The sequence below is a fragment of a genome, unplaced genomic scaffold, assembly GCF_019419815.1.
Source record: "Pyrus x bretschneideri cultivar Hongxiangsu unplaced genomic scaffold, Pyrus_bretschneideri_v1 Contig62, whole genome shotgun sequence".
NCBI classification, from domain to species: domain Eukaryota; kingdom Viridiplantae; phylum Streptophyta; class Magnoliopsida; order Rosales; family Rosaceae; genus Pyrus; species Pyrus x bretschneideri.
The window spans coordinates 2057870-2129019 of record NW_025999801.1 but is presented as its reverse complement, the minus strand read 5'-3'; the positions used below and the strand labels follow the sequence as shown (position 1 = coordinate 2129019).

Below are 71150 nucleotides of genomic sequence, written 5' to 3'. Positions count from 1 at the left end.
AAAAAATTCATGATTTAATGGTTAGTTTAGCTTAGATTTTGATAATTTTTACAAATCGACTCCTTTACACTAGAAGAATACAGTGAACGAACCCGATTATCAATTTAAAATACTACTGGATACAACAAAGCTTACATTCTACTTAATAGAAGTACATAATAACTCTAAGTGTTTGTTAAATCTATTGTTTTGACGGGAACGCATTTACGAAACTAGTTTCCACGATCCAATCGTCAAACTTATTTTAATATATTTTGAGATCTGATACGCCAAAAATTACAAAAGCAAACATTTGGATATTAGGTTACGGGATAAAATCCTTCGACAGTTAGAATAAAAAAAATCATGATTTAACGGTCATTTTAGCTATGATTTTGATTATTTATTTATTTATTTTATAAATACACTTGTAGACCCTCGAAGAATCCAATGAAAGAACCCGATCATCAATTTAAAATATTTACACTAATGAATACTGTTAATCCTCAAAATTTACTAGTTAACAAATTAAAATACTTAACTCTTAATGGGCTTTGGGTATGGACTGAAATGAAATTGACAAAAAAAATTTAAGTAGTTCACCTCTTAAAACTATAGTACGTAAGCAATACACTACTATCTTCCTCTTATGCATTTCAACGTATCAAAGTAGCCCTTAATAAAATCGTAAATTTGTAGATATTCACTTGCAAGCACGAGGAATAAGTTATACAATTAAGATCAAATATGGCGCATAGATCATAAGCATGAATAGTAAGCCATGCACATGGTGTGTGAATGAAACTAGTAAAGGTTATAACAAAAAAAGGAACAGCCGATAAAGAAAAACCAAATGTTTTAAACCCCCGATGCATACGGCATTAATGTCTCTGCACTTTTGAGGAAATGGATCCAGAAATCCACTAAATTCGGGTATCCAGACTATTGAAATTTGATCAAACAACTACAAATAGGGGCTCTTTTTAAAAGTCAGGGGCTCCTTTTAAAAGTTATAATTGTAGCCGTTTGATCAAATTTCAATGACCCGGATCCTCGAATTTGATGAATTTCATATCCCTTTCCCACTTTTGAAGTGCACTAGTTGCATCCACATTATAAGAAACGTAAATGCTAATTGACAATGGATGAGTTGGGAAACCTAAATGCTAATGCATTCACACTCGTTGGGACAGAGGTTTTGATGTCCCTAATTTCATGTCTCATTTGTGTCTCCTTTTTAGTGTTTTGATATGTGTCATCCAACTTAACTTCATAATTAACACTGCTAATTTTTCATAAATTTAATTAAAATACTAATACTGTTGTAGTGAGGAATGTGATTGTGTAATTCCTAGTGTATCTAGGATATCTTTGAATGTTCCCTTTAGTGGTTAAAATCTTATTAGAGTTGTAATCCTAAAAGGGTAAGAAATTAACTTTCCCCACTACTATAAATAAAGGCACAATGAGATGAAATATAACACACCTTACATTACACATCTCTCTCTTGTTTCTCTATGTGCCGCACCTTCTCTCTATGGCCTCCATAATTGTTCAGTAAATTATGCCTACAAAACGTTATCAGCACGCTCTTGACACTGTGCTAAGAGAGTTTGTTTTTCAATCAGAAGAGTATTACGTTTTAATCATTCTTTTTATGATTAATTTACTATTTTGAATTGATCTACATTCTATTGATTCAATTTAATTTTTATGTGTTGAACGTGATACAACGCATTGGAAATGCAATTCCGGCTTTCCGAGAAGGATCTTCTACAAATTCAAAGGTTTTTGTTGTTTTTTGCCAATTAGGTACACTTAAAATAAAGGAAGATATTTGAAACGACCATTCTCCATGATGCATGAACCCTCTATATTTATATTCTTGTTCCGATATATATATATATATGTTCATGCATTACGCAATTTTTGCTATGTGGAATTTATGAATCAAAGAATCGAAAGAAATTAAAAGCAATTAGGATTTTTCAAACCCTAAGTTTGTCGAAAGAAAAAACAATTAAATTTTTGGAAAAAAATTTGCGGTTGAGCCGCGTGCTGTCGCGCAAAACTCACCCCAAGCCGTCCCTGTAGCTCGAGGCTTGGGAGCTAAAACCGAAAGGACAGCCCTTTGGGCTTTGTTGCATGTGTGGACTAGGCCCCTGGCCTGGGTTTGAACCTGCTGGGCTTGTAGCGTCTCTAGGTTACATAATAGCCTTGCTGGCCCCCCCTTTCAGCCCAAGCATGACCAAGCTAGCGCTGCTAGGCTTGTCATGCACAGTTGGCCCACCAAGCCAGCATTGCTGAGCTTGTCCCGCGCCAAACTGAAGCTAACGAAGCTGGGCTTTTCCTGCAACCAGCCCAAAGCCAGCAAATGTTGGGCTTTTGCTCTCTCAACACTATTGGCCCGACTCCAGCAGCCTTTGCAGTGGACTGGGCTGCCTTTCAGCCGTGTCCCCAAGCCCAAAGGCCTACAACTTTTATTTTTTTTGCAAGGCCGTGTAATGCAACCAGCCCACATGTGCTAGGTTGCATTCCTCTTTTCAACTCGATGCCATATTTTGGCATCTCGTGCTTCTTAACCATACCCAAATATTTTTGGGACGTTTTTGGTTAATGCTAATAAACCTATAATTCACTTGTCATTTGGCCCACCACTAATTGAAGCAAATAAGACCAGCATGTCATTATTTTGCTTCTACAATCGACACCGTATGGTTTCGATCTATTGAATTAATTAAAAGTGACCACTAGTCCATTAATCGAACAAGAAAGCCCAAATTATTGATCTGAAGATCACTTTTAGACATTAACGATTCAAAAATTTATTTTTCTTCTTTGAGCCGTTGACATCCTTTCGTAGTTCCGAAGCTCTCACACTTGAGTTCCTGAAGCAACTGAAATCCACTACACTTAAATCAACATACTGCATTCTGTGTTCTTGCAAGAAGCTCTCTTTTATAAACTAAACGTTCAGAAACTAAATTGAACCTGTGGTTTCAAATTTAGTGCTTTTGAAACCTGAAGTTTTCATAAAACAAATACACCCATGAAAACCCAACGTTTTTCATGAAAACCATGTCTTAGAACTCGAATGTTCTAACTTTGATGCTTATGGATGATTCATTCCCATAGCACCAATCACAATCTAGTTCCCTTTAATTCAATGGACTGTCAAACAGTCACAAGTTTGATTTCCCTTGTTTAGACGTTTCTAATATAAACCACCTTATGTGGGGTTGAATCTCCACTTGACTATCAAGAAGCTGAGAAACCATTGTAGCCAACAATGGCATGTTAGAGTTGAATAAGTCTTTGCCATGATCTTCATTCCAAGACTTATGCCCGAAGCATTACCCACAAAAGTATCTCCCAAAAGAGCATTTCATGGCTCTTTGGCTTGCTCCTACTGACCGTATGATCATGAGAAACATTGCCTAAAGCACACCATGATTACATCCATGAATGAGTACGATTCTGAAGCTTATAAATCCGATCAAATTTTGACTAGAGAATACTTTTGACGTCATTCCATATTTCTAACTCGCTTGTGAAGCAGTAATGAAGAAAAGCGAAATTTTACCAAATTCTCGGATCCGATTACTACCACGAACTTAAGAGAAAGGTATAGACCCAGCTTCGGTTGGAGTCTACTGATCGGTATAAATCCAATTCGCTTGGAGTCTATCGAATGACTCAACCCAGTTCGGTCAAAACCTATCGAATGCTGGTGCCCTTCTTTGGCAAGGATGTACTGAAGGGCATGTGATAGAGATTTTACCACCTGCAAAAGTAAGGATAAAAACACTTAAAAATACTTGCAAGAGAACAAGGTAGTTGTAGTATAAACTGGTCAAGTAAGGTCGTTTTTCACAGGGATTGAATGAATAATTTATGTAAATACCAAATCTTAATTAACTATTTGAAAATAAAGTTTGGAAAATGCTGATTTTATGACCTAAAATATTAAAAACGAATTTAATTAAAAATAATTAAATAAATTAGGAAAATAAAGAAAACAAAAGAAAATAGTTTTGGATATCAATTTGAGCACTAGGATTCCACCGTCACCTTAACAATCCTAAATAGTTCTTCCAATTACTTATGAATTACACATGCATATTTTGAAGATTAGGTTTTCCTAAGGTATGCCCTACTTGGAACCTCCAATATAGAACGTATATCTAACATGCAACTCGTCCGTGGCTTTCAGATCAAATGTGAACATGCAACACTCATTAAGTTTTATGAAAACCTTTTGAAAAACCACATAAGACATGTTGTCCATTCTAAGAAGTTACACATATTAACCACAAGAAACCTTAGTCAATTCTAGGAATAGCTCTTTGCCAAAATTGCATCCAATTACTTTTCTAAATACCCTAATGGTGGCCAATCATCAAGACAAATAGATAGTTTAAAGCACAGTGATTACTAATTCAAAACTTGCATGCATAATATCATAAGCAAATTGAAAAGAAACTACATATTCTTACTAAGGCTCGTGGCCTTGCACTAGCAAACGAAACTAGTTATTAACAACCATAAAACAAAATATTATTAAAAACATGGATAGAAAACACCTTGAAAATACACTTCAAAGGCTCTCTAAAGCCAAAGTGCGTGCGTTTCCTCCCTCTTTTTTTTTTCTCCTCCTAATGGCTAAATAGCCTTATTTATACTATTACAAAATAAAATCCTCCTTAGAAAGGGTCTTAGAATAAAACTAGGAAACATAATAAAATAATAAAACAGAAAATAAAAGGTTTCATATTTAAACTAAAATTTGGACTTCCCAGAAAATCACACTTTTGACCAACCAAATTAACTCCGATTTGGTCTCAAAAGATCTCTTTTGAAAGCTTAAGAGGTCCCCTACAAATCCTCAGAAGGAATCTTCCCCAAAATACGCCATATTGACCTCCAAAATACCCAAAATGTCTAGAAACATGAATATGGGAAAGCCGTGCGCTGGGTCTTTATTTTATCGTCACGGTCAAACAGTTTGGTAGAAAAATCTGGAATTTTGATACAATCATCTTGAAAGGCACACAAACATCCTCCAATTAGAATCACTCCAAAATTTATCATTTTGATCACTTCTTGCTCTAGAGGAAGTCAAATGTCCTACATTAAAAATACATATCAAAGTATCAAAATTCTACCAAAATAACCAATAAATTAATACTAAGATTAGGGTAAAATATATGGTATAATATGGACTCATCAAATACCCCCAAACTTAACTTTTTGCTTATCCTCAAGCAAAACAAAACTAAAAAATAAAGATAAAAACTAGCAAAATTAAAAACTTTATTAAAACTCAACTAAGACAAAATTTTCATCTTCAAGTTGCAATCCATAGAAAACGTTAAAAATTAAAACATCTTTCCAAAAGTTCCAACTAATCCCACCATAGAGTCTAAGCTATTTAGAATCAATTAGAAAAGAATTCATGAACTTCCCTTGGTGTAAAAGTGAACCAACATAGTTAAAGAGACTCAACTAAAACCCTTACTTCTTGTCCTTTTTATTCCACACGTACTAGCTTTATATATATATATATATATATATATATATATTTTTTTTTTTCTCTTTTTCGAATTTTCTTCTCTTTTTTTTTTCAATTTTTTTTTCTTTTTCACACATTTTTTTTTCCAGTAACAGTAGTGGTTGTGCAATGACAGTTCCCTTAAGCTTTCAATCCAACCCATGTAGTGGGCTTTAGGTGAATGACTCACAAACCACTAGGGCTTTAGGACACTAGGTGCAGAACACCCCTAAGGACTTACTTACTCAAGCTAAAAAAGCTATGAAACCAATTAACCATCCTGCCCCATGCCAAAACTCTACCGTTTGACTCGAAAATCACTGTTGATCAGACAGGACTGGCCCGATTACTAAGTAAAGCCTCGGGTGGAACAATTATTACTTTATTTATAACAATAACTAGGTTTACTTGAAACAAAAATTCAAATTAAACTTAGACTAAAAGTAAGCCAATTTTTTTCTTTCTACCATATAGATTTTTTATTTTAACAAATGATAGGATAATCTACATTATACTCATCTAAACTATGAGGAAGAGATTAGAACACAAGATTTTAGGTGCAAAGGCGAATACATTGAGCTACAAGTCACTTGCCCATAGAAATGATTAACAGCTTTGTTTACATCAGCCATTTTAAAAATAAGCTGTTACCACAAGGACAATGAACAAACGTCGGCTAAAATTCAAACAAATATTTTGGGCATGTTTCGCAATGATTTAGAAGGGCTAAAATTAAATTACACATGAAATATTATATAAAAAATAAAAAAAAAGTATTTTATAAAGAAGCAGTTAGCAAGTAGCAAGTGCTTCTTCAAAAATAAAACAAGTCGTCTTCAAAAAGTACTTTGGAGTATTTTTCAAAGAAGTAGATATTTTAATGAAAATTAGTAATAGTGCTTCTAGCAAAAGTGTAACTTAGTTGCTTCTAAAACTAGTAACGTATGAATCGAATAACTACATTTACATACTACGGACTAAGAGAGAGTTATGCAATGGGGTGTGATATCCACACACCTCATTTTACTTTTCACATATCTTTTTAATTTTCGGCGTCGGATCGGATGAATTGAAAAAGATCAACGGATAGAAATTATCAAGGGGTATGTGAGAAGTAAAATGGGGTGTGTGGATAGCACACCCCTTATGCAATTTCTAATATTAACAAAGCAACAAAAGACACAATCCTATTGATTAATCGATCATCAAATTAGTTAGCACATCACGCTATGTTTTCTCCCTCTTTGGCTTACGACTGTTCTTTCTTGCGGATAATTCAGAACAAAGTGGCCTGAGGATTGGAAAGACAACTTTGACTTCACAAGCAATTGAGTAGAAAGAAACACTAAAAAGTAAGATTAAAGCTAGACAAATTTACTGTGGCAAGCAACAAATTTCGATCCATGACAAATAAATTGCGTCAATCATGATATATATAGCACAAAACATATCGCTATCAAAAACTTTAAAAAATATGCTTATATCGCCATCAAGTAAATCACTTTCATTTTTCTAATCATTATCAAGTATCAATTTCAATTTTTTTTAATTATCAAGTATATATCACTTTCATTAAAGAAGAAGATTAACAATTCTTATACATTTTCATCCCAAAACGCTTGAGAATGACAAATTAACAACAAATTGGACAAATCCATTTGAGGGGGAGTATAGTTAGAACTTGGACAAATTTACAACTTAGTAAGATGGCCATTTTTTGTCCCGAATTATTGTCACCCTATTTAGTTATACATACATACATTTTTAATATAAGTAATATTCCTAGTCTAAACTATACTTGTAGTTCCAATTTCCTGAACTTCCATTTTAAACATGCATTTCACTTCAATTAAAAGAAAAATGGTTGTGCCTTTAGATTCCCTTTTGATTTATAACATTTTATTGGTCTCTTGCTGACCAATGTGATCTCCTTCATCTAAATGAATTCCACAATGTTTAACTAATAGAGCTATCAACCAAAGCTTTAACAAAAAAAGGAAAATTTTTATAAGTTAAGTGCTTCTCTTTTTTCTCTTGGAGCATGCGTTTTCGATTAATACGCCATTTGTGCAAGCAATTGCAAAGCTGTTCGATAAGCCAAAACAGAGAAAGCTGTAAAGCAATTGCACGTAATTGGTTTCATGAAAAGATATTCGTCAAATGCGGGGTTAGAGAAATGAATTTTTTTTTGACCAGACACTTTTCAAAGTGATGATGATCTTGTAGATTCAATAATACAAGGCTTTTTGGTCAAAGAGACTATAACTTATCCTGTATATGCGTGATCAAAGTTGCAAAAAGACCCAACACAAAATGTTTTGTGCTTTTCTTAAAGCCCAATTAAGCACTACGTTGTAGTGGTAGTTTCTCTACTACCAAGTTGAAAGTTTAAGTTTCGACTCTTATGAATAATGAATGATACCAAATTATTACTGGCTCATTGTGTATAACTCAACATCCACTCTCAATATAGTTGTACAAGAAAAGTAAGTTATTGGGTGGAAGAGTAGGTGGACTCTTGAGTACATTTGCTTCTATTGTAGGCAACAAATTTGTACATCAATTAAAAAGATTAAGGAATTGGGTCTATTGGATCGGAAAGCCTACTCTAGCTAAACAGATGGAAAGTTCCTCCACTTCTATCATAAATTAATGTAAAAAAAAAATCAGTGGAATGTCGTTCATTGTATTAATCAGAATACTTATTTTGTGATGGGAGTACAAGAAGGACTTGACCATATAATTCATTTGAGGGCGTGCTTGGTGCTAAGATGAGTTTGATTACGATGAAAGGTTGAGGTCTTTAACTTAAAGGAGCCAGCTAAACCTCATCTAATTACTTGATAATCAGAAAACCCAAGAGAAATGATTAACCTAAATCCTTATTTTATATTGGATGTAATGAATGATAAGTGATAGATTTCAAATAGTAATACTGTAAACATTTACCAACTGAGAAAAGGAGAAAAAATGCTCAATTTTCAGAAGATCATAATGGTGTATTAGGTCATTGTTGTTGTACGTACTTTTTGTATACAAATTAAAATGGTTGCAGCAACTTAGCTAAGACGCAACTAAGTAAATGTATATGGGAAATTTTAAGCGCACACAACTGATTTATTTAAGAATGCATTTTTGCTCACCACCATTTAGTGTGGTGTATGCTCACCACCCTATTTATCATCGTTAGATGAGTTTAAATTTTGAGATTTGTGCTTATCCACTACACGAATTTCGAAATTCAAACTCATCTAATGGTGATAAATAGGGTAATAGGATGGTGAGCATACATCACATTAAATGGTGGTGAACAAAAATGCTCCCTTTATTTAAAGGTCGGATTAGTTCTATTTTGACCTAAAAATTAATTGGGCAGATACGCATCCATCCCCTCACTCATTTGCTTCCCTCTTTCCCAGTTTTGTCCTGTATTCATGAATTACGTGAACGTAATTATTATTGTTGGTAATTATCCATTTCGAATTTAAGATGAACCATGCATGCATGATCGTGTATATGCATGAGTCAAGGAAGAGGGAAGCACCCTTGTGCAAATAGGATTACCCTTATTTCAATTAACTGAAAACTACTTTTGGACCAAACGAAAAAAATTAAAGTAACACTTTAATCAAAAGCAACTTAATTTCCAAGAAATTTAAAACCATAGACATACAAGGTGTAGGTCCAAAGTAGAAGAAGATGTCATTCAAGTAAATTGATTAAAACATGATAGTGATCACTGATCAGCTAAGTAATGGACTTTTATCTCACTAAAAAAAGTTATAGGAATTAATTATGAAATATACATGGACAATCCACCAATTGCAGAAGCCCTATACATTAGAATCAAAATTCTATTAAACGGGGGAGTATGATGGAACAAAATTATCAGTTGCTCGCCTTCATTATGTTGTCAATTATTTTTTATTTAAGTTTTCTTTTGTCAAAAGGTTGAATGAATGATTTATTTATTGTTAAATACTAACTTAAAAACGAAGATACATTGACGTCGGTAGCCAAAATATTTAATAAAAGCCCTATGGGTTTAAAATAATCCCATGATTAACCAATTCTCCCTAGCTAGTAGCAAAGGAAGCAATAGTATGTGCTGCCATGTTGGTATTCTCTGACATTTTTCATTGTTTCCGAACGATCTTCAATATATTAGTGCATTTTTATTTTTGGCCAACTATGCTTGATTCCAACTTCCAAGTGTTCTAGAATTTAAATCCTAATACCTCAGGTAGGTTGTTGATTAATTAAGTGGTAACAAATCACAATTTTTTTCTAAGCCCTAATTGTTTGGTAATCAAAGATGGAAGCAACATACGCATAAACTAAATTACATGAACAAGACAGCCTTTGCTCTGGTTCTCTACGTATGAGGTCGATCAAACAGATCAACGGAAGGTTGTGTATTTGTAAGCTTTAACTATTTCACCTATTGCGCGATGCATCAAAACTGAAGTTGGGATGTCAAACTTCATTGCAAAAAGAAGAGAAGAAGAAGGGAGGTGATTAGTTAGAGAAGTATATACAAATATATGGACATTTTTACCCCTACATTTTGATTGGAAAACAACTAGGCTTTGACATACAGGAACCAACATGCAGATCAAGTGAACACGCCTTGATCGACAAGCTATAAAGTTCACCTATGAAATAAATCTTACCTTTATTTAATACGGAAAAGCTACTGCACAACAAGCGGGAAATCCTTGAGGAATAATGTTAAACTTTTCACATTTTTCATATTACATTTGCATCATCTTTTTATTAAAGATAGATTTACTAACAAATGTAGGTCACATTTTTATTAGAGATGGTAGATTTCATTATAAAACCAATTGGTGATACGTGGAGTAGCCTAACTTACTTATAAGCTTTTGCAAAGTTTCTCCTTTCACCAATGTGAGACTCGTTTACCCCACACTCTCACATGCTCCCTCACGTGTGATGAATTTTCAAGCCAAGCACGTCGATAACATGAATTAGGTGACGTGGAGCACATGTAGACATTGCGCTTCATACATGGGCCAACCTGGCTCTGATATCATGAAGAAATTGGGGCTCCTCCATAAAACCAATCGACAATATGAGGAGTAGCCTAACTACTTATAAGCACATGCAAAGTCTCTCCTCTCATCAATGTGAGATTCATTCTTAACAAGCTCCTGACACATTTGGTGAATTTTCAAGCCTAACACATAGACAACACAACTTGGGTGACCTATAGCATGTATGGTCATTGGGCTTCACACTTGGGGATAACTTACTCTTATACTATGAAGAAAGTTAAGGTTCCACTATAAAACCAATTGGCAATATGGGCAGTAGCCCAACTTATAAGCTTTTGCAAGGTTTCTCCTTTCATCAATGTGAAACTCTTTTACCTCACATTATCACACAAATATGACATGAAAAATATGGTAAGAATAGCTTTGCACCATTTCAATCACATTAAAATATAATTTAAACTAAGCGACACATCTATGTTTAAAAAAAAATGACTTGTCTATTTCGGTAAGTGATTTGTCCAAACTATCCTCACTTACAATTGTGATTCAATCTCAGTAATATATAATTATTACAAGTGAAGATAAATATTATTAGAACGTTGTATTAAGTGGCAACATTTCCTCTACTATTTAGTTTCACCGGCATATTTTCGTAATTACATATTGGATTTTATACGCATTAATACATGACCATGACGAGAAAACTAGTTTGCTTTTGGTTTTCTTGGCACTAGAAGCCTGGGAAACTGAATATATATGCAGTTTGTTTTTTATCATCTTGCTAGGTAAACTAATTAAAATATAGTAAGTTACCTTCATGACGCTAGCTAGCTAGCAAGGGATAGTGCTGATGGAGTTTTGAGCTCCTATTGTCCCATATCAGGAAACAACAATTTGTCAAAGGCCTTTATATAGGTTAAGTCTTTTTTGTTAGCAATTAGGTGTTTGGTCATTTGGAATGAGGATTGAGGTTTGGGCCATTAATTATGTGGATTAGGCTTGATGATTATACTATAATATTAATATTAATTAATCAAGATAAGTGCTTTTGACCTTGGGGCACTTGGGGCCAAGGAATTAAAATTAATCTGATCAATTAGTTTTAATTTTGAATTAAGTTTTTAATTAAATTAATTAAAAATGTTTTGATTAATAGACACAACTCTTTGGAAAGAGTTGTATAGCTTCAAATATATCCAAAAGGTATTTGAAGAGGTATGAAAGAGTCTATATAACTGGAGTCCTCAGTTCCATTGATAGATATCCTTTCTTCATCTTTTTCTTCCATACAAAATTCTTAGAGAGTAAACACACAAAGCAATTCGCTAGAATTCTATAATCCAATGCGGGTTGCAGAATTAGGTAGTTGTATCCTAGTCGAGCAGACATTGTAGAACCACAAGCACAAGAGTGGGATGGAAATACTATTCAAAGGACATAGCTTTTGCGCTAGCCTCTACCTTCGATTCATTCAAGTTAGTATTATTATAATCTTTGTATTTATTGTGTAATTGTATTCTGTATTGCAAGTGGTTTTGAATAATAAAGTAAAAGTATTTCGATTCTGTATTTCTATTATTTTGTTGTTTCTAAATTGTTCTCCAACAAGTGCTTCACAGATTCTGGATAGGGCGACATGAAAGTTAAATCCTATTCAAATGAAGACATTCTAGAAATACTCTTTGGTAGTAATTTAGAGAAATTATGTCGACAAGAGAAAACACCAGAAAGCTTCGAAATAAAGGAAAGGAAAATGATAAATACATATTTTTTTAAGCATGTCATTTACTACTATTTAATCATGTGAATTATTTTCATTTAATTTATTCATTTCGATGGTAAAAAATAAAGAGAACATGTGAGAAGTTTAAAAAAATGTGTAAAAATTATGTCCGTAGAAGAAAATCAAGAAAGAAAAAAAAGAAAAGTCAGACAAAGAAAGATATAAGAAACAGCTTTGTTTTCTCCCTTTGAGAAACGCCTGGCAAGTTCCAACACATTTACAGCCTTTGTGGGACATGCTCCCAAACCCACTCTCCCCACACTTCACTGGCCGGCACACATCACATTTGCACTTGTACTCAATTGGAGTCCAATCACACATATTTTTTAAGGTGTGAAACACTCAAACACCCACGACAACTCCTTTGCCTCCCCCTGAAATATTGTTTGCTATAATTTCCCTAGACCGATGCTTATGATCCCCTTTCATTTCAACAAATTGAGCAAACCACTAATATTAGCTACTACTCATTTATTTGTTTTTCTTTCTCCATTATCCATATGTACAGGTCCCCTCGGAAATTTGTCGAGTCACGTATGATCCACAATTGATATGCAGTGGTCAAGTATAAAAAGATTGTATCGATGAGATTTTAGTGTGTGTACTGTGCATGCTATGCAGATATGATTCTCAGAGGCCTCTAATTCCCGTATGCGATCACAAATCATTTGAGATGATTGGGGGGTGATTAGACGCCCATTTATATATACACTTGGTTGATGCTCCACTCGAGAGTTTCCAAGACTTGGTTACCAGCTGACAGTGAGACTAGTACTATGTAGTGGCCAAATGCAGAAGCTGTACCAAGTTTCACTTGCAATCAGGAACAAATGGACATTGCGAGCCCAATGCATTGTATCTATTTCAAATATTTCAGGATGTATAGAAAAGCAATAGTGGACGTCATACACTTAGTGTTTAAAATATTCACGAAATTGTCGATATTTCTGTCTAAATGTCAAGAAAAATCAAGGATCGATATGGAAATAGAGAGTGAAATGAAAACTTCACCCTATATTAGTTCTTCGATATTGATGGTCTATGAGACACCTATCCCAGTGGCCATCCCACCTCCATGTGTTTTTAATAAGTTATGAAAATTTATGTAATTCTGCTTCTTTCTCATTAGTACCCAATAGTGCTTGTTTCTATCAAGATGAAAATTGTAGTAAATGGTTGGAGAAAAAAGGAATATCTGATATATAGATATTTGCTTTTGAGTAATGCTCTTTAAAGATTATCATTGTTAACATACTCTCTAACAAAAGTGAGATCTACATATGGTAGTAAGGCCTACTTATAGTATAGATTGTAACAACAACATTAGTTTTGTTCGTTAAAGTAACATTATTATAAATGAATTAGGGGAGGGGTGCAACAACTATTATATATCCTGTCTTTCAATTCAAATTAGACATGATATATTGACTAGAAAATATAAGGAACCTTATTACTGAAACTCATCAAAACTTTACTAGTATTTACACTGAAATATCTCTAAAATCTTCCAAAATTTTCAGATATTGCACCAAAATAGAAAAATAAGATTACTGAATTATCAACCTCGCTAACCACTACATACAATAGATGCAAGGGTAGTGTCATTCACACACTCATTCTTACTTCTCATACACCTCTTTTAATTTTTTGTCATCGAATCGAATAAGTTGAAGAAAATCAATGACTAAAAATGAATAAAGGTCTTTTGAAATTAAAAATGAATGTGTGAATAACATTTTTCTTAAATACAACAAAAGGGAATGTTGTGCCAATATAATTCTGTGGCGTAGAATGCTTGCTTATATCGTCAATGTGGATAAGGTTGAAAGTTTTGCTGCCATCATCAAAGTATATACCTCCACAGTCTACCATTATCATTTAAAAATTAATTTCCTTGATTTTGTTATCTGCTGGGATATATGTGTGTGTGTAGATATATGTATATATACGTATCAAATCCAGTTTGTTCATGACAGTAAGAATATGGTAATATATAGAAAAATCAACGAATATCGATTATTTACCGATTCACATAAGAAATTTTGCCAGAATCTATTGCAATTGAACTTTTTTGAGAAATTTTTCTCAAATTTTGATTAAATCTGAGTAAGTTGTTATACCTACTCATTGCAAATTTTCATAATTTCCATTGAACAGCAGCCGATCGATATTTTTATAAATTTACATATCGATATTTCCACCTATATCGATATTTAGACACTACAAACACTACGTATAGTGAAACAACGTAGTAATAATTTGGGTGGACTCGTCATTCCATGTTAGCATGTCACGTATTAGATTACCTAGATGGATATTTGAATGTATCTAGAGATTCGAAGTATTTTAAATTTCTAATCCCATTTCTTCCTATATTTTGCAACACTTTAGTTTGATCAGATATATTCTGAACTTTTATAGTTATTTACTAATTGTATGTATCTTATAATCAGGTTTTACATTTTTAACGTGTTCATTGTCAGTTTAGGATATAGTTATTCATTACATATTAAATCAAACACATTTATTATTCAAGTAATGCTCTTATAAAGGCTATTTAGCTAAAATAGTTTCTGAGATTGACATAAGTCATTACTTTGGTTCCTAAAATTTGAAATCGATAGGAGTGATTCCCGAGTTTGTTTACCATCAATTATTTTAGTCATTCCATAAAAATCTTCATTAAATAAAAGATAAAATAAAAAAATACCTCAAATGCTATCAAATCATTGTGGCCCATTGTTTATTAAATTAAGGGTATGTTTGTCATTTTGGTCCTTATTTAACAAAATTTTCATGAAAATACCAAATTGATTGATGATCGACAAACTCGGGAACCATTTCTATTGATTTCAAATCTCATGAACCAAAGTGAGAAGTTATGCCAATCGCATGGACTATTATGAATAAAAAGCCTCTTATAAATGAGAAGTATGATCTTATTAGTATAAAACTTAAGAGAAGTTGAAATTTTCTTTGAATCCATAGAATGTCTCCCTACACTCATCTTACTCTTTACACGCATATTATGTTTAATTAAACTATCAAAATCTTTTTAAGCTCAATTTACTAACTAAATTACCCTCATAAACCCAATTCAACATGTAAATTTTATCTTTACACTCATTTGAAAAATAAAAAACCAAAATCAAAGCATTCTCTCATATGACATTCTCTTCTTCCAACAGTTGCTTTTAATGGAGTCTCTATCACCCTCTCTACAACGTTGCTCTTGATAAATCTTAAGTTGCTTTGTGTGACCATGTCAAACAAGCCGTCCCTCTAAACTGCCCTCTTACATAAATTTATTTGCACCTAGAACTAGTTCGAAGGAAGATAGAAGAAAAGCTAGTTGAGAGAAACTCCATTTGGTGAGATAACTTCTTGTTCATTTGTACTGGGTGCTGTTATTTTTTGTGTAAGAGAAAGAAGCATGAACATAAACATAAAAATTGTGTTGCTGATCAAGTTTTAATAACGTGATTTGTACGGGTTGTTGTCTTTTTTTGTTAGGGTTTGATTATTGAGTGTGAGTTTATTAATAAATTTTATTTTTATCGTTAATTTCATCTTGTACTTGATGGTAACTATATAATAGGGTAATAAAAACATTTCACATTTAAAATTTAAGTTGAGTGTATATAACTATATATAGATTATATGATTTCAGATAAAAATGTTCACAACTTATGTGTTTACATGTATAACCAGCGGTGGAGCCACTAAAGAAATAAAGCGTGAAAATTATGAAATTTTTACCGTAAAATACTAATGGGATGGACTCAGGTTTAATTGCTGTGTTTTCCACAGTGAATAATAATAATAATAATAATAATAATAATATTATGTGTTTATATGTACAATCAGTGGTGGAGCCACTAAAGAAATAAAGCGTGAAAATTATGAAATTTTTACCGTAAAATATTAATGGGATGGACTCAGGTTTAATTGCTGGGTTTTCCACAGTGAATAATAATAAATCAATCAATTGAATATCTTTTTTTCTTCGTCAACTAATATCCATTCAATAATATAGCATTTGGCTTTCTATATCTCATTCCTTTCTATCATCACTTTTAAGCTCGAATTTGATACCTTCCCATTAGGATGTTGTAAAAATTTGGAAAACTCATTAAAAAGAAATAGATCAATGCAATTAACACGTTCGCTTTTTAAATTGCTAAATGAAGATATATAACTAAGGAGTAAGAAAAGTAAGCTAAAAGGATATTGGAAAAAGAGAAAAAATTAAAAACCACAACATCGATGGTTAGCATTAAGAAATGAGATGTCCATGCATAAGTTGATCATGATGAATGGAAGTTTTTATATGACGATTTGGCTTTTTAAAAATTTAAAGTTGGATTGATCGGAGGGTGTTGATTTGTTGAGACAAATAAGCACGCCAAGGAACCGATGTTTGCTTTCGCAATGCAATTGGTCGGCCTTATTATTAATTTACTAGCAAATGGGGTTAGTTCTCTGTCATCAAAAGCTTACGACACCCTCACCACTTTGATTACTTTGATTGCCTTGTCAAGAGAATGACACGCGTTTTCCACCTCTCCTAGCTCAAATAAGGTCAAACTTATAGGTTGGGAGTATTTCGTGTATTCGGAACAACGTTGCTATTGATCGATAATATTATCTTTTAAGAAAAGTTTATATTACTTACATTTGATCTAGTGGAACATGGAATCTACCTCAGTAATTATAGTTTTATTTCATAAATTTTCATTGGTGAAAATGTCTTATGGGAGAAATATCTGATAGAGTGATACCGCAAGAAGGATACTGCACTTTAGTTTGTAGGCTAAGGTGACGACTAAAACCACATACTTTTTAAACCAAACTTTTGGAGGAAAAGCATCTTACACAAATTTAAAAATACCATGACATTCTAACACAAGTATGCTTTGTAAACATGAAAATCCTATAGCAAATCAAACAAGAAAACGTGTATAAAGTAATATTATTTGTATTAATGTAAATGTAGGATTACAATCTCACGGGTTTGACGAAGAACGCGGAAAATTTTCTGAGTCTCCTTTAGTGTTTGAGTGTTTTGAGTATTTGTTCAAAGTTTCAAAGCTTCAGCATTTGGGCGTGATTGATTTTTTGGCCCCTTTTCTTTGTCTTTGAGCCTTGTATTTATAAACTCTCCAAGCTTTGCTTATAAAAGAACTAGGACTTGATTTGTGTCTTGATTCGTGATTTGTGATTTTACTCCATCAATTAATATTTGATTTAATCAAATAAATCAAATTAAAATTAAATTAAAATCAAGCAATTCAATGACTCATCCGCCCTCACATGCCACGTAAGCCCTCGTATGCCGAAATTCAATATGTTAGTGAATATTTAATTTTCACCGAAATTTGCATGTCTACATGCTTAACTAAGAATACGAAATTTCAGTTGCAAGATGGCTTTTTTTTTTTTTTTGGTGCTTGTAAACTTTTTTTTTTTAACTACATCAATATTTTTACGGTAGGAAGAGGGGGAGTTCGCCTAAGCCACATAATGGGAAGCCTAATTTGGTAGCGAATTCGTCATCCACAATATTCTAACTTAAGACCTCTCTCACTTCTAAGTGAAAAGAAATACCATCAGACCGTATTTAAAATTAAAAAAAAAAGAGCCGGTATTGTGTATATGAAGAAAATGTCTTTGTTCATTTTTAGATTCTTGAGAAATGCAAAATCTCAATCTTTTGTTTCTTTGGCAGAAAAGTAAAATCTCAGTCTCTAACTCTAGCGACGTGTGTGTACCTCTAGCACAACAAAATTAATAGAAAAGTTTATGTACCTGCAGGTAATTAGGTGAAGAATCGAAACATTATCCGATCGATATGTACCTCTGTGTGTGTGTGTCAATATTTTGATATGTATGTGCAGAACATAATATAAATAAATAAAAGAATGGAATGAAACTACACATTTTCCATTACTATTATAGGAGGGATTTTTTTTACCAAAGAAAATACTAAAAGTGATATGATTCTTATATAGGAATCTTTAGCAAAAAATTGGAATATAAATAGAGAGACGGAGAGTATTAAACAAAAAGAAATACTTAATGGAAAGAAAAGAAAAGAAGACGATGTAGAAGTAGAGTTCATTTCTTTAATTCCGACATTATTGTATAGTGGATGTTAAATTTGTGAAAGCTGGGTAGCAAGTTGAGAGTGACGGTGAATGACACAGTATATATCAATACGAACAGTTCCCTCCCACCTAATATAAATAGGTGTGGCCACTCCCTTACTCCTCTTTAGGGAGAAACACATAACCTCTTTGAGTAGTGGTTTGTTTCCTCTCCGGCCTTGTGTTTTTCTCAGTGAGATATATCAGTTCTGGTTTTAATTAGCTAAGTCCTTTAGTTTTATTCTCTTCAAAAATGGAGAAGGCTGGTTGCTTCGGCAGCTTTCTTGAGAGCTCAAAACCCTACTTTGCGATGATCTCTCTACAATTTGGCTACGCCGGTATGAACATCATTACCAAAGTTTCTCTCAACAGAGGAATGAGTCACTATGTGCTTGTGGTTTATCGACATGCCTTTGCTACTGCTATTATAGCCCCATTTGCCTTCTTTTTTGAGAGGAAGAAGCAACCGAAAATGACATTCTCAATGTTCATTCAAATATTTATCCTCGGTCTTCTCGGGTTAGTTACTATATATGTTAAATCAGTTATACAAATTAATATGTTTCTCTTGTCAGAAAATTTGATTAATATTTTCCCCCAACCATATCAACATTATTAACCCTACGCCTTTCATTGTGTAGTCCGGTGATTGACCAGAACTTCTACTATGCCGGGTTGAAGTTTACGTCTCCAACGTTCTCTTGTGCCATGAGCAACATGCTTCCGGCTATGACTTTTGTCCTGGCCGTCATATTCCGGTAAGGGCACAATAACTATCAAATACGTGTACATGCAATAATCGCACATTAATTTATAATTTAGTTGTTAATGATCATGATTAATATAGTATATATTAATTAATTTGATTTTTTTGAATGAAAATTAGGATGGAAGTGCTAGACATCAAGAAAGTAAGGTGTCAAGCAAAGGTTCTCGGAACCGTATTGACAGTGGCGGGGGCCATGCTGATGACCTTGTACAGGGGGCCTATTGTAGAGATGTTGTGGTCTAAGTATATTCATCCACGAACATCATATGTCACAGATACCACTGGAACTGGTGACAAACACTGGCTTTTGGGATCCATTATGCTAACCATTGCTACTCTTGCCTGGGCTTCTTTGTTTGTGTTGCAAGTAAGGGTTATAGAACAAACAAATTCTGCATTTCGATCGTTTTTTAGTTGAAAACTATTTAAAATCTAAAAAATTTGTTTAATTTGTTTGTTGAATTTATGCAGAACAACGCGTTGAAGACCTACAAGAACCATCAGCTGTCTCTCACTTCAATGATATGCGGCATAGGAACTCTTCAGGCTATTGCTGTTACCTTGGTGATGGAACACGAACCCTCCGTCTGGAAAATTGGGTTTGACATGAACCTCCTAGCTGCTGCCTATGCTGTATGTTATAACAACTCTCTCTCTCTCTCACTCTTTCTCTATCTCTCATGAATACTGAAACTAACTTTGTTTTTTATTTTCATTTGTTAAAGGGAATTGTCACATCAAGCATTTCATACTATGTACAAGGGCTAGTGATGAAGACAAGAGGTCCTGTATTTGCAACTGCATTTAGCCCTTTGATGATGATCATTGTAGCAATCATGGGTTCCTTCATCCTGGCAGAAAAAATATTTCTTGGAAGGTAATTAATTTTCTATTCCCTTTAAAAACCCCGTCTTTGCATATATGCCTGTGTAGGACATTTCTATTGCTTTCTAGCACCCTTATCCACATACACCATTCTCTTAGTGTTTCTAGCACCCTTATCCACAAACACCATTCTCTTAGTGTAAGTACACACACCCACACAAATTTGTTCGAGTGATGCTACTTGGGACCTATTTCTTGATCACGTTATTGATTACCTCTGTAACATTGTTAATAATAGCCTATAACTATAACATTTTGTTTTCAGTCTTTGTTAACATTTCTAATCCCCTCTTGGCTGATTTGTTAACTTCGCCTGTGCGTGCAGTGTACTAGGAGCCGTGTTGATCGTGTTCGGGCTTTATGCAGTCCTGTGGGGTAAACACAAAGAAGTACTAGAGAAGAAAGAGGAGGAGATCCCGGAAGCAATAAAGGGTTCTCAAGTTAACCGCGTGTCGATGTCCACCATTAACGGAGATGTTGGAGCTCACAACAAGCTCTCCTCCGTTGCTATTTCAATGCCTATCACTGAGCCCCCCATGAAAGCCAACCCAAAGCCAACTGCCTAAATTAGAGATCATCATGCATGCATGGCAATGGGCTTTTTTGTCTTTTCAGCACCTCATTTTCTTAAGAGTTTTAGTATTTAAATTTTATGGGGTTTTGCAGTGCTAGCTTTATCATGAATATAATGTGTTATTGTAATGATTTTGAGCTAATGGAATTAAGAGAATCGCATTGCCTCTTTTACAATTCTCAATTGGTATCTCTCTCTCTCTCTCTCATTTGGAATGTTTGTATGTTTATGACGCGTGGCATAGTTGCTTACGTGTGATTCAGATTCCACTAAGGGATACTGCATGCATGCGTGGTCGACACTGAGATATGTTGGGGCTACCCTTTTAGCTAGTTGAGTCCATATTGGCTAGTTCATGTTCCCAGAATCTTATTTGATTTGTATCCACTATTTGCATCCGATGCCTCCATTCCCTTGATACAATTTAATTCCACCATTATAATATTTCTAGTGCAGAATATGTATATATACGACACCAGCTACCAAATGATTGATTCCTTCATCAATCATATAACAAATATATACAGTATGCTATATATTAGGACTCATTCAGATATTTTGTTTGGTACTTCGTGTGCTTATGCAGTATGTATAAACAAAATTACTTTTAGTTTATTTCATTTAATTTTTTATTACATAAACCATAACTCTTGCTGACACAGAACCAAGCGCAATGACATTTTATGATTCATATAGCCAACCCCACTTAGTGAGAAAAAACTTTGTTGTTGTTGTATAAACCATAACTCTTATATTTGGTTCTTGCACAGTTGCAAAGATATAAACACTATTAATCTTTAACTTGAGTTGCAATTCTTTGCATAAATTAAGTGTTATATATATATATATATATATATATATATTCTAATTTGTATGAATACAAAAAAAAAAAAAAAAAAAAAACCAAAACTAGAGCATAATATTTCAATTGGATTACCTATATTTATTGTATTTCTAGTTATATATAGATAGTAATAAACAAAAGATTCTAAATGATTTGAGTCTTGATTTAGCGGCTTAAAAGGATGAATAGGAACTTGATAAAGAACAAATTAATCATGCATATGTTTTCTGACTCTTTCTTCTTATTGCTACATACGTTCGAAGGCGTATCATGTATAGCTTATCACTATACGTTCGAAATAGCTAGTTAACTGCATGCATAACGTTGCTTGATGAGAAATCAAATCCACTCTAGCACTGTCTTGAATTAGTTCCTCTATCCTTCTTGCACTGTGAAGACAAAACTTCTTTTTTGTAAGAAGTTATGATGCGTTGAACTAATATTATCCCAAAATTAACCATCAAAGAATAACTATATTAAAATTGCATATGAGGATATAGATAGGATTTTGTTTTAAAATGCCACGACACAATTGAAAGAGATCTACCACTTAATTAATATATGTATCAGTTTATAGACAATAACTTTCTCAACGTTGGAGGCAATATAAGAATGGTTGTGCTTTTCACACATCCCTTTTTATCTTTCACACACTCCTTCTTAATGTTCGTAGTCAAATCAAATGAATTTGAAGATGATCGATGACAAAAGTTAACATGGATATGTGAAAGGTAAAAAAAGGTTGAACACTATAAAAATATATGTGGTTAATAATGGAAAATATTATGTATATACATATGTATATGTATGGTTATTAACACACCGTAGAAAGATCAGTTTCCTTCAAACTTGTGTGTCCATTATGAAGACAGTACTGTTAAAAGTCCCATTCTTGTTTTTTACCTACGAATTCTAAAATTCCATCTGACTGCATACTAACAAAGTTGAAGGTCATATTGGAAGATGATGCATGCGTCGTACATGGCTGTCATTTTCTATTGCAATGGCTATTCTTTCGCCATCTCTTGGCATCTAATAAATAAATAGTAAATTATTATGTGTATAATACTTTCTATAAAATTATTAAGATGATAATTAAGTGCACCACCAAAGTACTTAGTGATTTGATAAGTGCTTTTAAAATGACTAAGGCTTGGTTTGACACTGAGGTGATTTTGAAAAAAGCTGGTATAAAAAAAAGCTGGGAACTGCTTTTGTATTTGGTAAACATTCAGCTTCAGCTTTTTTTCACAGTTTTGGATAAAAAAAAAGCCAAAAACAAGAAGTTGCAAAACCTAGCTTTGAAAAACCAGCTTTTTTTTCACATCTGTTTTACATAAAAGTTTACCAAACACTATAATACTGCCTTTTTTTTTTCTTTTTCAAAAGCACTTTTACAAAAAAGTTTACTAAACACTCTGCTACTTTATTTCACAACTGCTTATTCTCACAGCATAGCAGAAGCAGTTTTTTTTCAAAGCACAGCAATACCAAACCAGCCCTAAAAGAGCTTTAAAAGAAAATGTTTTTTTTATTTTCAAAAGCACTTGAAGTGCTTTTGCGAAGAAGCATAAAAAAGCATTTCAAGTGCTTTTCAAGATTCACTTGCGTTCTTACCAAGATTAGTTCAAAAAACATTTTCATCACAAAAGCTTTCAATCATTTTAAAAACATTTCCAAACAAGTCCTAAGTTTGCAAGTCTTGTTGCTCTCAATATTTAAGTTTTCCAAAGGAAAAGAAAAGGAAAAATTTGTAATATAAATATTCAAGCAACCAATATGCTTTTGTTTTAGTCAGTTTTATATATACCAATAATTGTCTCAATGCATAGTACAATTAACACAAAGTAATCATTTGATATTATTAAACTTAATTTTGGTTACCTAGTCGGCAATGCATTCAGCTTCCAAAGCCCCTTAAATTTGTATATATCTTTCCAACCAATTTCATAAAGTGTGCTTAAAATTCCATGAAATAGTAATTCCAAAGGATCTGTACTTAATTCCCATTATCCACTGGACTCCGTCACTCTCCACACAGCATATAAATTTTAAGTGGACAAATTGCATCAGTTCCTTATTACAAAGAATATCACCCACAGCCATGTAGATATGCGGATATCTATCTGCTTTTACATCGTCAATTACGCAAGATTACCCCAATATATTCTCTCCTCGCACAAAATGGTTGATAATTTTCTGGATTATAACTCGCTCAATTTTTTTCTACTTAAAAATAAAAATAAAAAAACAAAACTTATCAAAAAGAAAATGTATTTACTATTACTTTCGTGAACTATATTATATTAATTTTATCTCTTACGTGCACTAAAATATGCAGATATGGACATGAATGTGCTTTAGCTTTTAAACATGCCTGTATTTCAATGAAAGTTTATCGAATAAAACGTTCTTTAGGCTGCTTATAGTATTCAATTTTCATCTTTTCACCATATTAGTTCTAGACGTCTCTACAAAAATGTGCTCCACTTGGTTCTGAAAATGCCCCAAACAGGTTTCATTCCACTCAGAAATTCAGAATCTCTTTTTGTATTATTATTATTATTATTTAAAGTATTTGAATTGGTATTGATTCAAAGGAGACATTTAATTCAAAAAATATATAAACACAGAAGAAAAAAAGTTCAGAGCTAATTCCTAAATTCCTTCTTGTGCTTTTAGTTGGATCCTAATCTATGCATGACCAGCATGAGCACCAATTTGGGATCATCATGCTGTGGTGCAGATCCTACTCATCAACTATACAAATCAAGGTTAACAAAGCCAAAAACATAAAAACTCAAGTAATGTGTTTACAATGGACGTATCAATTAGTTAAATAATTCCATTTAGACGTTTGTTAACATAAGTTATTATAATATTGTCTCACACACGGTAGACATGCCATTGGAGTATCCACCCATTTTTCAGAGTTGAAATAATACAATTACAAGCGTAATTATCTGCATGCATGCATGGCAACCACTAGGGTTTGTTTAATCATATTCAACAACCGTTGATTCTCCACATACTAGTTGTAGCTGCCGTGTGCTGCTTTTTGTAGTAGTCAATGTTGCTAAGTATCGTGGAGACACTCTACATTCATCAAAACCAAATCTGTTTAAATTATTCCCACTAGCTGCGACTTACTTTAGCTTATATGCTATTCGATTTATGTTTCTCATTTTCAAATGGAAAATAAATAAACACACCCTCTTTTTATTACATGCTAATTTTATTCATCATTTTCATTTAATTTATTCAATCTGATGATAAAAAAAAATGTGTAAAAAAATTAAAAAATATGTACGAAAATCAGCTCTCTTTGCAAATTTTTATGTATGTCGCGCGCATTCGTGTTTCTATCAATCTTAGGGGTTTATATAAAATATTAAGAAAGCAATTGTTCATGATTAGTTTGGAGAAACTTTATTTTGGTCGAGTTCTATATATGATTATTAGGAGGAGAGGCACGAAAAGGTAAAACGATTGAAGTATTTAGAACCCACTAATAAATATCTAGCATAAACTAAAAGTTTGGTCTAGAGGCAAACTCTGATACTTTAACAAGTATTAGAATCCAATACGAAATGTTTACAGACATATGGCTGTGAGTTGGCCTCGTGGGTTCCGTTAAACCATCTCCATCATCAAACCTAATGTACGAAACTTCAAAATACTAATTAAAAACTTCAAAATTGTAACTATAAAAATAAAAATAAAAAAGGAAAGAACAATTAACTATTAAAAACATAACAGAAAATACTAATGATTAAAAAATGAGAGGAATAAGAGTTACTTCTTCCGGATTCGTCGAAAATACGATTCTAGTTTTTTTCTATCTTAATATTCTTTTGTGAGGATACAAATACGATAGTCCTGCTCTCCTAAGGTTTTCATTTCTAGGACCTGTGAAGACCAAATGCATATTAACTACAAAATCATATTAGTTTAGATTCAAAGCCTTAAAATATTTGACAACTTATTTTCTTACAAGTAACACGTTATATCATATTCATTTATTCTTACAAGTAACAGCTTGGGAGGACAAGGAAGGATCAGACCAACATCAACTAACAATTTTCATATCCAAGTAAGTTCTGCGGCAATGTTAGCGAATGATCTATACTCTGCTTCAGTTGATGTCCTGCTATTGTGAGTTGTTTCTTGGCACTTCAATTAATGATGGAGTTGCCCAGGAAAACACAAAACCCACCTGTGGATTTTCTATCAATGGAGCAACATGCCCAATCATCATTTGAAAATGCATTTATAATGAGAGGTGTAGAACATTTAGAAAACCATAGTCCAAGATCCAAAGAGCCTTTAAGATATCTAAGAGTTCGTTTCACTACTTGGAAATGAGATGCACTGGACTGTGAATGAACTGCCAGACAAGGTTAATTGCAAAGGATAAGTCTGGTTCATATGAGATACTGCAATCCACCAACAAGAGATCTATATTCTGCAGGATTCATAAGCAGAGGAGATGAATGATCCAATTTTGAAGTACTCGGTGGAGTAGAGCAAGGTTTTGCACCATCCATTTTTGCTTTCTTGAGAAGATCCCATATATATTTGGTCTGAGAAATAAAGATGCCAATGGTGGATCTTTTAACTTCAAGACCAAGAAAGTAATGTAATGGTCCAAGATCTTTAATAGGAAACATGGCACTAAGTTTAGAGATAGTATCTTGACATGCTTGAGAAGAAGGTCCAATCACAATGATATCATCAATATACACTAGAACAAAAACCAGTGAGGGAACCTTTTTGACAAATAATGAGCGATCATTCTGGGAACCAATGAAACCAAGAGAATTTAAAGCACCATGTAATTTCTCATACCAACCTCTAAGAGCTTGTTTCATACTATAGAGGGATTTATGGTGTTGACAGATATGATGAGGCTTAATTAAGCCTGGTGGTTGTTTCATGAAAATAGTATCTCAAAGATTGTCATGTAAGAAGGTATTTGCTAACATCAAGTTGGTCAAAAACCAATCACATTGAACTGCTAATGTGAAAAGAAGTGTGGTACTTTCATTGATTGAATAATAATAATCTTACAAGTGGTATTTATACAAAACTCAACACACACACTTGTGTGGACCGCTCAGCCTAACAAACAAAACTAACTTAGCCAAAACTAACTCAACAAACTAACAAACTATTACAAGAAAATAACAGAATCAAAACCAAGCTAGGTTTTATTTTTTACAAGAGAATTGTCCTTAGTACTATCAACATCCTTTCGACGAATTTGTCGATTGGAATCTGGTTAATCGAAAATAGTGATTGAGATGTGCTCTTTAGTTTCTCTGAGGAACTGAATCGTCCTTTGGAAGAGCAACATAGTTAATGGGCATTGCGTTATGTGCCCTTCCGCTTTCTCTGCGTTTATTTCCATCTAAGACTCTATGACAGCCTAAGGGTGTACTCGACTGATTGGTGTGCCAACCATGGTGTTAGCATTGGTGCTTTGTCCCAATGGCTTCTTTGTAGAAGGCCTTGAACCAAAAATTGCCTCCTGTTTTGCATTAAATTGTTCTTAAAGCCATTTTTGCTCCTATAAAGATTAACCATAGGCCAAATTGTTATTTTCTCTCTCCTAATTTCGATTGGCATGCCCCGCACAATCCATAAGAGCAGCAGAAACAATGAATATGCCAAATGAACGGTGATACATAGTGATAACAACATGTTTTTATAGCTATTATCAAGATGATCTACCATATCCAAGAGTTAGGACAGACACATAGATATGAGGAGACTAAAGTCGCCAAATTGACATAGAAGAATGAGATTATATCTACTTTTCTGGTAGCAATTAGGCTACATTTAGCATTTTACGCAACAGATTAAACTAAAGGATCATAAGATGGGCATTGTACGTTATTTGCACTGCAGAAAGCATGAAAGTCTAGATGGAAAGGTGTTTCATTTGCATATTAGCGAACGCGTGAGTAGAAGTAGCAAGTCCAAGCATACTCGAGATTTACGCTTGTCCTCCTCACTTTCCTGTTGTTATGCAGTGTACTCCTCTGTAACAGGGGAACCTAGAATAGAAGTAGGTGTTGACTAAGCACAGAAGATTAAGAAAATATACAAGTTATAAAAACAAAAACACCTAATAAACCATACATGATTCCAATTCATCCAGAACAGGTTCGAGGGGACAATTAGTCTTCGAGGGTCCCTCTTTCGCGAGAAAAGGAGTCGACTTCTCCAAAAGCCGAAATAATGGCCTTGATCTGGGTTTGACCGTCGGGTAAGTACCGGTGCAAATATGCCCTGTGCTTCCTGGTCATTTTGATTTGCTCAGGCAAAAATTTCTCTAGAGAAGGCTCCTCGGATCTTAGCACAGCTCCCCAAGGGATTAGTATTTTGGATGTGTAGTTCGGTTCTTGCTTATTGATTTGCTACAAGAAGATGACAAAGTTAATTCTAAAATGTGCTTTTGTGGGGCCTTAGGTGTAGGCCTTGAGGCTCGCAGTCAAAACTAAGTGCTAGGCGTGCCACTACTATCTTAGTATAGCAGACGTAGAACAAGTGTGTTTTAAGTCGATTACTTGCGTCCCAAGTTACTTCAAACTTCTTGTTATCAAAGGATTGTCGTGGATGGTAAGTCACATTAAGTTCTTTTTCTTGCCTTATAACAAAGACTTTTAGTTCATGGTCTTGTATGTTCGAATGAAGGGAGTCCATATCCCCTTAGGTCATTTGTTTGGTCCTAGATTGCTCTTAATGAAAACATATCCATTATACTAACCAGATCCAGATGCCAATGAAACTCTAATAGAAAAACAGGTGGAAATGACTTGAATACATGCTGGAGAATGCATTAAGTAATAGATCTATTAATTTAGAAAACAAACAAAGAGCTTCGGGTAAGATTTCACCTTGTTTGGCAAGGTTGAACTTCTTGTAGTCACTTCTCTTTGAATTTACAAGGGTTATATGCTAAAAATAGGTGGATGGTAAACAAGTTTACATGAGGGAATCGATACTATACCATTAAGGGAGATAGCAGAGCTTTTATACTAGACAAAAAATAGCTTTCCTAAGGAAATTATTGCTAAAAGAGCTGAATCTGGGTTGATTTCAGCTTTTGGATGCAAATCTAGCTTGAGAGCAAAGTTTGTATGTTTGTTTGTTTGGTTGAGTGTCTTTATCTCTGCTGTCTCTTCTTCCTTTTAAAGGCAGTTTAGCCTGACTACTGTAACTTTGCTCTAGGCCGAAAACACTTGGAGAGTAGTGAGTTATCAACTTTATACTTATAATACCACTGGAAAGTGTTCTTTGGCTAGTAGTTGGTTAGTCTAGGGGTGGGCAAACAGGTATAGGAACCGCGGGTCGGGACGGGTAATCAAGGTTCGGTACATGTACAGTGCGGGTCCAAAAATTATAAATACAAAATGGGACGAGGCGAGGCGGGTATAGGTAAATAACGGGGCGGGCCGGTTCTAGAAATTAGAAAAAAAAGGGTCCCCGGCCGAGACTGTTGATTTCCTACCATTGATTTCACCTTCTCTCTCTTATTCTTGTCCAGGACTCCTATGACTCCATTCCATTCTCATACCCAATTCACTCAACTCTCCCCTCTCTGGATCTCTCCTCCCTCGATCTCTCCTCCTTGAATCTCCTTTCCTCTCTCGCCGCCACTACCATCATCAGACCTCGATCTCTCCTCCTGATTCACTCTTGTCTTCCTCACTCCGTCCGCTACCATCATCATCAGGCCTCGATCTCTGGCGACGCTTTGTTCGACGCTGATATCTGGCGACACTTTGTGGTACACTGACGACAGGGTCGTCGATGAGTTTGTGATGGAGCAACCAATCTCACCGTACTTGTTTGCGTTCGTCGTTGACAAAGGGTTTGGATGGTTCTTTCTGCTGGTGGCTCTAAGAATGTTGAGCTACATGAGCGCCACATCAAACATCATACACAACTGCAACGAGGTCTTCAACTATTGGGAGCCTCTCCATTTCCTTCTTTACAAATCTGGTTTCCAAACTTGGGAATACAGGTTCCTTTTTCAATTATCTTTCTTTTTCCTCTCTGAAAAATTGAAACTTTGTTCTTTTTTTAGGTGTTTTGTTTCTGGGTTTTGATTGTTTGTTATTTTCTAGGTTGTTTTTAGTTTGCTTGTTATGAAATTATTTGTCTTTTTGGTTATTTGAAGTTTATTTGATATTAAAATGTTAATGTAATGCTATGTTTGGTTATAATTTTTAGAGAACTATTAAGCTCTAGATTTAATTTATTGGGGAAGTTGGTTGTCGTAAAAAACTTTAGTGCTTGTTAATGTACAAAATTTTGTAGAGCATTGCAGCTCATGAACTAATTGTAGCCTTCAGATGAACTGATGTGATTTACTTCATTAAGGTAATTTCCAAAAAAAATAAAATAAAAAACACAGAGGACCTTTGTACCTGGCCTGAATCGGCCCATTTCAAATGGGCTGTAGGTCCGGTTCCAGTATTAGATTTGCAATACCCAGCCTGACCCATCCCATTTCCTTTTTAAGCAGGTCTGGTCCAGTCCCTCCAAATTTAGGCCTAGCCCAGCCTGTGCCCACCCCTAGGTTAGTCTCCATCACTTGTTATTTCAATGTAAGCATGTGGCTTGTACCTTGGCTGAGAAGGCTTCAATCTGCCTTTGGGCTTGATGCTGGGCTTCGGGCAAATCTCCTTTAATTTGGCACCCTTGGGCTTTCCTTCACTTAAGCCTAATGTTCAAATATTAACCCAAACACGATCTTCTTCCAGTAAATATCAAGACACTCTTGCTTAAGCTGGAGAAGCATCTTGTCCCTCTGATCGTAACTCTCCCCAATTTCATCCCAAATTATGTGAAATTTTAAAAATCCAAAGTTCCAATTAAACCCTCATCTGCCTCCGTCGAGAATACCAAAATTCACCTGGAAAATAAAAAGAAACGAAAACCAGATAGAGATAGAGAAATGGAACTTGCAATTCACAGAGGAGGAAGCGCAGGTGGTACAAGAGGGAGAGAGGTACGACGGCTTCGCGATCATCGCGAGTGACGAAATGTTAGGATTGACGTGGCGTCTTTTTGAAGATCTGAGTAGTAGTAGACTAGCAGTAACTGATATTAGAGGATAAAGGGGACGAACAAAACCCCAGAGAAAGAGAGGGAGAGAAATGTGGTGGCATTACGATTACAACACCGTTTTTCTAGGTTTGTTTGACGAATTAGAATTGGAACCTGGAAGATCCCTAGAGATCGATAGAGATATGGTTAACTATGAGTTATGAATGCGAGAGGGGAGAGGGATATATATTTTTCGAAAAGTTGGCGCCAAGAAAGGTGCCCTTTGCTTCCGGTTTGTTTTTTTCTTTTTCTTTTAACTTTTTCCTTTTTTTTTGGGGCCTCCATCAGTGAAATGGGTCAGCCAGGTCCAGACCATGAGAGAAAGGCCCAATGAAGAGTATGACTCAAATTTAATGGGGGACAAGTTTCACAACTCAAACAAATTACATTACGGTGTTGTTATTAGCACTTTGAAAATGTCATTTTACATTTTTTCGTATATGAATGTTCTCGTGATTTTTTCAGTTTCGGAACCAATGATGACCTTTATGAGGTTTCAATGACACAACTCCCATAAAATAAAACTTAATGAGACATTTGTTTAGGGTTGCAATTCTGGAATTCCTCTTTAGCAACATGCGTTTCAAACCGAATATTTCACAATTTCCCTGCAGTTGCAAAAGGAGTGCGGAAGGGTAAATTGAGTGTGATAAGATCTTGTTCATCCCGACTCTAACTTTTTGTATCCGTATCGAAACAAGGGCTTGTTAAGCGATTAGTGTAAAGTGTGTTATATTTTATTGTACCAGTTAGTTACCGCACACTGCTCGCATTATATGTTTCAGGTTTTAACCTAAACTTGTACAACAACTCTATACTCCAAAGTAATCAACATGTTAGTTGAATTGAAGCACCGTGCTTGTACGTATTAGACGAGACCTTGAGACCTTACTCCAACGGCATTGTCCTCTTGTCTTGGAGGTTCTTTTGAAGTTACCACATATGGCATCACAAGCGCAACTTGATCTTGATGTTGCATGAAAGGTTTTGCTATCAATCTTCAAGTTGGTTTAGTTACGGAGGCGAGTTACTGAACACAGCTCAGCTCCTCACAACTACTTAATTGTAAATCATAAACTGACATATACACTCAAATTGTAATTTGTTTAGTAAACTCAAAGCGATACGTTTAGATACTTCTTTGCTGGGTTAGGCCTTTCGCGTGTTACGCCAGAACACTTATCGCCGATGTTGCTATACTTGTGACTGGGGACGCTATTTGGCCAGCCAGATATCGGAGTATCGTTAGTTTGGTCTGTCCCTAAAGAAAAAACTTGTGCGAATGAACATAAACAAACAAGAAAAGGTCCAAACGCATCCCCATTCCTCTAGCCGGAGAGTTTTAGCCAGCAAAGTACCGAATGAACATAGCCAAACACTTAACAAGTTGCCGTTTTACTCTTGCCAAAACTCTACGCCACTAGTGAGGAGTATACACCAACGACAAGATAGAGGGCGGAGAAGAAAGGATTTGGATCCTCTCCTAAGCTAATGGACAGGATCCTCCTGACCAATCATCGAGGACCGTTGGCTTTTTGTCCAACGGCTACAAACAAAGGGGTCCCTTTAAAGTTTTAATAATTGTAACCGTTGAATAAAAATCCAACGGTCCACGATGATGCGTTAAGAGGATTCTCTCCATTAGCTCAAGAGAGGATCCAAATCCGAGAAGAAATTCTGTGAAACATCTAAATGTGCCCTTTCCGACACGTAAAATTGAGAAATATGTCAATCTCCGAGGAGATATTGAATAATCTACTTTCACTATTTGACAAATGACCTACGTTACAATACTATGAGGAGTGAGCATTACAACATAATCAAAATAAACCAGAGGTAAAAAGCACAAGACTAGTGTAATGTTTCATGTAGCAGCGGGTGCTTCCTTTTCCTTCTCAGCCTCTCTCCCATTGTCAGAAAATCTTTGCTCTGAGGGCAAGTTCTTTCTCGATTTCTTGCTCCCTTCAACTTTCCATTGATCCCAGACTCGTGTTCTGGGTGGCGGTGTGAAATCTCCTACGGGCGCAACTAAGCCTGGCTTTCCATCATCGATAACGAAATCAATCAACCCGTAATCCTTAGCTTCCCAAGGATTCATGAAATTATCACGGTCTGTGTCCTCTTCAATCTGCACCAACAAAATAAACTTAAAAAAAGGGGAAGGAGACCCTCACAGAATATTTACCATGGAGAGATCCTATCTGATGCCTGACCTGCTCTAAAGGCTTCCCTGTGATTCTTGAAAATATTTTGTTCAATTTAATCTTGTGGTACACCATTTCTCTGATTCGAATACCCATTTCCGTTGCCTGAACTCACATGAAATGCCGATAAATGTATCAGCCTTGTAAACAAAAAACAATATCTTAACAGCATATTCAAACAATATGTATGCGTCCTCCATGATATAGGTAATGCATGCATCATATGTTAAATACCAAAAGTTTAGCCATCGTTGTAAAAGTAAAATAAATCTAAATGAGAACTTCCCAAGTACATAATCTAAGAGCATATCTGCATTGTTCTACCTTCCTGTGCATTAAAAAGAACATCAAATTTTCCAATCAAAATAGAACGTAGATTCTTACAAAAAATCAAATTGATGAAGTAATGTTCTGAAAGAAGATGCTTACTAGCATATAGACCATACTTCGAACCAGAGACTATCAGGCTGGGGTGAGCTAATACAAACTTAAAGAACAATGGTCATCTATAACTTCGCACGAACAACATATGATAATATATACCATGCCTCAAACCTGAGACTATCAGGCTTGGGGAAACTAAGTTTGTAAATGCATCTGAAGCAATTAATGGTCAGCTACAACTTCGTAATAAAAACACTAGATAACATCATCTACATGCAGTGGAATCAAGGATAAAGATATTGGTATCCGTGAAAAGCCAGATTTATAATCATATTGAAAACATTATGGAAAACAAACAGTACTTAAAAACATGGACATCAACAGAAGCAGATAACAAGCAATTACTTTTCCTCCTGCAGTTCCAAGGGGTTGATGGATCATCACTCTTGCATTGGGCATGCAGAATCTCTTTCCTTTAGAACCTGCAGCAAGGAGAAAGGCCCCCATAGAAGCAGCAAGCCCCAGGCAAACAGTTGAAACATCTGCCTTGCACAATTTCATTGCATCATATATTCCCATTCCTACAAGATGGGGCAGGTTGGTAAGAACATAAAAGAAGAAAAATGTGGAGAACTTTAAAAAGAAAAAAACAACTCAATCCAACACACGTCGCATCACAATAACAAGGGAGTGGGGGTGAGGCTAAAGCTGGAGAACAGCTACTTTGCTTTCCAAAAGCAGAAATAGATAGAAACTTTTTCAATTATTTTATTTGTTTTCAGCAAAACTCATTCAATCTTTTCATTGACACTAGCCTACTCAGCCCTCTGTCCTCTTTCCTTTCCACAAAAATTTCCCGTTCTCTATCTCATTCAAATTTCAATATGCATTATGCATAACAACGGATAAACTGTTGGACTTTCAGATAAAAGAACCATGTGGACTCAAAACAAAACCCCACGTCAAACATATATCTCACTCCAATTTTGTTCGATGTTACAAAATGTACCCAAACATCAAACCATACATATCTTCTTTGTTCCACACAGTAATCAACTTAGAATCTCCCTCCTCATACTAGTATCACTTGTTAGTTTCTTGTGTTGTTGTTTCTTTTTTAATTCATTGTTGCTTGTCTAATTCCCCTAGGTAATCATTTTTGTCCCTTACACTAAAATCGTCTTCACATTGGTTTTTATAAGAATATAGAATATGCCTTTGGGGAGCAGACTCACTCTATCCCCAAGCTAATCATCTTTGTTTTTCTTTGTATTTCCCTAGCATGTCAAGTTCTTGTTTACTATCATCATTTTATAACTTTATAAACAAAATTTAGTCTATTCCTAACCAAACCTTTTGCTCGCTACACCTTGCTCACCTACATAAATCTTTTTTACTATGTACTTCAGGCAACTATAGATTTCCAAAACCTGTCGTGTAGTGGTTTACACTGGGAAGAATTGGACTAAAAGTTCAAAATAATATATGGATATATCGATTCCATTGCACAAACTATCCACCATCCGTGGTAGGTGCTATTGAAGTGTTTTTGTAGAAACTAAAGAGTATGCATGATATATATCCTTGAGGTTACTCAAAATGAGTATTTAAAACGATATAAAAGATATCATAGCTTCTACATACTACTGACTCGAATAATTAAAAAATAAAAAAATCAAGAAAATTTTTTTTTGATGCAAATCCTAGTTATAAAGTGTGCTGGTTAAATCGTTTTGCATAATCAATGGCCATGCGCACACACCCTTGAGCTTCCTCAATTAAATTAGACAAAAAGATTATGAAATATGCAATTGCTTGGATTCAATACATAATTAGAAATTGACAGATTTTATAAATAAACAACACTAGGGGCTGGTCTATTCATACCCTACTTTTAATTATCAAGTTGTTATTGTTACATGTCAATAGAAATCAATGGTGTATTGTTTTAACTACGCTCTCATATCCAAAGCAGAAGAAAAGAAAATCAATAAAAAGAAATGGACAATCGGATCAAAAAGTCAAAACTTATCTTCACAAGGCACACAAAATATATTTATAATAAAATTATACAAACAATATTTTTTTGGTAATGACTTTTTCATATAAGCCATTGACATTGCTCATATCCAAAGGCACCATATATGGCAGAAAACTTAGGAGAAACAGTTGAAACACTTTTCTAGTAGGGAAAAAACTCAAAATATTTTTTCAAGTAGGATGGGAAAAAGAAATCTAAACACTTTTTTCTTGTAGAAAACTCTAAAATCAAAGGAACATAATGCAATTACTTTGTGTCTGCATTCTGAAAGTTTGGTGATTCCATAGGCTTTAAAGAATATCAACAATGACACAGATAGCTATCTCTACTTCTCAACTCTCTTTCATTTTTTTTCTCTTCAATTTTTTATGAGGACAGCAGCTTTGATCAAATAAAAGAGATAAGATACAACACATGGGACAAGGTATCACCTAAAAGAGCAAACATCTAACTTACATCTAAAACAGAAAACCAACACAAAAAATTAATTGCCAACATTGTACTACAAGATAACAGCACCACAACCAAAGAATAGAACGAAAAGACCAATCCAGAAACTCATGGAATTGAATGATCCACCTCCTCCCCATTACACCTTCAAATACTTCTATTTCTCTCCAACTAAACCACCGAAAAGTTTTCTTACACAGCACGCTCTCTAGCACCAAACCCTTTTAGACCTCTGGAAAACATTACTTTTCATATAACAGAGCATCACAAGAGGGTAGAATTGCCCAACTAAAATCAGCCTGATCAACAAAGAATAAGCAACTGGAGAATGGAGTAGCAAATAGTTAAGCATCTGCATGATTTCTGCACATCAGACAAAGAGCAATTGCCCAAGCTACAATCTTTATCTTAGGTGTTACATTAACCTTTCAAATTGTTTGAGAGGGTCATTCTGAAAAGTTAACACAAGAAGTATATTGACACAACTTCCTGAATAATCTTTTTCTTAGCGATATTCAACGTCTTGGAGGGCCCATAACTTTAAGGTTTGCAAATCCACCAAGCTGGTTTCATAATTGACTAAAGCTAACAAATAATGTGGCAGATCCATCATCAGTTTAACATGTTATGTGATGGTGAAAAATGTAACACAATTTCAACTACCCTGAGAAGGCAATTTCCACGTTGCTGCTACCAGCCAAGCCATCAGACATTGTACAGCCCAATCCGAGATAATAATTGTAATGATCAATAGCTACAAGTAAGTAGAAATTACATCAAAGCTTACTGTTCGTGGTTTTGCAGCACACTTACTCAAGTCAATATATTACTTGCTTTGCATTGATGACAGTTTATTCTTCCAGTGCTCTCCTTTTAAAATTTCCTCATCCATTATGTTGCAAAAATAAGGTAGTAAATGCATGCAATCCTTTGTCCTTTGTTACCAAAGCCTGGCGTTATGATATGCTGTTCTCATTTACTATTTAACTTGCATGCCAATGCTTTAAGTTATGTTACAATTGTACAATTGAAAATTGATTTACCTACTTATGTAATAACAATATGTAGTTTTTTGTATGTCTTGTTATCTACAATACCAGGGATATATTAGAATCAAAGGCAATGAAAGAAGAGAGGTGCCAGGATCAAACATGCCGAATATATTTAAAACATACCAGCAGTAACAGAACCACCGGGCGAATTGATAAACAATTTAATGTCCTTTTTGGGGTCCTCAGCATCTAGAAATAGAAGTTGGCTTATGATCAAATCCGCGGTCATGTCATCTACCTGCCCACGGGCGGAAAATGAAGAGAGAGTTAAACAAGGCAACGCTTCTCTTCATAAGTTAGTAAACACAAACAAACACACAGTAATCCCCTCAAATTTCTAACTCCTAACTTTCAAGTTTCAACAAACAGAAAAAAGTGCAAATTTACATACAAGTTCAGTCTTCTAGTAAATAAGAAATACAAACACACAGTAATCCCATCAAAATTCTGAACTTTTAACTTTCAAAAAACAGTAAAGTGTGCAAATTTCACAAGTAGCAGCAAACCCCATGTCGAAAAATTAGATACTGAGAGAGAGAGAGAGAGAGAGAGAGAGGGAGGGAAAACCTGAGAACCCAGAAAGATGATTCTCTGACGGAGAAGCATGTTGGTGGTATCGAGCTCTTCGAATCTGGGCAGCCTTGGAGCCGAAGTAGTAGCTGACGGAAAATCCCAATTGCTCGACAAGGTCAGTCTTGGGGGAGACGAGCTCTTCATGGCCTTAATTACACAGAAGCCATTGCTTCTCCGACGGCAACTGGTAATACTATTGCGGCAGCTGCTGCTGTTGAGGGCAGTACCCCTCACAATCCGTGCAATGGGCACTTGGGTTTGTGAAGAACACGGCGGCCTTGAAGCTGTGGCTGCGTACGTCATCATCTCTCTCTGTGAGTGTGCTTTCTCTCTCTTCTTTGCTTCTGAACTTTTTTTCCTTTATCTCTGTTTTTTTCCTGGGAAAATTGGGATGGAAGGAAAAATGAAAGAGCTTTTTCGACAAAGAGGACAACTGCCAAATCGGCCTTTTTAAGAAGGGCCGGCGCCCAAATGGGCTGGGCTCGGCAGGGTTTTTTGGGCAGTGGATTAGCCCCGGCTGGTAATTAAGTTTAAAGTTTTGATTAGGTTTTAATTTAACTTTTCAAAACTCAAAGTCAAATAATACGTTTTAGAGTAAGGCCCGGTCGGTAATCGACCTTTTTCTTTTGAACACAAGCTGCTTAACTCTAATTTTAAAGTTTTGTCACTTAAAGTTGCGTCCATTGAAAACAACTCAATTTGGGATTGCACTAATACTGCAAAAGTTGAAGGGTATATTTATTGATTTGTCCTTTGAAACTGCCTTTTACCATCTGAAGCAAGATTTCTTACTTTATCATTTGAAACTATCAAAAATCGAGTCAGTTTGCCCTATTGGTTAATTATACATGTAGACGTTAAATGAAAAGGCAGTGTCGGTATTTCATATCATGCTGGTAGAGATGAGTTATTATTATTGACAAGGTATGAAATTTTCAGACTTACAACTCTAAAATTGTTAAATTTCTAGTAGTGTCGACATAAATGAGGTCAAATGACCTAATTTTGATAGTTTTAAAAGATATGTGAGGTAAAAAGACGAAATCAATTTTTTTTTTACCCAAAATGAGTGTGGCCTCTCTGTGGCTCAATTGTTGACTAATACGTATTTAAAACTTACCCTTTATTAACTTTACTATCATAAACTTAAGGGTGACTTTGGATGCGGTCCCTATTTATCAACATTCTTTGATTAAACCTTGTTGGTTTTCAATTTTTGATTGAAGTCTCTGAAATTAATATAATAATGCATTTCTATGTAGGTTATTATAATTTTTAATTAAATTTGATATTTGTAGTTATATTAATGAGACTTTAAATAAAATACATGATTTGTGTGGAATTGAAATATTAAAATAAATTATACTTATATATTAAGATAAATTATATTGAAATAAAACCCATGATTTTTCATTACTTATATTAATGATATTTTACATACAAAAATTGGTAATTTTTATACGGTACATTTTACATACTAAAAGTTGGTACATTTTATACAAAAATGGTGGTACATTTTATATGAAAAAATTGGTACATTATTTATATATATAAACAATGTATACATTTCAGATTGAAAAATAGGTTTTACATTAAAAATCGGAGACATTTTACATAAAAAAAAAAGGTACTTACAAAAACAAAAATTGGTACATTTTACAATACACAAAGTGAGATTAAATTGGTACATTTTATAACTCTACAATTGTTAAATTTCTATCAGTATGGACATAAATAATGTCAAATAACTTAATTTTGACAGTTTTAAAAAATAAAGTGAGATTAAAAGACGAGATGAAATTTTTTTATTCGAAATGAGTGTGATCTCTCTGTAGCTTAATTATTGACTGACATGTATTTATAAATTTACATTTTCTTAATTTTAATGTCATAGACTTAATATATGTTAAACAATAATTAAGTTACAAACAGTCCTAATGTCAAACAAAAATTAAAGTTAGAGAGTGGCCAAATTCATGTTGAACGCGGATCTCTTGAGAGACAGTACAGAGAGCAAATCACTAAATAAGGAAGGTTGAAACCAATCAAGTCTTGTCTCCAAGATTATAACTCTACAATTTTTGGCAATGGACATTTCTTGCTTCATCTTTTGAGACTTCAGGCAATCATGTCAGTCATGTTGGTTCAAATGCTCAATTTTCTCGTAATAAAAAAAGGGAAAGAAAAATACACCTACACAAACGTGGCACTTGCAGCACCATTATTCTCGCTTCCAGACAACCAAACAAAACGACACGCGCACACTGAAACAAAAGTCAGACATATCGGCACTTTAAAAGGCAGATTGTCTGTCTTCCAATCTCTTCTTATTTGTCCAGTCACAATTAAATTACGGTAATATTTTATATATTTTTTTATTTTTATAAAAAATTAATATAAAATGAGGTTTGATATCTACACATTTTATTTTATTTTTCACATACTTTTTAATTTATAACAGTCAGATTGAATGAATTAAAAAAATTTATCGAACATAAATTATCAAAAAATACATGAGAAGTACAGTGAGATACGTTAGTATCACATTCATATAAAATATTAACGCGATAGAAAAACACCCAATCAGGAGGGCACACAATCTGCTACGCTTGAAAAGTCCAACTCCCAACTTCCCATCCCTGTATTTCTTGATACTTTATACTTGTTCCGATTACGATCGCACCATTTCTGTTGATCTTGCCCAGTTTCTTCTCCTCTGCTATGAGAAAATGACATCCACTTCTTCTTCTTCCTCGTGCGGATCAAACATCCTCTTCACACTTCTCTTCCATTTCTCGAGATCCGGAGCTTGCGATTCCGACGAAAGTTGCTGCCGAGTTCTTCTCAGAGACTTGGCCGCCAGAGAATTCAATGCCTTCCTTTGGGTTTCCCTCATCGCCGTCACCGCTCTCTTGCTCGCAAGGGTTTTTAAGCTGCTCTGCTTGTGGGTCAAGGCCAGGTCCATCCCCGGCCCGCCGTGCCCTTCCTTCTACGGCCACCACAAGCTCCTTTCCCGCGAAAATTTTACTGGTCTCTATCTCTAATGCATTTTTTGTTATTGGAATTTTTCTGGTTATGTATAGTAGATTAGCTTTGCTGTTGGGTTCGGCTCAACTTCTGCGTTTGGTTGCTGGGATGTTAATGGAAGTGAAAGTTTTGCTTATTCTTCCTGTTTCTGTGTTTTCATCAAAATTTAAAATTGAAGTGGGAATCCAGGAATATAAGCAAACAAGGTTTTTGGCTTTTCTAAAAAGTTTTGAACTTGAAGTAGAACAGTAGTAATATGTGTAAAAAAGGTTTCTGGGTTTTCATCAAAATTTAAAATTGAAGTGGAATTCCAGGAATATAAGCAAACAAAGTTTTTGGGTTTTCTAAAAAGTTTTGAACCTGAAGTAGAACAGTAGTAATATGTGTAAAAAAGGTTTCTGGGTTTTCATCAAAATTTAAACTTGAAGTGGAATTCCAGGAATATAAGCAAACAAAGTTTTTGGGTTTTCTAAAAAGTTTTGAACTTGAAGTAGAACAGTAGTAATATATGTAAAAAAGGTTTCTGGGTTTTCATCAAAATTTAAAATTGAAGTGGAATTCCAGGAATATAAGCAAACACGGTTTTTGGGTTTTTAAAACGTTTTGAAATTGAAGTAGAACAGTAGTAATATGTGTAAAAAAGGTTTCTGGGTTTTCATCAAAATTGAAATTGATGTAGGGCACTATGTATATAAGTTGAAATTTTGAAATTTATGTTGAACACTTGGAATATAAGTTGAAGGAAGGAGAATCGATACAAATTTCGTTGATTTTGTTGAGTTTTCCTAGGTTCCCCCAAACATGAAGAGGTTGAGGAGTAGAAAATACATTTATTTTTTGGTGACTATGAATTTGTGATTTGGATGATAGAGTGAACAATGTAACTGATTACTCTTTTCGTTTGGCGTTGATCAGATGTGCTATCCGGTTTGCACAAGAAATACGGGTCTGTTGTCAAGTTGTGGTTGGGTCCTACTGAGCTATTAGTGTCAATAAAGGATCCAATTCTGATCAAAGAGATGCTACTAAAGGCTGCTGATAAATTGCCTTTGACTGGAAGGGCATTCCATTTGGCCTTTGGAAAGTCGAGCCTCTTTGCTTCTTCTTTTGAGATGGTATGAGCTTCATTTTATGGCTCCTCTTTCTCTGCTTTCTTTACTTTTGTATTTGTGATGCTTAGAAGCTTACTATGTTGTACCGGTGTTTTGTGTCTGCATTGTAGATTGCAAAACATTAATGCCAGAAGAGAAAAAAGCCTGTGTTTCTGTTTCTGCACGTAGGTGCTATTACTCCGTGGCATTTTATTGACGGAATGTTAAAGGGAAGGAAAAGAAAGCAGTAAAATGACTGCCTTATCAATTATCATCAGCTTATCTGCTGGTCTTACTTGAAACACTTGGGAAAGGACAAAGGGAAGGAAAAGAAAGAAATAAACGAATTTATGGATGTAACAGAACGATTAGTTTGTTGATCTAACTGCTGGTTCTCCTACAGTTTAACTGTAAAATAACAGTCCTCCCCTAACATACTAAAACGATTTTAAAATTAGATATGTTACTGCCTTGTAGAAAGCACGATTTTTTTTCTTTCCCTAATGTAGTCCCAATTCCTGAACATTGATTGGTCTATACATGTTACATATGGAATCAGTAACTTCAACTAAGCGGGAGCTAATTGATACTATCTGCATACTGTTTATATTCATATGAGAAGTTTATTATCTCCCAAACATAATTTATTATCAATATTTGTTCATCAGGTATGATGGTTTGTCAAAGACTGAATGAAAAACTCCACAACTTTTCTTGTGTGATTATTCCCAATTCCATTTGGCAACATTCATTGTTGTTTCCTGAATGATATTCTCATTTGCAGGTGCAAAAGGGACGGGAAGCACTATTCACAGAATTAAGCGGAAAAATTCTTGAGAGTGAAAATGTGATCCGTAGAAAGGCTGTGGATTCTATCTTGGAGAGGATACAAACTTTTGTGGCGAAAGCCAGTGTCGACAGTAAAATGGTTTCTCAACATATGGCTTTTACCATGCTAGGAGCCACACTCTTTGGAGATGCATTTTTAGCTTGGTCTAACGCAACTATCTATGAGGAGCTCCTTATGAAGATAGCTAAGGATGCTCGTCTTTGGGCTTCTTATAATGTTACTCCTGTTTGGAAGCGTGGATTTTGGAAGTACCAGTCTCTGTGCACAAAGCTGAAATGCTTAACGCAAGATATTATTCGACAGTGCAAAATAAACTGCATGCTATTTGGTCAGGATCATAGTCACCGTATTGAAACAGAAAACTGGGGAAAGGAGTTTGCGTCTGATGGACCATCTTGTTCTGAAGTTGTAATAGTAAATGACCTAATCTTTCAGGAACTTAATGGCCATCTTAATCCAAGGGAAGAAGAACCATGTAGGAATCTTATGGGCATTATGTTTCATGGATGCCTTACCACAGCTGGTTTGATTAATAATATTTTGGTGAGCCTTGTTACACATCCAAAGATACAAGATAAGGTAATCTGCCCTTCTGTCTTCTTTTTGCCTCTCTCTCCATTGCTCTGTCTGTCTCTGTCTGAGTCCTTTCTAGTTAATGTTTCTGCTTGAAATTATCCTGTCAAAACTGACATTTGATCTAGTTGACAAGGCACCTCTTTACGTTCTCTTTCTTGGCTCATTGTGCTTCATGTCTTCATTTTACGATTTTTCTGTCTCCGTTTTTGAAGTCCCTCAACACACCCCCCACCAAAAAAATTAAAGCTTCCCCATATTAGAGACGGCTCTCGCTAATGATAATAATAGTGATAGTTCATTATAATTTTTTGAGTTATAATGATAATTTATTATTCTTATTACAATTCTATTCATTAGATAGTAGATAGGTTTCATGTGTTATTACGTATTCATCTTAAGCAGTATCAGTTTGAGTGACTATATAAGACAATCACTACTCATCATTGTAGGAATGAAAACTCACAATGATATTGACCAATGTTTTGAAAATTAAACTGATTGGCATATCCAAACTGAGTCAAATACAGAGGTTGTGGCGGGACAACCGGCAATTTTATATGGTACTTTTTTGTATAAATGGTCACTTGGCAATCAGAATTCTTGACATATATCATAACTTTGCTAGGGTAGTTGTCTTTCATAGTGGCACAGGGAAATTCATGGCTAGTCTGGTTGTAACTTTGGAGACCCCTTTAAGTAAACATGTTAGAAAATCTACTGGGTTTTTGTGATATTGATGATTGTGATTTTGTGTGCATCACAAGCATTAACTTGTTATTGTCCTAAATTTCTTTATTTATGTTTCCAAAGATCTACTCGGAGATAACTATGGCACGAAATAGTTCAATGGAAGAAGGCCAACTGGATATTCATAAGTTGGTTTTATTACTGGCAACTGTTTACGAATCTGCTCGTCTTGTGCCACCTGGATCTTTGATACAGAGATGTTCTCTCAAACATGGTAAAACTTCTAATCAATTTCTTAGAAGCTTAATTTTCTGTATTGAGATATCAGTCACTCCACATTTCTGCTTTTGTGTGTTGTGTGTGAATGCCGTTCAGACAATGCTTCTTGAGATTCTTACTTATCTTTAGTTGCAGCATATCCAATTGTGGTGCTAAGTTCAACATCATCTACCCCCTCTCCCCTCTTCCATGATGGTTGTGATTTCATTTTTTACTAGAATAGGCGTTTAAATTGATTTTCTTTCTTTTCTCTTTGAAGACTTGAATCTTAAAGGTGGTGCAACCATACCAGCTGGAGCAGGGGTGGTTGTACCCGTACAGCTGGTACAGATGAATGATTACAACTGGGGAAGTGATGCCGGTGAATTTAATCCATATCGCTTTTTAGCGAGGTCTAGAGAGGGATCTGATATATTGCTCAATAAATCATTCTCAGGTTTCGTTCCTACCGATTCCCATGATGTGTATATAGTTTTCAAGTTCCCTACAGTACATTTTCATTTATACCAGTATTAACTAATCATACTTTGCCTTTCCCTTTTTTTTTTGCAAATGCAGCAGCAGTATATGGCTTTTACTTTATTATATCATTTACCCTTTCCAATCTTTTATCCTATTTTGTTACACGACTTGCGGATTTTATATTCAATGAATATTCTTGTATAGAACCTGCTTTTTTCACGCGAATTTAAACTTAGTTTGGATATGAATTGACACTTCACTGTCCTAAACTGAATGATAGGGAGTTTACTCTGTACAAAATAACCGTAGAGAGAATTTTGTTTGATATAAGCATCCTTAATAACCCTAGGGAGTTTAATCTGTATAGAATTAGAACCCACTTTTTCCATGCGAATTTAGAGTTAGCTTGGGTATGAATTGACATATTCACTATCCTAAACTACATGATAGGGAGTTTAATCTCTATAATATGTTATAACATGCTCTGTGTGTGACAAAACTTGGTTCTTAATTGTTCTCAGGGCCTGCTGAAAAAATTGTGCATACTGGAGAGAGCTCCTTCGTTTTGAATGATCCAGATAAAAATCCAGCGTTCCTGTCCTTTGGCTCTGGCATGCGTGCCTGCATTGGCCAGAAATTTGTAATTGAAGGAGTTGCAACATTATTCGCTTCGTTGCTTGAACACTATGAGGTTTGTACTGTTTGTTTTTAACTCTCTGTCCGTTTCTCTTTAACTTCCTTTATAAGCAATTTTTGTCTTAAAAGTTGCTGCAGAAAGAAATTTACTTTCAATGTTAAACTTGGGATAATGAACTTAGAGTTGAATGTGTTAAGTCCCTGTATCTTTACACTAGTTTTGAATTCCCGACGTCCAATGACAACTATATTTAAAATTGTGATACAGAGGTGAGCTCACAGATAGGCTCTTGGGGGCTTGAATCACATTTTTCAGTTAAAAGTAAACAATTTATACAATAAAATTGTTATTAAGTTCAATTTAAATTGTGATATTCTTCTTGTAGTTACCTTTTTCTTACATTGAGTTTTAACTTAATTTTTTTGTAATTTTTGACCTGGAATATTTCTGTCAACGGCGATGTTGAATACCTTATTTTGTCAGCAACCATTTAAGATTTTCCAAGAAAATAATTTTCATCTCTTGTATCTTGCCTTCATGCACTTTCATTAGTAACTTGATACTGAACATTGACCTAACCACTATACTGTTTTATGAGACTGATGTGCCTATGGGGGTGGGAGGGTTTTATAATCGGTGTTTCTTAGGTATTGAGTATCATTCCGAATTGTCAGATCGTTTTCAATTGGTTTCTTCTTATCTAGAAGGTCATCAATCATAAAATGGATGAGTTTGATGATTTCAGTGGAAATGCTGCACTATCACTTCAACTGTTGTTTCTTATAAAAGTGCCTGTGGTCCTTCTGTAGTACAATTTGTTACGAACCGACCTACTATCTAGATTCTCCATCTGGGAGAAACACCATGAGATGAACTCATGTCGCCCTATAACTGTTAATAATATAAGGTTGTGTCTTACTTGGCAAACAAAAAGCACTTGCATGCTTAAACTGGACACGAAGAAACTTTCGTCCTGGAAGAGAAGGAATTGTGGACGAAAGAAGGAATTCTGATGTTAGCTTGTGAAACTATTTTTCATCTATTTCTCAATTTTTTTCTCTTACTAACCTACTTTTCACACTCTATACAAAGATTGTTGGAAGGATGTGCACACGACGTAAACATTTTGGGGTTCATATCTCGTTTATATGTTTGTCTTAGATGTATACTTAGTAACAACTGCTTAGTTTTTGCCTTTGCCGTATATCTTGTCTAATGTTGTTTAGTTGTTAATATATTACAGATAAAGCTCCATCAAGAAGCTGAGGAGAAGCCGAAACCAAGCAACTTTGCGTTCCAGCTTCTTTCTAGTTCACAGATAGTATTTGTAAGAAGGGACAGCTGAAAGAACGAGGGAGCAGAAAGTCTGTGCTGTGGATATTTGCTGCTTCGTCGTACGATTCTGCATTCTCAGGTCACTAATAGGAAGACATCTCCTGTCTAACTTTTCCCCACCCCGGGTTTTGATGACGGGATCTCTTTTCCGCTCGTTAGCTATTACATCGGAGGATGCTACGCGAGTAAGTTTTGTGACTCGTGTTTTTTTCCTCCATCTTTATAATAGCACAAGCGCTTGTTTTATGGACGTGCCAGTTTTTAAAATGTTTTCTGTAAGTACTCTGTGACTACCGTTGTAGCAGAGCCTTATCGTTACCCCTATCGTTGAATTTGCAGCTTCAGCTTGTATGTTGAACTTTTTTCTCTCCCGAAACCAAAAGGCCTAAAAAGGGAGTTCATGTGTTTTCAATTAGCTGGGAAAGAACCCAGTAAATATGTATGTTGTACTACTAAATAGAAGTTTTATAGTTACAAATGGCCTTCCCCTGCGTTATATGTTCCTGGTTTAGCGTTGTTTGTGAGTGCGCCCTCCTTCCCTGGACTCGCCTCCATGACGGAAGGTACCGATTTCTCATATTCCGATCATCAGAGAAGTTGCATACAATTTGGTGTTAAATTTCATCTCTCCTTCGCATAGAAATTGTATTATCTTGGGTTCACACAAATGGTTGGCAAGCGTTCGTTCTACTGTACGTCAATGCAGGTATGCATTGCGGTTTAAGCGACATGGATTCACCCGTTAAATACCCTCCAAAGCTGAAAACGATTTCCCAACTCTTTGATTTTTAAGGTCATCTCTAATGGAGGGCTTTAAAGGTATATAAAAAAAAAAAAGCTTAATTTGTTAGGAAAACTCATCTCTAACCAAAGAGGTATCAAGCTAGTCAAATGTAGCTTCCTATTGGTCTTTTTTTGAGACCCAACTCTTCAATTGTAATGTTATTTCATTTCAATGCCAAAATTTAAAAATATCCAACTTTAATTTAATTAAATTAATGATTAATTTAAAATATACACGGTTGAGCAAGCTCTGTTTGAAGATAGCCTTAACTTTAGAAAAGAATCTTGTTGGATTCTTTTTCGGGAATTATAGAAATTTCGTGATAATAACTGTTTATCGTATATCGTGCGATCAGAAATTATTTTAAAATTTAAAATTTAAAATTAAATTTAAATATTATATAATAAAAACTAATTACACGATGTACAAACACTGCATGGCTGACCCTCTTTGCCCACAAATACTATCATCAAAACAGTCTGTCTGTACAGAACAATTCTCACTCGCTCGGCATGTCATAAGTTTTCGACAGGTACGGTCAGACCCATCTGTCTTTCTTGCACCCTCCTCCAAAGCATTCGTTCCCAACAAAGTCACTTCCCCTTTGCAAAGTGCCCACAAGGTGTTTGGTGAGAACAAGGATCCCCTCTCCGGATCCACAAACGAATTATACAGATCAATTAATCTTGTTTGTTCATTGTATATTTTACGATCAATTTTTATTAGATATTATTTATATTTAATTTTAAATTTTAAATTTTAAATAATTTCTAATCGTATAACGCATTATATTCATCCGTAGAGGATCCTTGTCCGTTTGGTGAAATGCCCGACAGAAATGTGGTTCTGTGTCCAAAACTGCATGAGTTGGGGTTGCTTACAGACTAAGCAAAGTTGGTGCTGGGATCGACACGTGTATGACACGTACCACAAAAATCCCGATCACCGAAAGCAATAAATTCCAATCTGCAAGCCCTCGAAAAAACCCCCAAACACAAAACGCAGATGAAATCGGAATCTTATCTCTCACTATTAATCGCTTCCTTCTTCCTCCTCCTCCCCGCATTCTCATCCACCGCCGAAGAATCATCCACCCGAATCGGCTGCGGCCACACCTCCCACCGCAACATGGCCACACCCGGTGGAGTACACGAATCCCACGGCGCCCAAAACAGCGCTGAAGTTGAAGACCTCGCTCGCTTCGCAGTCCAAGAACACAACAAGAAGGAGGTACTTAGTTTACCCTCCTTCCCTTTTTTTTTTCTTTACCTAATTATGCAACAATTTCGATTAATTTAACGATTTGGTTAATTAAATTATAATTGTGCAGAATGCTCTGCTCGAATTTGTGAGGGTTGTGAAGGCGAAAGAACAGGTGGTTGCCGGAACTCTGCACCATCTGACGATCGAGGCGATCGAGGCCGGCAAGAAGAAGCTGTACCAAGCAAAGGTGTGGGTGAAGCCTTGGATGGGCTTCAAGGAAGTGCAGGAGTTCAAGCACGCTGATGAGGAGGAAACGCCGTCGGTTACCTCTTCCGATCTTGGCGTCAAGCAAGGCGGTCATCCTCCTGGGTGGCAATCTGTGCCGCCGCATGACCCGCAGGTGCAGGATGCGGCTAACCATGCTGTTAAGTCCCTCCAGCAGAAGTCTAATTCCTTGTTGCCTTATGAGCTTCAAGAAGTTGTTCACGCTCAGGCTGAGGTTTGTGCCCTTTCATTTTCCATTTCAGTATTAGGGGTTAGTATTTGTTTTGAATTGGGTATTAAAATCTACCTAAATGCAATTGGAAGAATGGGTATTGTGGGTAGTTTCTTGTTGTGTTGAATTGCATGCTAAAATTTTTCGAAATGGATTTTGGAGAATTGGGTATTGGGGACAGTGTTTGGTTGTGCTAGATTGGCGTTTAATTGCAGTTTGGAGAATTGTATTATTTCGTGTTGAGATCGAGTATGAAAATCGATTTCATTGCAATTTGGAGAACTGGGGATTGGGGGATAGTATTTGGTTGTGTTGGAATGGGGTTCAAGTTCATTTAAATGCACTTTGAGTAGTGTGTAATGGGTCCAATATTTGGATGTGTCGAATTGAGTACGAAAAAACCATTAAATGTATTAGAAGATGCGATCTCAAGGCAAAAAGTGGTAGAAGATGACCTAGGGAGACTTGGAAAAAAACTCTTAAGAGAAGTCACAAAGTACTGGGAGCTAACGGAACGCCTAGCGCAAAACCAAGTGCAATGGCGTGTTAGGATTCATTTAGTTGACCACATTTAGCGGGATAAGTGGTGGTGTTGTTGTTGTTGGGATAGGAGGTTTGGATTAGCCTTTAGGCAATTCAGAAGATTAAAACACATTGTTCCCTTGTCAATTTTGCATTCAGTACACACGTCAATTCTTTCGCTCTTTTCTGTTTTGAGGTCTTGCCGTGTTGTACTTCAAAAATAATAGACTCGGTTAAATGTGAATGCTTTCTCTGGATATCATCGTTGAGCTCGGTGGGATTAATATACTGAATTGTTTGTGTGTAAACTATGGGGAGCAGGTGGCAGAAGAGCATGCAAAGTTTAACATGCTTCTGAAGGTGAAGAGGGGAAGCAAAGAAGAGAAGTTTAAAGCCGAAGTGCATAAGAATGTGGAAGGCACCTTCAGTCTGAATCAGATGGAGGCAGATCACTCCTAAATCCAAGTAAACTAACTGAATGTGTGTGCACATGCTTTGCTTGCCTTTAGTACACCTTGTATGTCCCGATACCGAAGACTAAGCTGTTTTGTGCATCTAAATAATGTGTGTGTTTAAATGCTAATACTACTTTAAGCTCCGATAAACCATCTCTAGTTGAGAATGCACTTACAGGAAAACAATGCAAGGTAATGAACAGTTTCTTCTATCTGAAATGATGCTTCGTCCCGCGCTGCCGGGTTATCGGTCAATTTACGTTTTTCAATCACCCTTATTGATACTTAATGTAATCATTCGTAGGGAACTTGCAAATAGATTCAGTCTAGCTATATTTAACCTCTTAACTAAACGAAACAAGTGAGTAGTGAATGCCACGCTGGTTCGATTAGTTTTGTTTTTATTCCTCGAAGACTAGAGGACTTAGAACTAAATGTGTGATATGCTAGCCTAAACTGTAAATAAAGTGTCATTTAATATTACGGTCTAGTAGTATTATTCTTCACTTGTAAGTGAGAGACGGTAGGTTCGATTTTCACGAGAGGCGAATTTGAACCATATTATTGCTATCCTATTACGAGGTTAAACGTAACTATATAGATAATATCGTTTATTAAAAAAATAAATGTAAACAGAAAAAGTGAAATGAAGGAAGATTGGTTTTAATCACGTCATTGCTAAAACAGGAATACCATTCTCGAGAAGAAATGCATTGGCCACAGGCCAAATAACATGACTAGGTGAGGTATAAGAATGTAAAGAAAACTGTAAATCTAGCACGATTCAAGCCATGAGAGGCATGATACTGATGTGTAATAAAACCAATGACATAATATCGAACTGAGTTGACAGTAAGCAACGCAAAAACAAAAACAAGAAGAAAACAAAGTTTACAGACAAAGCAAACTTGTGTCAAGATATCAGAGGATCCTTACAGAGAGAGTGTATTAAGGCCATCTCCAATTGAAGGAGAGCTAGATAACTCGTTTTAGCCCTTTAACCCTTCAGAAAATTAATATTTTATTGAACAGTGCATGACCATATTTCTTACCATCTCCAGCCGAGGGCCAAAGGATTATAGGGCTCGTTTTAGCCTAGTCACAAAAAACTATCTCCAACCAAGGGCCAAAGGGCCAAACATAATTTATTATTTAAATTTAAAAATTACAACAACTTAAATTTAAAAACTACAACTTATGTTTAAAAATTACAAATTAAATTTAAAAACTAGAACAACTTAAATTTATAGGAAAAAATTGAGAATTTTTTAATATTTTAAAAAAAATTTGTAGAAAAAAAAAATTCAAATTCGGTAGAAAAAAAAAATTCAAATTCAAATCCAACCGCTAGCTAACGTCAGCATGACATCAACTAGCTAGCCGTTGGATTTGAATTTTTGTTTGCTATAAATAGGATAGATATTGGGTTATAATTCACACACATTTGAATTCAATCTCTTTCAATTCAAGTTCACATTGAATTCCAATTTTGAATCGTCTTTGAATTCCAACTCGGAGTCCTCGTCCAATTCCGAATTGAAAAAAAATGGACGCAAATGAGACAAGAAGATGAGGAGACTAACGAAGAAGATAAAGCATGGCACAACACACAATATGTAGCAGCCATGGCTGCGGCCATGGTGTGTCAGCCACAAAAGTCCTCTTCTTCTTCTACAGGAAAAAATATGAAAGTCAAAGTGCACAGAGAGCTCGCCGCAGAATCAAATATGGCCGCAGTTGGTACAGTCCGCGAAAACGAAGGTTTCGCCAACAGCGTCGAGACCGAAAACCTCGCTCGCTTTGCCATCGATGAACACAACAACAAGGAGGTACATTCCACTTCCATACCCTTTTCTTCGCATCAAAATTGTCCATGGATTGTTTGGGGCGTCGTAGAAGCACTTTCTATAGAAGCACCTTCCATATGCTTCTTCATCAAGTGCTTTTTCTTAGATTGTTAATGAAGTTGAATGAAGAAATTGATTGATTAATTGAATAGCCACTGAGTCATACAAGCACTTTCTAGAAGCACCTGCCGGATGCTTCTTCATGAAGTGCTTTACTAGTAAACACCCGGATTTTTAAAGAAAATTCGATGGCTTTGTAATGAAAGCAATATTAATAGAAGCGCTTATGGCTTTGTAATTGAATAGAGTCCTAATTAGTTATTGATTGATTTGTTGAATATTGTGCAGAATGCTTTGCTGGAGTTCGTGAGGGTAGTGCACGAAAAGGTACAAGTGGTTTCAGGCTCTCTGCACCATCTGAAAATTGAGGCCACCGATGGCGGAAAGAAGAATGTTTATGAAGCCAAGGTGTGGGTAAAGCGATGGGAGAACTTCAAGCAACTGCAGGAGTTCAAGCTCGTTTCGGACTCCTAGTTTGTCTTCAAGGTTTCTGCCCTTCCATTTGTTTTTGTTGTCTTTTAATCTCAGTAACTACATGTTTACTTGTTTTCGGAGAATTGATATTGATAGAAAGCATATAAGGTTGTAGATTAGGATTTAGAATATTACTGGGGTGATTACTCTATTTTGAGATCTTTAATAATGTATTGACGGAGAGATTCAAGGCTCGATGGAGGCAGTTGACAATAAGAATCTTAAGTTCCTTTGTTTACGCAGAAATTTGATCGTTTAAGATGTTCTAAAATTCAATTATAAGCAATGTAGACCCAAAAATAGAATCGATCCCTCAATTTGAAAACTTGGAACTTGGATCCTCTCTCCGGCGTAGGTTTTCCTGCTACCTTGCTTTCTCATCTTAACCGTGTATATCCAGTGAATATACTCCTTTTGTCCTCCTTTTTCTTGACTCTTGAGTGGTTCCCAGTAGTAACATTCCGAGTTTGTTCAGTTATTGTAAGTTTCCTCATAGCGGTGGGCATTTCTGTATTCTTCTTCGTCTCATAGTTTGGAAGGTCAAGGACTGAATCTTCTTGTTCAAAAAAAAAGAATGATAAGAAAGGTCTGTAAAGTAAAAAAACCATTAAAAAGTAGGGGTTGGCACGTTATATTTGTAGTCGCGTAGATATTCTATATTGGAAGACAAGGAGGCCCGAGGACAAAAACTTCCAAGATCGGTTTATTGAACATGGTAGATACGCTCAAATCTTGTTATATATATGGTTAAACATTTGCAAGATCGGTTTGTTCGAACTTTTGCTTATTTCTACATGTTTACATTGTGAAAGCAGGGTATAGACGATAAAGTGAAGTTTAACATGCTACTAAAGGTGCACGAGGGAGGGTAAGGAGAGAAGTTTAAAGTCGAAGTGAGTAAGAATTAAGAATAATGAAGTTACCTTGAACTTTTGCTTATTAATCTTTGTTTCAAACTCTCTCTACTCTCCTCTTCCGTATGCATCTTCTTTGTTATTTCCTTTTCCTCTTCTGTGGCATCTTCAGTTTATATGTCGTCTCCTTCGCTGAATTGGTCATAAACCCCAGTGGACTGCAAGCCTGCAACTGCAGCTGCATTGAAATTCTTTCGTCACCTTGGCTGAATTAATTTCGTTGGTATATTTGTCATTTAGTAATCAATCCGTTTTCGACCTATATCAAAGCTCTGCAACCATGAGAGTTCAAATCCGTATACCAGTTTCATTGTTGATGTCTATGTAGGAAATGTTCATGTTCTTTGTACCGGGTCATGATGTCATAACTATAAGCTCAACACGGCACCTATTCCTCGAATCGGGTTGAGAGAGAGCAATGCGAATGCCCACAGGTCATGAAAATTATATGCTTTGGCAGTTCAATCGGATCCATGTTCTTGAAAGCGAAGCTGACGCCCCATCTGATATCGAGTTTATGAACTTGAGAAACACTAGTAAATGATTTCTGGTCACTGAAGTCAGCGTTCCGCGTCGAATTTATGTTATGTTATTGTAATGGTGCTGATCGTCCTTAGCAGCATTGACAGTTCCACATGAACAGTATATGCCAACAAAGGCTACGTAGAATGATCTTTAAATTATCACAAGATTAAAAAGATCTTAACTTAGGTATAATCATAAATTTTAACCTGTTTATCCTAAATGAAATACTTTGGTGTATCTTATGAGTTATCAACGGGCTTGTAGCTCAAGTGTTAAAGAGTGTTTAATCTTACACTCATAGTCCTGTGGTGGAATCCGCTCGCCCAAACAATATCATCTTATGCTTGATTGTGGTCACGGTTAGGGTGAAATTCTCCATAGCCTTTTCGGACCCCAAAAGGATGGATAACCGTGATTTGCCACCCGTTGTCTTGTGGTGGAATCCGCTCGCCCAAACAAAATCATCTTGTGCTTGTTTGTGGCCACGGGCATAGTGAAATTTTTCATAACCTCTCCGAACCCAAAGAGGGTGGATAACCGTAAGTTGCCCCAGTTGTCCCCCCTTACTAAAAAACAATATCGTCTTGAAATATTTAGAATTTTAATTGTGATGTAGATGTTGATTGAAAGTATTTGACAAAATCAAACAAATATGAAATTAAATAAATTCTAGATGGACCAAAATTAGAGGGGGAAAAGTCATACACCAATTAGCTCAGCAAATTAAATGTAATTGGTTAGTAGACCCTCAGATGGAGAGATTTTTCAATATGATTGGTACATAGGATAATGCATCATGTGTTATTATACAAATTGTGAGATATATGTGTTAAAAAGTTAATAACTTAAAAAAATAAAAATTTCTCATCATTTATATAAAACACACATAATGCATCTTCCGTGTTCTGATCATAATGAAAAGTTTCTCCCTCTCTTGATATATATATTTAAGAGGAGTGACGAGGGTCAGTTGACTCTTCTGGCATTAGCAAGCTCCGGCATTGACTTGGACAACCATGATTAAGTACTGATTTGGAATTGTGGAAAAATCAGTTTATTTTATAATTTTTTATGTTTAAGGCGTTTAGTAAACTTAACAAAATTGATTATTTTTAGGCTCTTGATATATATTTAAGAGGAGTGACGAGGGTCAGTTGACTCTTCTGGCATTAGCAAGCTCCGGCATTGACTTGGACAACCATGATTAAGTACTGATTTGGAATTGTGGAAAAATCAGTTTATTTTATAATTTTTTTATGTTTAACGCGTTTAGTAAACTTAACAACATTGATTATTTTTAGGAAGTTTTGGTGAATGAAGTAGAACGGTCAAAGCAGCCGCTGCTGGTTTTTTTTTTCAAAAAAAAAAAAAAAAAAAATGTTAGGAAGATCAAAATTTTAAATTAAATTTACAAATCAAATGATGTGTCACTAATAGTAAATAAGCATGTAAATCAATGCTTAAGTAATTATTCAATCATTAACAACCAAAGTATTTGACTTGCAAATTTAGTTAAAAAACTTGGTATACTTGGTATTATCCTTTTTCAAAACATGCAGAGCAAATGATTAATGAAACTTTCTACATTCCAATAACACCCTTATCACTGTCTCCCAATCACACTCCAAACTTCGCCATTTCAATCTTCGCTCTTCAACCTTGGCACGACAACGATCGAATCAGACCTCGAGCTGTGAATCCAGGAGAGAATCTGGTATGAGTTAGCTGTTCATTTTGGCATTAAAATACTTGAAATTCACAATCATCTCTCCTCACCATAAGTCAACGTAAACGTGTGGGACTAAGGAAAGCTATTTCTATGGATGTCGAATACTCCGTTCCTTATAGTGGTTGCGAGATGAGTGTGGAACCCCCAGTCCCACATCGGACAGAGGGAGAAGAGAATAGTGCTTTAAATAGAAATACCCCTCTCTAACTAACATCGAGGCCTTTTGTGATAAAACCCCACACCTGAGGATTGTGCAGGTGGTTAAGTGGGGATAGTATCGGTGTTGTTGGAGTGGGCCCTCGGCCCGTCGACTTGAAAATTTCTACATGGTATCAGAGCCAGGAGGCGGGCCCGTACTGCCACGTGATTGGGTGGGTCCCCGTTGGCCCTGCGTGATTGTCCACGTAGGCCAAAGATGCCACGTGTTTGGGTGGGTCCCCATTGGCCCCACGTGATTGGGTGAGTCCCGACATGGCTCCACGTGGTTGCCGATGTGTGGAAATTCACGTGTGACCCATAAGTGGGGTCTCACGTGCGGGGGAGTGTTGGAACCCCCAGTCCCACATCGGACAGAGGGAGAAGAGAAAAGTGCTTTAAATAGAAATACCCCTCTCTAACTAACATCGAGGCCTTTTGTGATAAAACCCCACACCTGAGGATTGTGCAGGTGGTTAAGTAAGTGGGGACAGTATTGGTGTTGTTGGAGTGGGCCCTCGGCCCGTCGACCTGAAAATTTCTACAATGAGTACTACCCTTTACAGCAGGATCGTCATCAATAATTCTGAGCCTTCTTCGTAATCGTGTGGCGAGTATAAATTGTAATCCATGCATGCATTAGGGCTTGTTTAGTAGCGTTTTACAAAACAGTTGTTTTCGTTTTACAGATACAAAAATGAATGTAAACTAGGATGAGTTCGTAAGCAATATAAGCAATCGGGCTATGAATGCAACATATATAAGCAAGAGAAAACTGAATGCAGCAATAACTAAGAGATAGGAGAGATGTATTACACAAACACACTGATTTTCGATATTTTTGACCTCCAAATTTGAGTCTATGTTCTCACCAATTTATTCTCAACACTCTAATTTATTTAATATGATTACAAGTTGCAGCACAGCGGCAATTATGATCAATCATTTCCAGTCATTCTAATTCGGAGATGATTGGTAACTCTTGGCGATGGCGTTTTGCAAGCATAGTAATACCGTTCCTTACTGAACCAGCGGGGGAGAAAGGATTAGGAGGCAATTTTACATTATCTTCTCCTTCCAACATTTGAACGACAGCTTTCATTGAGGGACGGTCTACTGGATACCATTGGATGCACCATAACCCCACAATTGCAAGTTTTGTGGCAATTTTAGCATCATTCTCTCCCTCAACATGGATACGTATGTCATCCCCTTGTTCCAGAAGATTATAGATCCATTCGGGGAAATAAACTTGCCCGGTATTCTCCTCTGGGACTTGAACATTTTTCTTGCCCCCAACCATTTCAAGTAACAACATTCCGAAACTGTAAACATCCGACTTGTAAGACACGGTACCAAAGTTCCTTGAGAACACTTCCGGTGCAATGTAACCCATGGTACCCCTAGCAGTTGTCATGGAAACTGCGCTTTGGTCCTTGGAGCACAACTTGGCAAGACCAAAATCCGAGATTTTTGGGTTGAACTTGTCATCTAAGAGTACATTGTGAGGTTTGATATCGAAATGAAGGATTCGTTGGTCACATCCGTGGTGAAGATACTCAATTCCTTTGGCTATGCTGAGTGTAATATGTTGCAGCTTCTCCCAACCAAGGAAATAGTTCTTGCTGTCTGCTGACGATATGAAATTTTGCAGTGAACCGTTTGGTGCAAACTCATAAACTAAGGCTCGCCTAAATCCATCAGCACAATATCCAACCAAGCGAACCACGTTAACATGGTGGATCTGACCTAATGTTCCCACTTCATTGATAAACTCTTCTCCATTTCCTTTGGAATTGTTGAGCATCTTTACAGCAACAAAGATCTCACTCGAAAGCTTTCCTTTGAACACTGTTCCAAATGTTCCCTGTCCCAACTTGTCTCTAAATTTATTTGTAATCCGCTTGATATCTGCATATGAGTACCTTGTAGGCCTGAGAGCTCTGTAGTTTTCCAAAAATTCTTCGATCATGGTTTGGTGCTGCTTTTCTATTCGGTCAGAAGTATATACACGATAGAGTACGACAAGTATCAGCACAAGTGAAAATGAACCAAGGACTGCACCTGCATATTTTAAGTTCAATTAAGAACCTCTACACTTAACTTCGAAATTTAAAAAGGAAAAATAAAAATCTTTATGGTGAATGCATGTAGAACGAACCTGTAACAACTCGTTTTTTCACAGTACCTGTAGAAAGATTTCAATCCCATTAGTTCTTCATGTGTACCAAATCATTAAATCATTACATATTTGTTTACCGAACATTCTCAAGTTCTTAATTGCAAAAGGAACATTTTATAACTGCGGAGATTCAGCAGCGGGAGCAAAAGGGCAGTGTCTGACTAACTACTGCATGATTAATGCATCAAAAATGTGAAGAAGCAGTAAAAACATGATGCGGATGAAAGACCATACCGTTTCGCTTTACATTGAAGCATTCAGTTTCGGAGTTGGTGCGATTGTTGTTCTTCAGTCTACATCCTTTACCTCTCCTTTCACATCGGTTACATGTTGGTTTGGACCATTCCAAACGAAGAAAATAATTTGGTTCGAATATATCATATGGAACACTGAATGGAAAGTTGTACAACTTGGTACAAGATGTAAGGGGAAGACTGTCAACGAACCTATCTGAACGTATAGGATATATATGATGGCTAGTCTCACTAAGGCAAGGGATTGAATCATAATATAGATCTCTTTTTGCTGGTGAACAATTAAATAAGGTATAGTCATACAGGTACGGCTCTTGGAATATGAAAGCAGAGGAAGATAAATTAAGTTTCGGAAGGTATCTAGGAACACAATGATCTGGATCAAATACTTGAATCACCTGAGATTTGTAGTTGATACTAGTGACGAAGAGCGTAACGGAAACTGGCAGCTCAAGCACCGTGCTGTTGCTTCGATCGCAGGATAAATCAAATCCAGGATAGCCACAGTGGCTTGGCTGTTTGTCTTTGAGTCGAAATGGAAATCGGATAGGCGGACCATGGTCTCCGCATTGTGCTTCTGTGCACTCATTTTGGCATGCTCCAAGGTTAATAATGAGACCTACCATGAACAACAGGATGAAGAAAGAGATTGTCATGTTTGAGTTCACACCAGAATTTCTCATACTCTCCCAAAATCTACCTAAAATAAAATGTATGGTTTTGGCTTTCCTGGAAGAGTTTTCCTACATTTCCCCAGAAGAATTCTTCTTCCATTTGCAGACTTTTCAGCAGATAAGACTGAACAGCTGGCTGTCCACATCAAAATACATTTCCCCAGAAGAGTTCTTCCCTTCCTGACTTTCCACACCAAAATGCATCATTTTGTGTATTTTATTCACTAATTCGTTGTACCCTTTCGCAAAAGTAAGGAACAATCCTTTTGTCTATTTTACTCACTACTTCACGTCTAGACCGATATTTAATATAGTATGTGTTTTTGACTTAGTAAATTTGGATTATTGTAATTTCGATGAAGTTTCTACTTTATATTTTATATATCTTCGGCACGTCCTCTGGTAGCCTGCCTTGTGCTCATGAACTGAAGAGAGGGTCAATGGCCCTCAATTCCACATCAGAAATGAATCTTACATCGAGGAAAGGAGGGTCTTGCATGTGCTTATAAGTAGTTAATGAAGTTCACAATCATCTACTCCTAACCACAAACTGAGGAAGCTATTAGCATTTGAAACCTCCGGTTTCCTCTCTCTCACCATGGCTGCCATAAGAATGCTACCCTTTACATCTAATTTATTCACAGTATTTCTAGTTGTTGGCTTTTTCTGTGTAGTTTGCAGTGCTAAGGATGATCGTCATCAATGTGCACCTTCTTCCTGTGGAATCATCCCCAACATAAGCTACCCTTTCCGACTGAAACATGACCCGCACAACTGTGGTGACCAAAGGTATAACCTGTCTTGTGAGAATAATCGAACAGTATTGTACTTGTATTCAGGAAAATACTATGTCCAATCAATCAATTATGATAACTACACAATCCGAATTGTGGACGTCAATCTTCGTGAGGGTGACTGCTCTTCAATGCCTCATCACTCGTTAGCAGAATACAACTTCGATAACCAAATTGCTGGAGGTCATCCATATAGTATTTGTCAAATTGCAGGTAAAACGAGATGGAACCCTTATCTCTTTGATCAAACAGATTGCGTAGAACTATCGAAGCCTATAATTTTCATGACCTGTGAAACCCAAGTAAATTCTCCGCTCTATGTGGATACTTCCCCTTGCACTAGTCTTATGAGTAGCTTAAGTGGGTATGTTTTTGTTAAGATTGGTCATTTAAATGCCTCGGATATGAGGGATTTGTGCCGAATAGATCTTACAGTTGCAACATCGTGGCCTGGTGCAAACGACATGAATATCTCCTATGTAGACATCCACAAAGAGCTAGTCTATGGGTTTGAACTTTCATGGTTGCAGGGCAAAAGAAGATTTTATAGTCGGCGGAGTATTTGCTACATCGATTACAACACAGGGAAAGCAGCTTGTAGTTTTAACGGTATGTACTTTCTTATTTTTGGAAAAATCAGTCTCCTTGTCCGGTTTACTAAAGTTTTCTTTTTTTTTTTTCATTTTTTTTTCCTTCATGTCAATATTCTTCATACATGATCCATACTTATGTTTTCTTGGATGATGCAGGCATCTTGAAGATGATCATTTACGGCTACCTACTACGTGAGAAATTTTATAATTTTCACTTTTTACCATCGGTGAACCCTTCCAAACTATCTCTCTACTAATTTAAATTTATTTCTTGCAGCCATCTTTGACTGGCTTCAAGTCATTGGTAAGTACTTCTTGTTTTTGTTTTTATATACAAAATGAATTTTCAATTTGAGACGGTTGAATGCAATTTCAAAATATTTCCTCTTGATTCTTATTTATTTCCATTACAGTAACATATGTCCTTCCAGCAAGAACTGTACTCGGCATTCCATGTGTGATTGGGCTTTTAATCTATAAATGGAAAAAGCGGCACCTATCAATGTACGTCCTAATTGAAGAATTCTTACAAAGTCACAACAACCTCATGCCCATAAGGTACTCCTACTCGGACATCAAGAAAATGACCAGAGGATTCAAGGAAAAATTGGGCGAAGGAGGTTACGGCTCTGTCTACAAAGGAAAGCTTCGTAGCGGCCGCTTCGTGGCAATTAAGATGCTGGGTAAATCTAAAGCTAATGGACAAGATTTTATCAATGAAGTTGGTACCATCGGAAGGATTCATCATGTAAATGTGGTGCAACTAATTGGCTACTGTGCTGAGGGATCAAAGCGTGCTCTTGTATACGAGTTCATGTCAAATGGATCTCTTGATAGACACATATTTCCTAAAGAAGGACTCATCTCCTTGAGTTGCAAGAAAACTTTCGAAATTTCAGTTGGTGTTGCTCGTGGTATCAGTTATCTACATCAAGGATGTGACATGCAGATTTTGCATTTTGATATCAAGCCTCACAACATTCTTCTCGACGACAATTTTGTTCCAAAGGTTTCAGATTTTGGGCTAGCCAGACTTTGTCCATTAGATGATAGTATCTTAACGTTGACGGCAGCAAGAGGAACTATCGGATACATAGCTCCTGAGTTGTTCTACAAAAATATTGGAGGTGTGTCTAACAAAGCAGACATCTATAGTTTCGGAATGCTACTGATGGAAATTGCAGGTAAAAGAAAGAATTTGAAAGCAGATGTAGCACATTCAAGCCAAATTTACTTTCCGTCATGGGTTTTTGACCAATTCAGCGAAGGAAACGACATAGAAAGTGAAGATGCCTCGGAAGAAGAAAATCAAATAACAAAGAAGATGCTTATTGTTGCTCTATGGTGCATCCAAATGAAGCCTAGTGATCGTCCTACTTCGATGAACAAAGTACTAGAGATGCTCGAAGGAGAAATCGAGTCCCTTGAAATGCCTCCAAAGCCTTTCCTATATCCACAAGAGAAACCAATAATGGATGATGAAGATGATTCAGAAACAACATGGTCATCAGAACCATCGAAAGATGACGTGGAAGAGCACCAAGTTTAATTCAAAATGTTGAGGAAATAATGTAGCACAAGTTAGTCTGCATAACGTCTGGGTATAGTTACGTTGGCTAGAAGTTTATGTTCCTTCTTATATATCCAAGTTTGAATCATCCAGCGTAGTTCATAATAATTTCATTCTCTCGAATAAAAAGTTTGTAGTTGTAATCAAAGCTATATCATATAGCACAACTGTCCTCCTTGTAATAATTTTCAAGAATCATTTCCGTACTTGTTTGGTCAACACATTTTGCTTCTTCATGTTCGTATAGTTAGTGTTATGTTTTTTTTTTTTTTAGCTTTGTTTGCCAACACCGATGCTGATCAAAATAAGCATTGTTAAAAATTTATGGGCTGTCATGCCATGAGTCCATGACATATAAGCTTTTGGATTCTCTTTTAAAAGTGTAAATGGCCTGTATTAGAAAAAAAAAGGAACCACAATGACAAATAATTGAAGGACAGGATCCAATTCCCATTTCTTTTTCTTCCATCCAAATTGTCACTTAGCCCTCGTTTGGTATATATAGATGATTGAATTGGGTAGAAATAGATAATCCTCTAAATTCAAGGTATTATGAAGGTAGGGTAGAATGTTTTTCATTTTGAGGAGATTAGGCTAGATACAAACAAAACTTATCTCTTCTCAACTTCCCATTTTGGACAGGATTGGAATGAATAACTTTTCTTATTGAGCAATCTATCTTCTACCTCCAAACTCTCATTTTAGTTTCTTCTTTTAACATACATTAAAGGAGTGGTTTATCAATTTCAATCCAATCCTTTATACCAAATGAGGCCTTACTGTTATAAATTACTCAAAAATTAATTTTTGTATCATCTTAAATTTGAACATTAATTTTTTGAGTGGTTTTTTGTACACCTAGGTTTCGTCTTTAGACACCCTTCAATTTTATTTTAAAGAAAAAAACTCTTATACCATATATAAAATTACCACAAAGGGCAAGTGATTTATTAAGAAAAATAATTTATTCTTTTTTACACCTATAGTGTTTTGAAACAAACAACGTGATAACCAAGTGATTGATGAACTTTGCGACTATTGAATTTAATTTTAGCATGCATATCTAAACGTCACTTTGTCATGAAACTCTACTTTTTTTTCTTTTTTTTTTTAATGACATGTCCTTAAACTCTACTCAAGCTTCTATGAAACTGGACTCAAATAGCAGAATAGAACACAGCAGAGGAATTTGTGGATTTGATTTAGGAGTTTTTGTTTGGGTTTGATTTGGGGAATCTATGGAGATTTTGGCAATTTGATTGGGGAAATCATGCCTCCGAGGACGGCGAAGAGACGTGGGGTGGCGGGAGCGGAGAGGACGACCAGAGTCACCAGGGGAACGTACAAGGCCCAGAACCAGATCTAGCCTGAGGCTCTTGAAGATTCGTTGAAGATCGAGGCCGAGGATGCGGTGCCGGCGGTGGAAGCTCAAATAAATATGTGAGAGTAAACGAAAGGCATTCTTGAAAGTTCAGCAAATTATTGAGTGTCCAAAGAAAATAAGAGTTTTCAGACACAAAATTTGAGTGTATAAAAAAACACTCTAATTCCTGTCATGCAAACTTTTTTGTTTTGTCCATTACAACTTACTGTTTAAAGACGTTTTAGAATTGTACATTTAACATGAGGATAGATTCACGTAAATGTTGTGCTAGGGTTAAAAATCCTCAAGATTGGTTACTTGGTACTTGTGTATTTCTGTAAGTTTGTACTGTAAACTCATTTCATGCAAATTACTTGGTACTTAGTAGTAGTGCCTTTCTTTCTTACGCAAACGATGTCACGATATATGGTACGTAGTGTCCTTGCTTTTTCAATTTTAAACCTTGTAGATTTAGTTTTCATTTTTCAATTTCATTATAGCAACGATAGTGGGCTGCTGCTACTGCTGGCTGTGTAACTGTTGCATGGTGAACCGATATCTTCCGTAACATTAATGGAGAATTAGGGTAATCCAAGTGCTGTTAATCATGTTGTTCTCTATATGTATCATGTGTAACGTTGAATGCTAAAACAAATGATGAAATGCTAATCATGTTTTTTCTAAAATTAGAAAGATGTGAATTACGAGTTATGAAATGCTAAAACAAATGGTGAACTGATCTGACATGCCCCAACCTGATATCCCCAAATACCAGGATAGACACGTGTTGACCGACTCTTGAGAGTGACGAAGTCATTAAAAACATGCATACCGATAAAATATTTAATTAGAAAGATATAAACCGATGCAGAATCGTGTTCAAAGCATACAACTATTAAGAATAATATGAAAGGATTACTAAGAAAAGATATGAACAAGGAAATGATACCTATACTGAGAAGACTTGAGGATAACTAAGCCGAAGTGCCCTGACGTCAGGATCATGTGTCTCGATCCTAATTCCTAAGGGGGCGCCAAACAAGAACAGATGAGTGGACCGGAGTTTATAATAATAATACTAATAATAGGAATATATTTTATTTCTGAACATAGTAACCCCTTGTTTTGAAAACATATATAATGCTACATAATAGATTTTTTAAAACCCTAGCATGCCATGAAAAACATTCATAAAATCGATACATGTAAAACCATGCCCAATGATGCTAAAAACACCGTCCGAAGGCAAATCCGTAAATCTCATCAATGAAGTACTCAACTAGGGGTATCATAGTCGCCCGAAGGCAATATATGTCCATCACCCGAAGGTGAAACTGAATAACCTGTCCATCACCCAAAGGTGAAGCTGAATAACAGTCCATCACCCAAAGGTGAAGCTGTATAACCTGTCCATCACCCGTAGGTGAAGCTGAATAAAATAACATACATCCACACTGACACTAGCCGTGGCTAGTGAAGCTGTCCAACATTGCTTTTGGCGATGAAGCTGGGGGTATAATATATATCATAACTCACTCCTCCATCATATATCTCCTATGGCCATAGACATAATACCCATGGTGTGCGGGTGTGCCGTATGACAACCCACTAGATACGTACTAAAAACATGTCTCAAAAACTCATATTAAATCTCGGAGTTCAAATACTCAAAGTATCATAAAATCGTATAACTTTCTAGTTCAAACCATCATCATTACCATAATAAATCCATATTCGTAAATCCACCATATTTCATAAATCCATAATATAAATTATATTCGAAAACCATGTAAATCCAATAATTCACACTCTTTAGTAAAACGTAATTTCGATAAATCATAATTATAAAAATCCAGAAAAACGTATTGTAAAACATATTAAATGCACGACATATGAAATGCATGCTAGGCTAATATTTTATAAAAACATATAAGTTTAGAAGGGGTCCACTCATTAGTTTTGCATTGCCCGAAGCCGCTCAAACTATCGAGGATGTAATCATTTCCCGCTAACGCGCCTAAACACAAATATGGACCCTAGAGTAAAACTCTACTAAAACGTTATAATTTTGGAAAATGGATGGCGGATTCGAATTCGGCATGACGAGGAACCTTGGGTTTTTCCCCACGCGCCGCTGCGTGTGGCGGTCGGCCACCCTGACTTGCCGGAAAATCCAACAACTTGAAAATTTTCCAAATTTTACAGGAATGAAGATCTCGATGAGAGGAACAACTTTTATACCTGTGACTAAGGCCAATTTGTCCTTGAAAGGATTAATTTCACTCAAACCTGTCTGAACCCTGGATTTGGGTGTGCTTTGATTCGACTGCTCCAGTGTTCCGCCGCCTCAATGGTTGGTTGGGGTTTGTTCCTGGGTTTAAGGAGAGTCTAATGGTGGTAGAGATCGAAGGAATTTACTTCAAAAATTGGCAGATTGCCACCAAGTACACCACAGTGCCGCCGGTACCATTCCCATGAAACCAAGACCAAAAACCGTCGGGTTTGGGGTGGAACTTGAAGAAGAAGGGTCGTATAGTTGATTCCAGGTGGTTGCGTGGTATGATTAGTAGGAAAATTGCCTGAATGGCATTGGAAAGCATGGGTGCCACCAGGTCGGGTATGGGTCAAGGGGAACCTGGCGGGTTCCTCTCCTTTTCCCCTTCTCTCCTTTCTCTCCTTTCTCCTCTCTCCCATTGGTTGATTCTCTTTTCTCTCCTCTCTCGATTGGCCTTTACTTCTCCCTCCTTTCTCTCCTTTATCTTCTATCTCCACCGTCCATCTTTTCTTTCCTTTAATTTGGGCCACACACGTGGCTTTCCAGATTTTGCTCTAAAAATCTGGAGCCTTCTAGAAAATATTCAATTTACTAAAATGCCCTCGATTTTATCTCATTCGTTATAACTCCAAATCACGTTCCGTTTACTCCCACGCATTCGTAGTGACGAGTACTACAAGATTACACCAAGAAAATGAACCTTACGCGGCACAACAAGGTGGTCAACATAAGTCAATGTATTTGCCTCAAAGGGCATTTTTGTAAATTCACTTTTTAAAATTATAAAACCATGATTTTTGGGGACGGGTCGTTAAACGATCACTACATTTCTTTCATAGAAATTACGAGTGATGAAATACTACTGGATGGTCATATCACAAGGGTTGAATTTTGAAAGCGGTTGGGGTACCACGTAAGACAAATTAGGACCTTAGAAAGATTAATGCTAGATAGATTAAATTTGTATCTTAAATTTGCAAATTAAATTATGTATCATCAATAAGAAATAAGCACGTTAATCGACCCTTAAATAAGAGTCCAATCATCAACTTCCATGTCATTTAGCTTACAAAATTTAGTCTACAAATTTAGTCACCCTAACATGTTTATGTCCAAATAAGCAAATATATCATGGTTGTAGGAGTCTATCCATCGCATAGAGGATACAAGCGCTACCCGAAATGAATGGGCGTAAAGCGTCTGTAGGTGGCTTTTTAAGTCTACTGTCAAATCTCAAGGCTCAACCCTGATAACCCCTTAGATAGTACTAGTTGCTACGCAAGTAGCCAGACTTTTAAGGGTTGTTTGGTATCCAAATTTAGTTTTTTTTTTTTAATTTTGATTTTAAAACCAAACATGTCTTCGATTTGGTCCATATTTTTGAGGTAAAAGTTGACCAAATCAAAAAATATCAACCCTTAATCAACTAGTTCTTAGCCTTGTGCCCAATCCCAAACCATTTCTTTGCAAGTCCCTTCGACTTACCCACCAGAAGACTAGGAGGCGGTACATGTCAATTTATCAAATCACTCTAGTAATATTGCCCTTTACAACAAAGAGTTATCATGCTCGGCCTTGAAAGCGCCTCGCACAACTCCCCATGTGTGTATGGTGAAAATGGCGATTAGCTTGAAAGATACCTCTGTGGGGCCTTTGATTAGGCTTCCATGCTATCTATCAAAACTAAATTAATGTTGAGCGTGCAACTTTTGGCCAAGACCAACAAACAATGAGTCATCCGGGCATGACTGGATTGGTTACTTGCGCCATAAGTAAAGTGACTTCTTTTATCAAGGGATTGTTTATGGAGGGGTTAAGTCCATAGAAGATCTTTTTTTTCTACCTTGAGATCAAGGACTTGTGTTGATGTCAACTACCAAGTTTTAATTAGGTCAAGATTATCAGGTTTAGTCCATAGTTTTATCAAAACTGATAGGAAAAAACCAAAAGTAGAGCGACATTGAAGGTTGTAAATAATAAATGAGAAGAACATTCCATGTCAAAGCGTAATAAATAAACTCAAAAGTGAACACAGAATGAATAAAAATAGTATTTAATGCATTTGAGAATAAACAAGTGAGTTTGGGCACGTCCTTAACCTCTTCAAGCTCGAGTGTTTGCCTCTCGAGCACTTCTTCCACAAATTTACAGAGTATGGGCCAACTTAAGGCTGCAGCAGAGCTATAACTAAAGGGGATAGTTGGGGGTACAAAGAAAATTTAAAGAAAATGACAGAGGTTTTAAGTGTTGATAGGATTTTTATCACCTGCAAAAGTAGGGATAAAAACACTTAAGAATACTTGCAAGACAACAAAGTAGTTGCAGTATAAACAGCTTAAGTAAGGTCATTTTCCACAGATATTGAATGAATAATTTATGTAAATACCAAATCTTAATTAATTATTTGAAAACAAAATTTGGAAGAGGTTGATTTTGTGACCTAAAATATTAAAAACGAATTTAATTAAAAATAATTAAATAAATTGGCAAAGTAAAGAAAACAAAAGAAAATGGTTTTGAAAATTTCTTATTTCTTACCCCCAAACTTAAATCACACATTATCCTGAAGGTGTGGAAAATAAAATAAACTTAAAATAACAAAAAGAAAATAAACAAAAACCCTAGTATACGGAAAAAAAAAATTGAAAACTAGAAAATAAATAAAATAAAATAAGATAAAATAATAAACAAAACAGAAAATAAAAGAAAGAAGAAGGAATTGGACACACATGGGATTCGAAGGTACGACTTAAAGGCATGAGAAAAGTGCTGAAAAATAAAGGGGCATGCTATCCACATACTTTATTTTACTTCTCACACACCTCTTAATAATTTATGTCTGTTGACCTTTTTCAGTTCATCCGATCCGACGATCAAAAATTAAAAAGATGTGTGAGATGTAAAATATAGTGTATGGATATCACATTCCAAAATAAAACACAAAGGGTGCGTTTGTTTGATGTTATTAAGTGCACTAGCTTAAGTGGGACTACAGTCCCAAGTTTAGCACGGGTTGGGATTAGGTAAATGAGACTAGCCGGGACTCGCTCAGACTATGGCCCTCACTAACGCATCACTACGAATCCCGTGCTCCACCATGGGATTGCTAAGACCCCTTATAATCCTATCTTTTGCATCATCAGCTACTGCGCACCCCGTCGCCCAATCAACCTTGTCGCCACGCCTCGTGCTGGAAATTTTCTTGCCTGCCGATTTCCAATATGTTGAGAAAAAACCCAGAAACCCTAGATCTCCAAATCGAAATCTAAAATATGAACAAACAGAAATCGCAGTCCAACACGTTCAGCTTGGAGAGATTGGGGCGTTTGCAATTGAATTGATCACTTCAAAATGATGTTTAGCTGTGCTCTGTCACCATCTATTCCTTGTCTTCTTTATATCCTTATCTGAACCTTGTCTCGAAATTGACCATAGTTATCCTGCAGAACATCTACAAACAAATTACTAGCACATCTTGAAGAGATTGGGGCTTTTGCAACTAAATCGCACTAGATGATTGGATTCCATTGAAGAGATTGGATACAGTGGTTGGGATTTTTGGAAGCAGAGAAAAGAAAAGGTTAATATCAGTGAAGAAGAAGAGCAGAGAATAGCTTTTGTGAATGCAATGAGATAAAAAAACATGAAAAAAAAAATTATAAAAGTGAATAAAAAATAGCAAAATATTTAATCTGTTAATTTAACCCAGCACTGTATCAAATATTTTATTATTTTTATTCTGCTTAATCCAAACTAAGCCAATCCAATTTAATTCCTAAATTTTAATCCAATTCGAAATAATTCGTTTCAACAAACACACTCAAAAGTGCTTTGCTCTAGATAGCCTTTTACAGACCACACGTGCAAGCCTTCACGTGACAAGAAACCTGGCAATTCATTATTTAAACTGAGTTATCAGCTCCCTCGTCTCTTGTCCTTGTTTCTAACTTAGAGCTGCTGTTCCTCTCTAGCTCTCTCTCTAGAATCTTCAAAACCCAACCCAGCCGCAGCCTCCATTTCTCTCAAAATCAAAATTAAATCTCGAAATACCATCGTCAAACCCAGTTAACACCAGAACCGTCATCCACCGCGAGTCCCATCTTCTTTCTCTGTTCATTGTTCTCGAAATTCCATCGTCAAACCCAGCTAAATCGTTATAGAATTTACCCTGCTCGTAAAATTGGGTCTGGCATTCTTGAAATTTGATGTGCTCTACTGTTGGCTTGTTTGTTTCAGCAACCAAAACTTTTTTATCGATAGTCTGCCTTGTATCCAAATTGGTTAGAGTGCTCGAAATCTGATCATGGGAATCATCATTTCTGACTGTGTATGAATAATCCCTTCGAACATGTCAGTTATGATGAATTCCGGCAGCTTGGTTGGATTCTTTGCAGCCTTTGGATTGAGTATTTGTGGCATATGGATTTTTGTAGGAGTAGATTCTATGGAAATTCCAGAATCAGCAGGTGATGTTTCATCCTTTGCAATTGGCTCTTCAAATTTTAGTTTCTTCCAGCATGTTATCATTGGTCTTCACACATTCAAAAGTACTAGTAGCCCAACCGTCTCTGAACTTTATGGCACATTAGGTTGCTCAAAAGGTTATCGAGTAACTAGGATGCTTTTTCAAATCTGGAGGCAGTAATCAAAAGTGGGATATGACAATGTGAGTTGTTTCTCATATTAATATGTTACTTCACATAATCTAAAAAATATTTCCTTTCAGGCCATTGCAAAATTTCATGGGTCTTTGTACAACAAAGAGCATAAATTGTATGTTTAAATCTATAGAAACCCTGTTTTGCAAAAGAAACCCATAAAGATGGCCCTGGTGGTGGTAGTTCCAAGCCCATCGTTGAATTGCTCCCAAAAATCAACAAACCAAGCCCAAAAAATAAAATCAGCAATTAAACAAATTATTTAAAACAATCTCCGGCAACGGCACTAATTTCTTGATAGGATTTTTACCACCTGCAAAAGTAGGGATAAAAATACATAAAAATACTTGCAAAACAACAAGGTAATTGTAGTATTGTTTGGACCCAAATTTACACTATCGGCCCATACAATCAAAGCCTTTAGATGAGTAAAGTTCTAGACTGTTGGATGATAAAGTGGTTGAGATAATTTTCAATTATTATTAAGGAATAATATTGTGGTTTTAATCATAATATTATCTCTTAATATATATTGGATTATCTAAGCCTAATATTGGCTATATCCAACGGGTTGTTTAAAGATAAATGGAGAAGCAAATCATATTTCCAGCAGAAGTACATTTCAAACGGGTTTGAGATGTTTGGTATGACTCACGCAGCAATACTATGGATTAATCAATACATGTATCAGATAAAGGTGAAATAGCGCAATGATGGTGATCATGATCAACAACGATTTGTGATAATGGCAGAGAAGGATTTGCAATTGATTTGCAAATGGTTTGCATGGATAAGACGACATGAAAAAGGGAAACATTTTGATGGTCTCCACGTGGAAGGCAACTGACGAGTCATGATCACCAAATGGCCTGCACCTTTGGAATTTGAGGGTTTTTTTGGTGGTGCCTTTTTTATGGCCAAGTCCTGTTGGAATGAATGCCTAAGGGATAGGCTTGCATGCTACTTATCTGCATGCGTTGGTTCTAGTGCCGTGAAGCTTATCAAATTGGTTGATGCATGCTAATTGTTTGCATGAAGTAAGGAGATAATGATGACATCTAAAAGATAGGTTGTTGCTTACCTTGAGAAGTCTTTGACCCAGACTCTAGCTGATGAGTTTGAATTAAGATCAAATTCTACACAAGTGAAGCCACATCACACATCTGCTTCTATAAATACAAGGCTGCGAACACCATTTAGAAAAAAAATTTCAACACACAACTGCCTTGCGCAAAACCTCTCAAACATCTTGAGATTTTTTATTTT

General features: G+C 35.8%; 7 protein-coding genes across 7 annotated transcripts; 5 read left to right on the top strand and 2 right to left on the bottom strand.

The window, feature by feature from the left end:
* The first annotated feature begins 18594 nt into the window (after positions 1–18594).
* On the top strand, positions 18595–20888 carry LOC103959970 (WAT1-related protein At5g07050). The gene is made up of 6 exons (XM_009372352.3): positions 18595–18996; positions 19119–19235; positions 19364–19613; positions 19718–19879; positions 19972–20123; positions 20457–20888. The coding sequence occupies exons 1-6, from the start codon at positions 18731–18733 to the stop codon at positions 20695–20697; spliced, it is 1188 nt and encodes a 395-aa protein (XP_009370627.2). The 5' UTR covers positions 18595–18730; the 3' UTR covers positions 20698–20888.
* An 11497-nt stretch (positions 20889–32385) lies between these two features.
* Positions 32386–37795, bottom strand: LOC103959969 (ATP-dependent Clp protease proteolytic subunit 3, chloroplastic-like). The gene is made up of 5 exons (XM_009372351.2): positions 37368–37795; positions 36924–37038; positions 33663–33838; positions 32883–32978; positions 32386–32797 (listed from the first exon to the last, which is right to left on the bottom strand). The coding sequence occupies exons 1-5, from the start codon at positions 37677–37679 to the stop codon at positions 32534–32536; spliced, it is 963 nt and encodes a 320-aa protein (XP_009370626.2). The 5' UTR covers positions 37680–37795; the 3' UTR covers positions 32386–32533.
* A 2154-nt stretch (positions 37796–39949) lies between these two features.
* On the top strand, positions 39950–46808 carry LOC103959968 (cytochrome P450 71A14). Its single transcript, XM_009372350.3, has 7 exons — positions 39950–40403; positions 41316–41515; positions 42276–42920; positions 43728–43878; positions 44143–44319; positions 44867–45036; positions 46226–46808. Exons 1-7 carry the CDS (start codon positions 40103–40105, stop codon positions 46325–46327), a joined length of 1746 nt encoding a protein of 581 aa, XP_009370625.2. The 5' UTR covers positions 39950–40102; the 3' UTR covers positions 46328–46808.
* A 1293-nt stretch (positions 46809–48101) lies between these two features.
* LOC103959967 (cysteine proteinase inhibitor 6) lies at positions 48102–50032 on the top strand. Its single transcript, XM_048572804.1, has 3 exons — positions 48102–48331; positions 48432–48803; positions 49644–50032. Exons 1-3 carry the CDS (start codon positions 48107–48109, stop codon positions 49779–49781), a joined length of 735 nt encoding a protein of 244 aa, XP_048428761.1. The 5' UTR covers positions 48102–48106; the 3' UTR covers positions 49782–50032.
* A 1049-nt stretch (positions 50033–51081) lies between these two features.
* Positions 51082–53164, top strand: LOC103959966 (cysteine proteinase inhibitor A-like). Its single transcript, XM_048572787.1, has 3 exons — positions 51082–51606; positions 51973–52170; positions 52974–53164. The coding sequence occupies exons 1-2, from the start codon at positions 51334–51336 to the stop codon at positions 52156–52158; spliced, it is 459 nt and encodes a 152-aa protein (XP_048428744.1). The 5' UTR covers positions 51082–51333; the 3' UTR covers positions 52159–52170; positions 52974–53164.
* A 3129-nt stretch (positions 53165–56293) lies between these two features.
* LOC103959965 (rust resistance kinase Lr10) lies at positions 56294–58631 on the bottom strand. Its single transcript, XM_018650558.2, has 3 exons — positions 57938–58631; positions 57683–57709; positions 56294–57585 (listed from the first exon to the last, which is right to left on the bottom strand). Exons 1-3 carry the CDS (start codon positions 58611–58613, stop codon positions 56474–56476), a joined length of 1815 nt encoding a protein of 604 aa, XP_018506074.2. The 5' UTR covers positions 58614–58631; the 3' UTR covers positions 56294–56473.
* A 428-nt stretch (positions 58632–59059) lies between these two features.
* On the top strand, positions 59060–61652 carry LOC103959964 (LEAF RUST 10 DISEASE-RESISTANCE LOCUS RECEPTOR-LIKE PROTEIN KINASE-like 2.1). The gene is made up of 2 exons (XM_048572791.1): positions 59060–60034; positions 60432–61652. The coding sequence occupies exons 1-2, from the start codon at positions 59230–59232 to the stop codon at positions 61565–61567; spliced, it is 1941 nt and encodes a 646-aa protein (XP_048428748.1). The 5' UTR covers positions 59060–59229; the 3' UTR covers positions 61568–61652.
* The last annotated feature ends 9498 nt before the right edge of the window (positions 61653–71150 follow it).

Coding starts and splice junctions, on each gene's coding strand:
- LOC103959970 (XM_009372352.3), top strand. CDS start 18,731: ATGGAGAAGGCTGGTTGCTTCGGCAGCTTTCTTGAGAGCTCAAAACCC. Junction 18,997..19,118: donor TTTATCCTCGGTCTTCTCGG/GTTAGTTACTAT, acceptor TTCATTGTGTAG/TCCGGTGATTGACCAGAACT. Junction 19,236..19,363: donor GTCCTGGCCGTCATATTCCG/GTAAGGGCACAA, acceptor AATGAAAATTAG/GATGGAAGTGCTAGACATCA.
- LOC103959967 (XM_048572804.1), top strand. CDS start 48,107: ATGAAATCGGAATCTTATCTCTCACTATTAATCGCTTCCTTCTTCCTC. Junction 48,332..48,431: donor AAGAACACAACAAGAAGGAG/GTACTTAGTTTA, acceptor ATAATTGTGCAG/AATGCTCTGCTCGAATTTGT. Junction 48,804..49,643: donor TTGTTCACGCTCAGGCTGAG/GTTTGTGCCCTT, acceptor TATGGGGAGCAG/GTGGCAGAAGAGCATGCAAA.
- LOC103959968 (XM_009372350.3), top strand. CDS start 40,103: ATGACATCCACTTCTTCTTCTTCCTCGTGCGGATCAAACATCCTCTTC. Junction 40,404..41,315: donor TTCCCGCGAAAATTTTACTG/GTCTCTATCTCT, acceptor GGCGTTGATCAG/ATGTGCTATCCGGTTTGCAC. Junction 44,320..44,866: donor GCTCAATAAATCATTCTCAG/GTTTCGTTCCTA, acceptor AATTGTTCTCAG/GGCCTGCTGAAAAAATTGTG.
- LOC103959966 (XM_048572787.1), top strand. CDS start 51,334: ATGAGACAAGAAGATGAGGAGACTAACGAAGAAGATAAAGCATGGCAC. Junction 51,607..51,972: donor ATGAACACAACAACAAGGAG/GTACATTCCACT, acceptor AATATTGTGCAG/AATGCTTTGCTGGAGTTCGT.
- LOC103959969 (XM_009372351.2), bottom strand. CDS start 37,679: ATGATGACGTACGCAGCCACAGCTTCAAGGCCGCCGTGTTCTTCACAA. Junction 37,039..37,367: donor TCATCTTTCTGGGTTCTCAG/GTTTTCCCTCCC, acceptor GCCCGTGGGCAG/GTAGATGACATGACCGCGGA. Junction 32,798..32,882: donor CAGGGAAGCCTTTAGAGCAG/GTCAGGCATCAG, acceptor TTGTTGGTGCAG/ATTGAAGAGGACACAGACCG.
- LOC103959965 (XM_018650558.2), bottom strand. CDS start 58,613: ATGACAATCTCTTTCTTCATCCTGTTGTTCATGGTAGGTCTCATTATT. Junction 57,710..57,937: donor CTTCAATGTAAAGCGAAACG/GTATGGTCTTTC, acceptor ATCTTTCTACAG/GTACTGTGAAAAAACGAGTT. Junction 57,586..57,682: donor GAAAAAACGAGTTGTTACAG/GTTCGTTCTACA, acceptor TAAAATATGCAG/GTGCAGTCCTTGGTTCATTT.
- LOC103959964 (XM_048572791.1), top strand. CDS start 59,230: ATGGCTGCCATAAGAATGCTACCCTTTACATCTAATTTATTCACAGTA. Junction 60,035..60,431: donor AGCAGCTTGTAGTTTTAACG/GTATGTACTTTC, acceptor TTTCCATTACAG/TAACATATGTCCTTCCAGCA.